At 44.8% G+C, this 71,790-nt stretch overlaps 1 protein-coding gene across 11 annotated transcripts; it reads right to left on the bottom strand.

Annotated features, from left to right (window-relative positions):
- Nucleotides 1-11,988: 11,988 nt before the first annotated feature.
- Wt1 (WT1 transcription factor) lies at nucleotides 11,989-57,306 on the bottom strand. Of its 11 annotated transcripts, none has more exons than XM_027936613.2 (10): nucleotides 56,847-57,306; nucleotides 51,113-51,235; nucleotides 50,591-50,693; nucleotides 40,851-40,928; nucleotides 39,772-39,822; nucleotides 21,586-21,682; nucleotides 18,134-18,284; nucleotides 15,072-15,161; nucleotides 14,392-14,475; nucleotides 11,989-12,110 (listed from the first exon to the last, which is right to left on the bottom strand). In XM_027936613.2, the coding sequence occupies exons 1-10, from the start codon at nucleotides 57,289-57,291 to the stop codon at nucleotides 11,989-11,991; spliced, it is 1,344 nt and encodes a 447-aa protein (XP_027792414.1). In that variant the 5' UTR covers nucleotides 57,292-57,306. The 11 variants fall into 11 exon arrangements, with proteins under 11 accessions (XP_027792414.1, XP_027792413.1, XP_027792416.1 ...); XM_027936612.3 differs by having other exon boundaries at nucleotides 14,383-14,475; nucleotides 56,847-57,291; XM_027936615.2 differs by lacking the exon at nucleotides 56,847-57,306 and adding an exon at nucleotides 53,012-53,021.
- Between the last annotated feature and the right edge of the window lie 14,484 nt (nucleotides 57,307-71,790).

Genomic DNA, 71,790 nt, shown 5'->3' with positions numbered 1-71,790 from the left:
TTCAGACCATGGAGCTGCTCATTGGGGGACTTTTTTTGGCTCCGCCCATGTGACCCAGCCAATTGGCCTCAAGAACAGAAGGAGTGGGGGAGTTGAGAGGCTTGTGGGAAGCCCGCGGTGGCAGTTGGGCTCTGAGGGAATTCCTGAAGAGCTCCTGTGGTGTGGCGTGTGTGTTCTAAAAATAAAGTTCATTTCTGCTTGACAAGTGGCTCCTGAATTGTGCCCAGCCAGACTGCGGCATTCTCACACACACTCTCTTTGCTTCCTGACCTCACCATGACCATCTTTCCTAGGTCCTTCCCCAAGGAGGTGCTGTCTCATCCTGGGCCCAGTGCAATGGCATCAACCGTCTATGGACGGAGACCTCTGAGACCTTGAGCCCTGAATAAACTGTTCCTCCTCACAATTGTTCTTGTTAGATGTTTTGGTCACAGTGACACAAAAGCTGACTAAAACAGCACTAGTCCTCTCCTTGCTGTTGGCTAAGCTGAGATCGCTGGGCCCTGCCCTGTGCTGGGGGAGCTCTTCCTGCACAAGGACTGCCCCCTTACCCTTCCCTCTGGAAAAGAAGAAATTGAGGCCTGTTTCTGATCTCAACTGGGTTGGGATCCAAGGAGGCTTCAGAGCCACCCATCAGAGGAGGCACAAGAATGCACCGTGAAGTAGGAGCAAAGCCTGCACAGGCCAAGCCACCTTCAAAGGTGGAAAGAATCGAATGTTTGTCCTGTTTCTCTTTTTGACCCCATCTTTGAAGACTACATGCTTAAGAGGAATCACATAGCTGGACCTTCCTCACAGAAGGAAATAATTACTCTAAATCAAAGAGGCTTTGGGGCTGTAACAACACACCCCCAGCCCAGGGCACCCTATCCTGCTATGCAGATGAACTGGCTCTCTGGGATCAAAAGCAGCCCTGCCCTGTAGCATTTGCCAATTTCCATGGTGTAAACGCTTCCACTTCAGGCTACTAACACTTAAACTGGCTCTCAGGAGCAAATTGTTAAATCTTCACAAGCTTGTGAGTCAGTTGTTAGTGTTAATAACTTGACTATTACTAACCAGTGGAAGCTGGCTTCATAGAACACTGGGGAACCAGTACTGAGGGTAGACCATTGTCTTTTTGGATAATGGCCCAGTGTTCCTTCCCCAATATGACTTCTGAAAGACCCTGTACTTGTAATTTCTATAGATCCTTACACCTGGAATGTTCTTCCCCTCCTTTTCTTTCTGAAAAACTCCTATATACCCTTCAAAACTCAGGATAGAAAATACCCTGTTACATTTTCCCTAGCCTCTTTAGGCAATCCTCATTCCTGATCTGTTGCTCATGCCTGTATTGTCTATTTAAGTTTCTGATTCTCCTACTAGACTGTGAAACCCTCGGGAAGAGGAAAATCCTGGATTCGTTTCTGAATGAGGAGCCAAATTTTTAGGAGGTTCCAAATCAATGTCTGTTAAATGAATGAAATTATAGACTTACCTCTGAGTTCAAGTTAGAAAGTGAAAGACATGGCTCCCTAACCCAATCTAAATATCCATGTCTCCAAAAGGAATTCTAATGGCAGCACTTGGGCAACAGTGGCTAATGGGGATCTGCTCTCAGACTGTGATAGGAATTGACAAGAGCAGAGGATGGAGCTCCTCTTTTCTAGGTCCTTCCCCCAGGAGGTGGACCTTTCTAACAGAAGGAAATAATTACTCTAAATTCACAGCTCTGAAAGAATGTTCTGGAAACACTTGGAATACCACCATTGGTTATCAACCTTTTAGACAATCCCAAAAGGGGAGGGGCAGGTTCTAAGGCCAGAATCCAATCCAGCTCTGAAGTTCCCTGAACACCCATGCACGCTCCACAGGGGTAGACTGTAGGCAGGGAGTGTCCTCTGCAATGTCCCCCCGAGTCCTGCCACGAGAACCCGAGCCTCAGCAGAAAGGCCAGACCAATTGCCTCAAACTGGGAATTTCCAATAGTCAAGAGACAAATGGAGAAAGAGAAGGAAAAGGAGGAGAGTGACAGAGGGAGGAGAGTGAGAGAGAAAGGAGAGAGAACAAATGACTGTAGAGAGTGGTGACGTCTCTCCATAAACGGGTGATAAAAGCTGGTTACAGCAATGACAAAATTCAGAACATAAAAACATTGTTCTGAAGATTAACGGACTAGGTAACATGGAGCTAAATCGTCAATAATGTGGACTGATTAAAAAGCAACAGGGCATGGGCCACATACACACCCCGGCCACTTCAATGCTTCCATGTATGTTATAATGACACTGGTTTGTTGACACCACACCACCTTCCTGACCCCAGGCACCAGGAGCCCTGCCTGATGCACCGGGAGAGGAGGGGGCTTGTGCAGGGTCAAGGCAGACAGGCAGCTTTTTCAGAAGGACGAGTCATTCTTGACTGGATGCAGATGGCCCAGTAAAAAATGAAGTCTGCCAGCAGACGCTGTCTTTATCAGCAGCAGAAGTTCAGCAGGGACGAGACTACCCCATCCCTGGCTCGCAGAGCAAGCCTCTGGTTTCAGCACCGTATCACAGACTATCCTAATGAATTCTGAGAGGTTGGAACCTCCACATATCTCCTTCCGGGAGGGCACCCTGGGAGTTTGGGGCATGGTACTGGGTGCGCCTGGGGTTTGCATACTGCCCTGTGGGGTCAGCAGGGAATGCAGGCAGCAGGGAAATGAGGGCCAGCCCCATCAGGGCTACGTGCCTTGCCTTCGCAGGGCCATCTTGCCATGATCCTGCAACAACTTCTTGGCTTCCAGCTGGGAGGTACCAGGAAAGGCCGAGGTTGCTCATGGTGTGCCAAGCCAGATAACCAGTGGGTGTCCACAGTGTCAAATACGGCAGTTACAAGAGGGTTTCTGTGTATTAGCTTTCTCCTGTCTGCCAAGCACCATTCAGGTACCTGGCCTCACTTAACCCACACAACTGTCCAATGAGATTGGTGTCACAGCCCCACCTTATAGATGAGCAAACTGAGGGTTAGGTAAACCTACCTAGAGTCATGATGTTGGTGTGTTTTCTGTTGCTGTAACAAAATACCTGAGACTGGATACTGCATAAAGAATATCAGTTTATTTGGTTCTTGGTCCTAGAGGCTGCAAAGTCCAAGATCATGGCTCTGGTATTTGCTTGGCATCTGCTGAGGGCCTTCCTGATACATCACAATACTGCAGAGGGCTTCACATAGCAACTTGGATCTCTCCTCCTCTTCTTATAACATCACTAATGCCACCCTAGGGGACTCTCCCTCCTGACCTCATCTAATCCTAATTAGGTCATCAAGGCCCTAGCTCTGAATACCATTAACATATGAATTTGGAGATTAGATTTCTAACACAGGAACTTTGGGGAATGCTATAATTTGGATCTTGAGTGTCTCCCAAAGGCTCGTGTTTTGAAGGCGTGGTCTCTAGCCAGCAGCACCATTAGGAGACAGTGGAACCCTTAGGAGGTGGGAACTCATGAGAGGAAGTTAGGTAATTAGGAGCATGCCTTTGGTGGGGATATTGGGACCCCAGTACCTTCCTGTTTTTCTTTGCTCCCCAGCCTTCGCGAGGTGAACATCCTCCTCTATCACTGGCTCCTGCCATGATATTCTGTGCTGCCAAAGGGGCCAAGTGACCATAAACTGAAACCTTTGAAACTGTGAGCTAAAATAAACCTTAGTTTGATGATTATCTCAGGTATTTTGTCACAGTGACAGAAGGCTGATTAACACAAAAGAACACTTTTGAGCCATAGCAGTTGGTAAGTGACAGATACAGCTTAATCTATCCACCGAGCTTATACTCTTCAAAAGACAAATATGGAGGAAAAAATAAGCAAAGTCGAATTAAATATCTGGAAATTTAGCATTAGATGATGTCTTGGCCTGTTTCCTGCTGCTATAACAGAATACCTAAGGCTGAGTAATTTATAAAGAACATAGATTTATTGAGTACTGAGAAGTCCAAGATCAAGGGGCCACATTGGTCAGGGCCTGTTTGTTGCATCATAATAGGTTGGAAGGCATCATGAGGCAAGAAAGAGCAAGAGATTAAACTCAGTCTTGCCCTTTTATAGTCAGAATTCAACCATTCACAAGGACAGAGACCCCACCACCTAATCTCCTCTCAGAGGTCCCACCTCTTAACCCTGTTGCACGGGGATTAAGGTTCCAACACATGCTTTTGGGGAGACATATTCAAACATCACAGATGGTCAGACAAATTAGTACACTTCTCAGTTTCAGATATGTTGCAGGGACATCATGGAGAGCACAATAATTGAAAGATGATTCTACTATGGTGGATTTTTTTCTAAATCATAATAAATTCATTTTGGAACCCAGTCCAGAAGTTTCTAATTACCATCGCTTTAGGTAATTCTGTTAGATCCAGTAATTTAGGAGGCAATGTGTCTCCCACACCCTGGATCAGGCCACCAACCTCATTCTTAGACCACCTCTCTGCCAACTCAGTCCAGGTGGAAAGGTGTGTCTGTGCCAAGTCCTTTGGATACTTTTTTCCTTTCCTCCTATCTACAAAGTTGATAAGCAGCAGGAGGCAGTCTGATGGGTTCCAAGAAGACCTTCATATGAAGGATTCTATAGGACATTTGGGGCCTGAGCCTGAATCCAGCCAGTCCCACCTGACAGCACTGCCCACCTCTCCTCTCTGCTAGGAAGGCAAAGTGAACATTCACTGGTAAGAGCATCCCGGGGCCAGCACAGCCCAGGGCCAGGGACCAGGCTCTGCCTCAGGCCTTTGAGCAGCTGAGCTCTGCTCCACACACGTGCCTATGACCCAGAATAGGTGGGCAGAGCTCATGTGATCAATGGCTGTGCCATCCTGGCTGAAGCTCTGAGGCTCCTTCACAGGAGTGAATGACAGAGACCTTGGGTACCTTCCTGCATCCTGGAGGACATGCCACCCCATTGCCTCTTTCAACAACCCTCATCGTTGGCTGCCCCTGGCAGAGGTGTGAGCAGAGGGATCAGTCAGGAGTTGGATCAGCAAACAAAACCGTTTGTGCCTTGTTACTACTTATTGGACAGTACTAGACCCCGGGATTTTTTTTAAAAAATCTCCTCAGCTGCTTCTCCCATGGCCTGGTAATCTTTGCTAAAAGTGGTGGCATCTTGTTTCCAGGTGAGAGCCTCAGAATTTCCCTCAGAACTCACTTCGTGTTGTCCACCCAGTGAATTCTCAGGCATGCATAGCAGCAGGAAGTTCATGAGAACTAAAGGGCTTCAGCCTGGTTTGGGGACAAAGGCAGATGCCAATCCCTCTAATCCCTCTTTCTTTCTTCACCTTTCAGTCCCCCAGGTCCTTGTGAGCTTTAACCAGGATCACTTGGCTTCTCCTCCCATGCTAGGGCAGAGGTTTGCTGGGGTCAAGGCTGGAAGGCAGGAAGGCAGGTTATGCCCACATTGAGTGCTAAAGTGCTAATAATCCACTGACATGGATTACTACATTTTTAGAGCTCAGAAAAATTGGCACAGGAGACATCTCTGAAGACTCCCTGGCCTCCTTTGTTTGGATGGTAAGGACTCCAACATGTCTTACAAAAATGGAGGCTGCCTCCTGAGAAGAGGGACAATCCTATCCATGGGGGCCCATCCCCCACCCCCACCATCACCGGGAACAACGGCTTCCTCCTGGACCAGCTTCTTCTTACACAGAGCTTCTTGGGAAAGCAGGATGCTGCCTTTTAAAAACTAACCAATTGACCTTGAACTTTTCAAATGTGTTTCTCAATTTTCCCCTTTTATCACTGTCCGGCTCACATTAGGCTATGTCATCTCTTGAGTTCCGGTATTTAATATAAAATACTGAATGAAAACATATTTTGCAAACAGGCTGTACAGCTGGATACGAGGGGAGGGAACATTTTGCCCATCGCCTGTCCTGTCTCTGGGCACTTGACAGACATCCCTAGTTTCCTAGCAGTGACTGGTGAGGTCTGGCTCTTGCATTCTCGGTGGTCCCCCTCCTCTGGTTTGGGGGCCAACAAGCCCTGGGAATGGGGGTAGTGCAATACAGTGCAGGGGTTCAGAGTGTGGGCTCTGAGTCAGAATCGGGTTAAAATCTCAGCTGTGCCATCCCGCCAGCTGTATGGCCCTGGGTGAGGTGCTTCTGAGAGCCTCAGTCTCTTCACCCGTCAAATGGGGATTGCTGTGAATGAGAGAATACACATACAAGGGCTCAGGTCTAGGCACAGAGGCTTAACAAACGCCGCGTGGTTATTTGCCCTTCATCACCTGAGCATCTCCCACTTGGGGAAGTCCTGCAGGGTGGGCGTGAGCAGGGCCCGTGTAGGTTCACGTGGGGGTCAGGCCCTGACAGACAGAAGGCCCCTCTTCCTGTCAGACTCCCTGACACCCACACTTCATTCCTCATCTCTCTCGTCCTTCTTCTCCAGCCTGCCTTCCTCTTTCCACCCGTCCTTCTTTTTGGTGGAGTCCAGCCTCCCTCTTAGTGGGCCCCGGTGTCCCCTGTGTCAGGCCATCCTTCTCACCCACTGTCAGCATGGCCAATGCTCTTGGGACCATGAGGGGTGGGGAAAGCCACTTTTTCTGACCAATCGCCCCCCTACATTCATCTCAGTCCCATCCCCCACACCCTCCTTCAAGCCCCCCCCCCCGCCCCCCGTTCCAGAAAACCCTCTTGCTATCTCTTCAGCTCCCATTGGCTAATTCCGTCTGCTTTGCCTGCTCACATCTGCCAGCTCTGTTGGAGGCTTCTGCTCATAACGGTGTGACTGTCCATCTGGTTACAGGCGCTGCCTTCCAGAGCCTTATCTGGGGGAGCATGTCTTGCCCTCATCAGCCTCCAAAGCCCAAGCCTGTCCAGGAGGCTCCCTGGGCTCTGGCCTGGCCTGTGCACAGCTCCTGTGGGTTGGGCTATGGGTTCCAACCTTCTGAGACTTGGCCCTTCCTTTCCTTTCCTTTCCTCTCCTTCTTGGGGCCAATCTAAAAACTAAGAGAATCGAGATTTTTACCTTAAAAATGTAGAAATATAGAAAATTTCAGAGCCTTCTATTAAGGTAAGTTCCCTTCTCAGCAGAGCTTTAAATGATGGTGGAAATTTCCTCCAGGTGTTGCCATCATCATGAGCATTTGCATTAACTGATTAGCTTTGGTAAGCGTCTATCAAATATTTGCAGATTCCAATCACTTGATAAAAGGGTCACTAAAAATGACATGAATAAAAAAAAGGCCAAGACCTTCTTCATATTTCTTCAGGATGTGTTCTCCTTATTGTGGTTTGAAGGCATTTACCTCTGAGAAATTCCTACGAGCCACTCGGCCTGCTTAGAGACTTCAATGCAGATGCCTCCCAAAGAGTTAATTCAGAAAGGTAGATCTCAGGAGGACTGGCCAGCAATTCTTAGGCCACCTAAGGACTGTACCCCTTCTCCCCTCTAACCTGGTGATAATTCTATCTAGGGAAATTGACTCCCTTCTTCTACACCAGGACTCCTCAACCTGGAGACCATGCCATTTTGGTCCAGATAATTCTTCGGTGGAGGGGAGAGGTGTCCTGGGTATGCAGGTTGTTCTGCAGCACCTCCGGCCTCTTAACAGTGGTGCTCCTGCTCCTGTTGTGATGATCTCAAGCCTCTCTAGACATCGCCAAGTATCCCTTAGGGGAGCAAACTCTCCCCCAGTTGAGAACCACTGTTCTACACACGTGTGCATATGCACACACACTTCTTCCTGACACACTGGTTAGTCCAACTTCAGTGGGGTGTAAACACCCTGCAGGAAGGACAGGGCTCCGGGGCCATTACCTTTGCCACTTATACCCAAAATAGCCAAGCAAGTACTTCCTAGTGGAGGCAAGATCTGGGAACTCCCTGCCTGCCAATGAGGCTGCTGGCTCCCAGGGAATGGACCCTCTCCAGTCACATGGTTTCAGTTGAGGATGTTGGTTCATGGTGTCAGGGAGGCAGTAGCCCATTGCCGAGATGTGTGATGGAGTGACGTGCTCTGGATGGGATATACAGGTGTGGTCCCCGCCACACTTGATCTTATCTGGTGAAGTCTCCCCTGCTAGTAGAAGTCACTGACACAGGATGGGCTGTTTGAAAACTAACCTCCTCACAAATGGCTTCACCAGGGTTAGTACACAGAATTTCACTGACCAAATTCCACAGAATGTCCTGACCCGTAACATCAGGGGCCACCATCACGGCCATTATCAAGGGCTAGCAGTGTTCAGCACCTCCCCAGAGTTGTCAACTGCAAATCTCATCTGTCACCTTTGAGTCACCTTTTAACAAGTATTTATTGAGACCATCCTGTAGGTCCTTTCTACATAAGTGGCTGTCCACAGCCCAGCATGGTGGGAATGACTTGGGAGAGGGTTAGTGTTCGGATTCTTAGGTCCTGCCTCAGAACTTCTGAATCAGAGTCTGCACCTTAGCAAATTCCCCAGGTGATATCTACAGACTAATAAGCTAAGAAACACTAAGGCAAATAACCCAGAAAAGGGACTAGATCTCCCCCTAGAAGCTTCTGTGCTGGTTGGGAAAACCTAGTATATAGTCAAAAGGGGCAAAATAGAAGTCTACATCAATCAAGTTTGGGTAGGAAACTTGAATCAAGAAGAATGAGACCAAGACCTGTTTCATCTCTTACCTCCCTTGGGCCTCAATGTCCTCAAATGTAAAGTGGGCATAACACTTGCCCTGTCTACCTTACAGGATTGTTCTAAAATTTAAAAAGATGGGCAAGCACTACACTGCCATTAGGCACTGTTTCAACTGTACACATTCTGAATGCTTGAGAAATTCAGATGAGAGAATAATAGGAAGTCTGGATGAGAAGACCCAGCAGAGGAAACTGGGGAGGCTGGAAGTATAGAACCAGCCACTGGTGTAAATCAAGAAGGAAAAACACACATTTTCACCATCTCCCAATACAGCCTCTAACCTAGGCCATGGGAGACTCCCACGGACCAGTGCCCACCCACTGGCTCCGGAGAGTCTGCTGAAGGCCCACACTGCGGGCTGCAGAAACACACTCAGCGTTCATCAGGTGTTTTACAAATAACACGGAGCAAGCAGAGCTGGTCTCTGTGCAAGGCTGGCCAGGAACCCAACTGCTGTAAATTTTCTCCCTAGTTTGGGGGTCTGGGGGTGGACTTTTTGTCATTTTGCAGAGCTTCCCTGTGAGGATGCCTAGACACTGCAGGCAGGGAGGAGGGAGGAAAAAGAAGTTAGCAGGTGAATCTGTGGCTAATAGTTTCCCTAGATAATTCTTACATAAGCCTTTAGTATATACTAGATGTTTTCACAGTTTTTCAGTGAATCCTCATGGTGACCCTACCAATCAGGGGCTCCATCCCCACTTCAAGAATGAGAAAACTGGGACTTGAGATTGGAACCAAGATTGCTCTCCTTTCTAAAGCCCCTGACCTTTGCTGCAAGCTACACTTCTGGGGTAGTCAGAATCGCCTGTTTTCCTTGAGCCGTGGAAGCAATGTGACTGTGTGTTTTGTTTTGTTTTTAAATTATTGTTTTAGCTGTTGATAGATTTTATTTTATTTATTTATACATGGTGCTGAGAATCAAACCCAGTGCCCCACACATGCCAGGCAAGTGTGCTATTGCTCAGCCTCAATCCCTGAGGCTGTGCTTTTGTTGTGAAATCTCTGACTTGCTGACGTTTGCCATGCTTGTCCTGAGCGTCTCCAGGGAAATGCTATCTTCTGGCGGGAAAAGATAAATATGGCTGATATACATGAGTCACCATACTCACTATAATTAACAGTGATGCAAGAGCCAGATGTACAATAAGAGGGGCCTCAAAACGAGGCTTTCAGGTGGCCCAAACATTGAACTGCACTTGAATGCTAAAAAGAGTGTCTGTGGCTGGGCTCCTGTCTGCTCAAGACACATTTAAAAAAAAAAAAAGAAAGAAAGAAACGTGGAATGCACATAAGCTCCAAGATAATAGAATTGAGAGGGGCCCACCAAATGAATCTTCTTGTTTACAACTGGAAAACCACACACCAGAACCATAAAGAGTTTTTAGATAATATAGATCTTTGCTTTCACACTCAGCTGCCCAGGAAAATCTAAGCAGTTTTACTTGCTGAGCTGATTTATAGCTACTACACTTGTAAATTCAGTTGTACTCTGTGTTCAGCTTATGCCCTCCTGATCCCGGGAATGTCTCTATGAACTTTTCAAAAAAGATCACTTATTAGTACCTCTCTGTTCTCTTCTGCTGATCTGCAACAAAAAAAGGTTACAATGAACTGGGTGCAGTGGCACATGCCTGTAATCTCAGCTTCTCAGGGGGCTGAGGCAGGAGGATCCCAAGTTTGAGGCCAGCGTGGGCAACTTAGTAGAACTCTGTCTCAAAATAAAATGATATAGGGGCTGGTGATATAGCTCAGTGGTAGAGCAGTTCTCTAGCATGTGTGAGGCCCTGGGTTCCATCACCCCCCTTAAAAAACAATGATGATAATCTTGGTAAAATAAACCCTAAACCATAATTCCCATCACATCATCCACAGACACTCAACCACAGCACAAACACAAATGTCACCATGCAAAGTAAAGGTGGCACTCTGCTTCTTCTAGCACAGAAAATTCCCTCTGTAAGTCTGACAGAAAAAACATCTGTTGTCAGAACCTAGGCTTACTAGTAGCCATCGAAGTCAGTGGCATCGTACCTGTTTAAAAAAGGCTGAATTGGTCTCAAGATTCGAACACAACACAGTTGATAAAATCTTGTCTTTCTTTTTGAACAGACTTTAATTGAGAGCAAAGTGAAAAATGCAGGTTACAGTTTTAGTGTTATCATCAATATGCTGCAAGATCAACACCCAGTGATGCACCTAACATTTATACATTTCCTAATTTTAGTCGTCAAAGAGCAGATCATTACCAGATATATATATTTACACAATAATTTCAAGCAACAGTAAATAATAAACTCCCTCCCTTAAAAAACAAAATACACATACACACTCACACACATACCCAAAAACCTTTAAACAATGGATTTCCTCCACACTAGCAAGTCTCATTTTTTTTTCACATATACTTGTAGACCCAAAGTTAAGTTACTTAAGAACAGACTGATCCGGAGATCCTAGACCAGCCCCCTATTTTCTTTTAAACTCAATTTTAATTTTTACAACTTGAAGCCACATGGCCAGTGTGATCTGTACACTCTAAGGACACCCCAATGATGAACATGAATTCCATTTTCTTTTTGTGAAGACATGGGTACATCTCTGAAGATGCATCTGACTCAGAAAAAGTCAAAACCACAAAAACTTCCCATCTTCACACACGGTTGCTTAAGAACATTGTGCTAACATTAACACTGATTAACTGAGCAGTTAGATTCTTTTAGATGTCTATACAGAGATACTGGTTAGTTCTGATTCTTTTTTTTTTTTTCAGTTGCTTGAAACACGTGTGTTTTAAAAGTCGCCTGGTGGAACTACATCCTGTTTTCCAGGTTAGCAGCCCGCCTGACCTCCAGGATGCTGGATGAGCCTCACCCCCAATGTCTCTGATTTATTTCTTGCTGCTGCTGTTAGTAAATGGAACCCATGACAAAGTTTATGTTAGCAGACACAAACGCATGCCCTGGCCTATAAATATTCCATGATGGGAAATGGTACCATCCCTCCCTTCCTAGTGAAAATGAGCGTAGAGGAGAAGGGGAGGGTTGGAGGGACGTGATCAACAACGGCTCTTCTTACAATGGAAAATCCAGATCAAATGGCGATGGGCTTTTAACTAACCAGACATCATTAGCTGCTTCTCCAGGCCTGAGTTAGGCGGAGGAGAGACCAACTCCTCCCGCAAACCTGGTAAGATCCAGTGGTACAGGTATCTTGTCTTGGAAGTTGGATGAAGATGATCAACGGCCATATCCTTAGGTGAGTGAAGAATTTCAAAATTGGATTTGAAAGTAGTTCACACACTGTCCTGCCTGGGACACAGAACTGTGCCCGTGTTGGACCCCTCAGAGCGCCAGCTGGAGTTTGGTCATGTTTCTCTGGTGCATGTTGTGGTGGCGGACTAATTCATCAGACCGGGCAAACTTTTTCTGACAACTGGGCCACCGACAGCTGAAGGGCTTCTCACCTGTTGATACAATTGCCGGTCAGAGACACTTGCCTCGGCAAGACTGGCACAAGTTCAATTATCAAAGGCCCGAGTTCATTCATCACAGCCACCTGCCCCTGACTCCCACAGGTCTTCCCCTAAGCTTCCAATGGGCTTGCTTAACAGCAGCACCTCTGGGGGCTAAATAATGTCCGAAATAATGCAAAAATTATGAAATGTTCTTCCATCCAGACTAGGGGACTAGGGAAACAGGAAAGAAGGGATGAATCTAGTTAATGGAAATATCTGGGAAATACATATTTAATTAAGGGGGAAAGCATTTGTTCCAGTCTACTGTTGGAATGATGTATGAACTCTGTCAATGGTTCCCTGTGGCTGAGCAGGGAACTGAGCTCAACCCAGCTGCAAGGGCCTCGGGATCATCACACCCTGGATGTTGTTGACTGCTATACAGAGGTGGAGCTGGGTCTGCAGCTTTAATGTCTCTTTATGGATATCTTAAAATAAATCACTGACACCAGTTGCATGCTATTTGCTTCTTTTACCATGAAGGGTCAGGGTCACTCAGAGCATCATCTCTGTCATATAGAAGATTCTAACTGAGGCATGGTTCTGTCAAAAAATAAGCCGACTCCATCGACAGAGCCTCAGGACATTCCTTCCAAGCATCAATCTCATTAGGGACGAATACTAATTTTTATTAAATGCTTGACAGATGCTAAGACTTGTCCTGTGCTGGACATTGTGTGTGCATGTGTGTGTGCACGCACACGTGCACACCTTATATATTCCTTACAACAGTCCCATGAGGGAAACATTATCCCCATCCTATAGATGAGGTTGGACATCTAGCAAGAACAAACGCAGGCAGGCCTAAAATCCAGCCTTGTCTAATTCCAAAGCCCAGACTCTTTCCTATATTGTACCTCCCGGGCCTTCCTAAGGATAATGCCATAGGAGCCAACCCTGTACCTCCTGGAAGATCTTCTCAGGATATTGCTGGTCCCACTTCGCTTTCTCTGACTACTGATCCGAGAAATGTCCCAGGAGATGTGGTGTCCCATGGTCAGAATGGGGGATGAGCAAATATAATATCAGTCTGCTGGTGACACAGGTCACTTGGAACACACATGGGGGGTGGGTGTACAAGGGACAACTCTTTCCCACCACTTTGTGAGCTTAGGACTAAGTCAGAGAAGCCACATCAAAAGACGGGGAGCAAGGCACCACCCAACATGCCCACTGTTACACCCATGTCTCGACTGTCTTAAGCGCAGCTTGTAGACTACCCGGGTAGGGGACTGTTTTCCTTCACCTCCCGCTCACTGTCCCTCTGATCTTCCTGATCTGCTCTTGCTCCCAACTCTGCCTCCTACTGGACAAATTCTGACCCCTTCTCCCACCAGTCTCCATCAATCCAAACTCAATGGAGACAACTTTGCTGGCTTTGGCTGTCTTCTTATTTCTGTCCTCCTTGGAGGCTGCATGAACTCATGCTCTTTCATCAAGAAGACAGTGGGTTAAGGGGGGCTGGGAGCATCTGGCTGAATTTGCTGCTTACTAGCCTCGTGACTTTAGACAAGTCCTTTACTCACTAGAGCCTCTGCCTCCTTGTCAATAAACTAGGGATAAATCACTCCTACACTACTCTTTTTATGTGGATATTAGGAAGATAAAATGAGATCACCTAAGCAAAAGCCCTCCTTCCGAAGGTAAAAAATATGCAATACAGTGGTGCTAATTTCATTATGAATCACACCAGCCTTGTGGACAAGCAAAAATCCTTCAACAGCCAGTGGAGATGTAAAAGCCCTATTCCCTCTGTATGCTAGGACCGAGAACTGAAGTCCATCTAGCAGAAACTAAGACTGCTTTGGGGGCATTAGAACCAGTTCTCCAAGCAGGATCCTGAAATATGAACTCTCAGGAGAATAAGTGTTTGTCTTGCTAAAAAAAAAAAAAAAAATTTCCTGTAAGGTTGATTATTGTGTCAAACTAAGTGAAAAAAAAAATGTGATTGGACAAATTGGGAACAGTAGGGACCTAGTTTATCTCTTCATTTTCATTCTGGACACTCTGGATGTTCCTGCCACATCTCTCTCCTGTTCTGTATTTCCCCTTCTCTCCTTCTTTGATAAACATTATTATTTATCATATTAAGATAGCTACACATTGTTCTTTCTCTCAATTGAGTCTCTAAATCTAATCTCTCTTATCACAAACAAGCTCAATCAACAGTAGTTTTTTAAAAAAAATAATGAAAAATAAATGTGAAGAAAAGTTTACGCACTTGTTTTACCTGTATGAGTCCTGGTGTGGGTCTTCAGGTGGTCGGACCGGGAGAACTTTCGCTGACAAGTTTTACACTGGAATGGTTTCACACCTAAACGGACAGAGAAGGTCTAGCCTCGGCCCTAACGATGTGGGGCACAGCGAGGCCCACAAGGCTGGCTTGGTGGCAGCTGGAGGAGCCCGGTATTTCCAGCCACACTTGCAATGTCTGTCAGGCCCTCACATTTCCCCAATCCCCCAGGTCCAGCAGTAGGATCCACCTGGTTCTGCACTGTAACCCTCAAGGACCTGCTTCTGTCCTGGAAACAACCGTTCCTTAACCACAAGGTCTAGCTTCTCATCAGAGAGAAGGTCTCAGCTGGGTCATAACTGAAAAGGTGAATCCTGCTGCACCCCTATTCTGCTCTCCACCACCCTTGGTCTTGACTGGTACTCTCTACCAGCAGCCCATGGCTGTGGGATCTCACTGTGCTGTGGTCTGCAGAAGGCGTGGGATGTTTCCTTTTCTTTCCTTTCTTTTTCTTCAAGAAAAGGAAAGTCTCCAGATTTGGGGGAGGGGTGGATTCTTGGAAAAAAACGAAACAGATGGCTGACCCTCTCATCCATATTCAACACGGAAGAGCATCACAAAATCAGCCCTAACCCAAGGGAACACGACTGCTGGCAATGAGAAGGGAACCTACAAACCTGTGTGTCTCCTTTGGTGCCTTTTGAGTTGATCTGAACGAGAAAACCTTCGCTCACAGTCCTTGAAGTCACACTGGTATGGTTTCTCACCTTGGGGAAGACACATATTCTATTTGAAAACAACATTGGAAGTGCGATCTCATCAGAGGCAACCTCACCTACTTGGACTGAGGGGATCCCAAAATGCCTCAGGCACTTCGGGGAGCTCTTCTGGGCAGCGATGCCAATTTCCACAGGAGATCAAAGGCCCAGCTGTGCACACTCGCAGACACTGGGCTGGGTGAACGAGGGCCGTCCCTCACCAGCTCTGCTGCTTACAATTCTGGGTGAAGCACAGTTCTTCCTTGGGAAATTGGACCAATAATCTGACACCTTCAAAGGACTTGATCGTCCACATAAAGGGCTCAGGCCGGTGCCTAGCATAAAAGCAGTGCTCAAAAAATGACATCAGGGAATACTTAAATAAAAACCAAAGGTGTTTTAACTCCTAGGTTGAGTGTGGAGAAGAATTCTGGGATGGGTGTGCCTTGAGGCTAGCCCCAGAAATAAGTGTTTTAAGTTTTACAGCCTGAAGATTTGGTGTTCTTTGCTACTGACTTCACATTTTTGAGTCAAGCATCAACCAATCCACGGAGCCAAAGCACATAGAAAATTTGTATCATTCTGTTCTAAGAGAAAAGTCAGTCATGGGGTTGCACAATCCCCTGCCCCACCCCGTCCTCCACAGAGAAAGTGCAGCCAAACCCCAGGAGCTGAGTGCACTCAGTAACTGTGGCCTTCCCTCTCCTCAGACTTCTGAGTCACTGGCATTCTGAGATGGACAACAAGCCACCCCAGGGTCTGGTAAGTCTTTTCCATTGGTGGGCAGCCCCCAGTGCCTTTTTCTGCTCTTGACCTCTGCCCTCTTCCTGATATCTGTACCCCGACTGTAGCCAACTAGACACTCTTCATTCCTATGTTCACATTTTTTTTACCCATTCAAGAGTCAACCCTGTGTCCCTCACAAATGCCATTCACTTCCCTGTGATGCCTGCTTGGAAACTTCATGGTCAGATACAAACCCCTTCCCTCCCTCATAACAGAATTTATCCCAGTGCATCTAATGAGGTGAGCCGTTTCTGTCTGCCTTCTCCACAGGCTACAATATCTGGAGAGCTTTCCTTCATTTATATTTGTACCCAGCCCGGTGACTTCTGTGGCAGCTCGACAACCTGCAGGAGACGGTGCCCCTTCTCATCTGATTTCCTTGCCCTGCAATCGGCCTTCTGCTCACCCTTCAAGTGCTCTGCCTGACCTCAGCAGTCTTCAACGGCTAACCCAAGACCTTCCTATTCCTCAAGAAAACTACTCCAGTGCCCCTAGCTCAAATCCCTTCCCTCTCAACTTCAGAGCTGTTCCAGGATCTGAGTTAGAATGTGATCCCACGTTTTCTCAGTTCCTTTTCTTTAGTGTATATCCTCGCTCCAAAGTGCACCACACCCTCCTTGAGAAGGAGGTTGTGATTTGGGGTTAAAAGGTCGGAGTTTTGAAGTCCTGCTTCCACTATGTCCTACCCTCTTGACAATGGTTTTGTGTGTGAGGATTAAATGAAATAATGTGTGTAGGCAGACCAGCACATAAAAATTCTCTATATACTAGTCTGTATTGTTATAAATATATAAACAAACACTGCACTCTTTGAAGACAGGGGCTGCAGGATTGTTAAACACTGACCTGACTACCTTGTCTTCTGCAAGGAAGAGCTTTGTGGAGGGCCCAGGGGGCCTGGGGCTCTTGGCTGTCTCGTTCACTGTCTTCATCCACAGCCCTCTAACCTTCCTTTGCTGTCAGTGCCTCTTTCCAGTAAGTTTCTACAAACCATATCACCTTCAATACAGTTGCTTGCTGGCAGAATCTGACTTTATCATTTTTCTTATTACCTTGGTGGATACTTTTCAAATGATCCCATTGAGGGGAATATGTAAAAAGCATAATATGCCACAGGTGCTCTCAACAAAGCCTGTGGTCCACTGAGTGCAAGCTCAAGTTTATGGCAGAATCACATCCTCCAGATGCAATGAGTTAGCAAAGCCCAGCGGTCTAAAGGGATCTGAAGGCAGCTCACTTTCAGTTACCCCACAGCGAAATCAGCAGGAATAACAAAATAATGAGAGTAGTCACAGCATGAAGCTGTCCTTCACTTGGAAAGACCAGCACCAGCTTCTCTGTGGAAAAGCCTGGGCTTCACATTCTCCCTGTAGGGAAGACCCAGACACATGCCCATTCTGTGCCCACAAGGCTGAGTGAACATGTGTGAAATGCCTGTTCACGTTCAAGGTGGCCAACAACCAGACAAGGCCAACTCTGTCCCAGACACAGACTCCTTGACCGGGGATGGAAGGGTGTGTCCAGTTTCCGGTTTTTCAGAACATACAATCAAAAAATCACTTCTCCATTTCTTAAAGACTAGTGACAAAAATTTAACTACAGGCCATTTTCCCTTTCCTTGCTGGTGGGTTATTACTAACCTAAACGATTCAGTTCTTCTCTGGACAATTCCTTCAAAGTTTTATGATGACCTTGTCCATCACCCGAGTCATCAGATTATCCTATGCCCAGGCTTGCTCCTCTCCCCTTAGAGATGGTAAGAATATTCTATCACTAGCATTCGTTCAGACCCCTAGACATAGGGTCCTATGCTAGGTACGTTAAATCCACAATGCCTTTAAATATTAGTCTACGCTTAACAACTCCATAAGGTGGGCATTATCATCTCCATTTTCCACATGAAGCAAATGATGTTCAGCGAGTAACTTGCTCAAGGGCTCCCACTTGGTGAAGCCAGCATTCAAGTGTGGGTCTCTTTAATTCCATGATATTCTCTTTCTACCACTCTATTCTGTTCTTCCTGAAGACAGTTTACTGACTTCTTAAAAAAAGGATTCACAATCAGGATGAAAATGGCCTTGGCCTGACCTTTCTAAGCAATGCCTACTTTCCATTCCAGAAGTCACCTACATGTGAGCCCAGAACAGGAGCTCTTGAACTACCTGTGTCCAGGGCTGGACCATGGACACACTTACCAGTGTGCTTCCGGCTATGCATCTGTAAATGGGACAGCTTAAAATATCTCTTATTGCAGCCCGGGTAAGCACACATGAAGGGACGTTTCTCACTGGTCTCAGATGCTGACCGGACAAGAGTCGGGGCTACTCCAGGCACACGCCTCACATCCTGTAGGCAGAGTGTGAGAGGAACAGAGGTTTTAGGCCACATATGAACATTCATGTCAGTCCCAAGAAAAAGTGAGCACTGAAATATACCCAAGGAAAGGATGGCAGGTATGTGAGATCTGAAACCATTCCCCTCCACACCCCAAATGCCCGTGGCAGACATCACTAATGGATGATAGATCAGACATTCTGCAGAGTCGTACTCTAACGTTATCACTACTGATCAACCAGAACTGGGACTTGAAATGAAGTCTATTCGGGTTCCCTAACACAGAGCCTCTGGAGAAGAAATGCTGGTGCCTAGAAGAGCTCCCAATCCATCCTGTCTCTGAGCTCCTCCACATGAGGCTGTGAGGTCCGAAAGTCCAGTCCCAGATCTCATCTATTCCCTCCCACTCAGACACCATGACCTTGAGCCCAATCTGCAATGGATGTTGAAGTTTCTTATCAGAGAATAATGTGAGCTAGTGAATAAGCACAAAAGTGACCAGAATGTCCACATGCAAATAAATGACCAGAAAGAAAGAGCCCCTGGATTTGAGGGTTCAATCTGTGAAGGGGAACTGAACTCAAGAGAAGCCCATGGCACGGCCAATACGACCTTTAATACTGTCACCAGAAATGACTGGACCTGTCTGCTGTCTCTGCTCTTTACATGTCCTTCCAAGGCATCTGCTCATCCCCTTTATCTGGTGGAAGAGGCTCCCCTTCCCTGCTGTCAGGCTCAGAGTCATAAACGGGAGCAGGGCAGGTGCCCGAGGAGCCACTAATTCCCCCTGTTCAGCGTCAGATGTGCAAGTCTAGGCCAAAGGGTGAGAGTGGCTGACACAGAGCATACCCACCATCACGCTAAGACCTGGAACTGCTTCAGAGCTTAATCAACACCCCGCCCTGTGTGTTTCCCACTCTCCCCAAGCTTAAGTTCTCGTTCCTGTTTCACACCCCCTTGCACTGAGAGGGCACTATCTTTTTTGAAGTTAAAAATGTACAATGACTTAGGAGAGCCGTGTTGATAGGCCATAGCATCTCACCGTAAATGGTGGCATGAAACTAAATGGTGAGCCAGCGGTGTGGTGTACTCAAGGAAAAAATGAGTAGATAGTGAAAGAACAAGACACCTGTCCAGGGTGGAGTTTGCTACAGGCCATAACAGTGAGTCTGACAAATGGGGTTCTGACAAGGAGGAAGGCAAAGGAAGCACTTTTCATTTCCTCTCATTAATCCCAGATGCAGTGTACATGGCAACAGGACATAAAGATGAGTGTGAATGTCAGTCAGGGTCCTGGTGGGGAAAGGATTGATGGTTTTTGTCCAAAGAGACTGGATGACTCTTCCTAAACCGTCACTGGTTCTCTGTATTTCTGTGACCTTTGCATTTATTTCTCACCATGGGAAGGCCTGGGATGAGGGAGCACGCTGTTCTACTTCCACGACACTTCTGGAAAATAATCAGAACATCTCGGAGCTACTTGCCCCACATATCACACAGGGGCCTGGCCCACACACAACTTATCCCTAGGGTGCTGACTATTCTGGTGGAAGGATGACAGCTGTTTCTCTTGTTGTGGCCACTGAGTCACACTTAGAAAACACCAATACAATCACTCAGTTACTGTGTGCTAATGACAGCCCCAGAGAGGCTCTGTGAAAGTGGTCTTCCACCAAACACTGAATTCTCCAAAAAGCTTTTTCCTTTCCACTTTACTTTCATTACTCTCCTTGGAGACTTCTTCCTCTAAACTGTTCACAGTCCTGTCCCCCCAGCAAGCTGTATTATGTATCAGTTAAAAACAGGTGTTCTTGCTGGGCGTGGTGGTGGTACACACCTGTAATCCCAACTACTTAGGAGGCTGAGCTTGGATGACCCCAAGTTTGAGGGCAGCCTGAGCAACTTAGGGAGAATATGCCTCAAAATAAAAGTATAAAAGGGTTGGGGATGTAGCTCAGAATAGAGCTTGCCTAGCATGCACAAGGCCTTAGGTTCAATCCCCAGGACCACAAAATTAAAGAGGGTTCTGCAGTCAAACAAGCCTGAGTTATAGGTCTCAGCTCCACCGCTTGCTAGCTATGTGGTTCTAAACAAGTCACTCGTCTTACCTGGGCTTTGCTTCCCCATCCAGTAAAACGGAAATAATAACAGTACCTACCTCACAGATGTATGCTGAGGACTAAATGAGGGAAGGAAGACTATGTTTAGACATGGAGGAAGCTTAAATGCACAGGGAGAATACAAAGAAGTCAGCCTGAAAGTGCGACATAGAGTACAATTCCAACTGTATGACATTCTGAGAGACGATCAGTGGGTGCTGGGAAGGAAGAATGGAGGAGGGGAGTGATGGGCGGGTGGAGGATAGAGCATTTTTAAGGTGATACACCACATAAGAATACCATGATCTGATGCTATCCAAATAGATTCGTGGCATTGTGTATTTATTAAAACCCACAGAACTATACAACGTGAAAAGTGAACCCTAATGTAAACTATAGATTTAGTTAGCCTGAACCCGTCAATATTGGCACATCAATTATAACAAATATATCACACCAATACAAGATATTAATGATAGGGGAAACTGAGAATACTGGGAAGGGAGATATGGGAACTTTGTGTATTTTCTGGACAATGTTCATGTAAAACTAAAACTTCTCTAAAAGACAAAGTCCATTTTTTTAAGGTCCATGTATAAATCTTAGCACATAGAAAATGTCCAAGTAGCTGGGTGCAGTGATGCATGCCTGTAGTCCCAACAGCTCAGGAGGCTGTGGCGGGGGATCACAAGTTCCAGGGCCAGCCTCAGCAACTTAGCGAGGCCCTAAGCAACTTAGTGAAACCCTGTCTCTAAATTAAATATAAAGGGGCTGGGGATGTGGCTCAGTGGTTAAGTGCCCCTGGGTTCAATACCTGGTACCAAAAAAGAAAATGTCCGAGCATAGGTGCTACTGTTATTATTGCTATCATCAACACCCAGCAAGACAGTCCGTCTTTGGGCACTTTCCAATGCAGATCAAATCTCGTAAGAGTCCAGGTTGTTGATTCAAGCCCAGAATAGAGCTTGCCTAGCAAATACAAGAGCTGCACAGTTCACTCTGGAGAAGGAAGGAAAGAGCAAGACTCTGCAGGAAGCATCTTGGTCTAAGTCAGGCAGGAGACAGCATCTCTGGAGGGGGAGGAGGTGGGGGTCCCTGATGGCTAAGTCTTTCGAGGGCCAGATGGTCAATCGGCAAGGAACTGAAGGACAGTGGAGTAGGAAAAGAGGCCGTGCAGTGAAGGCAGCGTCCAGGGGACATCCCTGAGTACTCACCTGAATGCCTCTGAAGACACCATGGGTGTGTATTCTGTACTGGGCACCACAGAGGATGGGTGTCGTGTGGTTCTCGCTCTCATACCCTGTGCCATGGCTGCAAATACAGAAAAGGGAGGCCAACGCTCAGGTAGGTTCACAGCCACCTTTTGGAAAGGCTCATCTCCAGCCAAGAGGGAGTGATCTTTTTTTAAGCTCATGGGACAAACACAATTGGTTTTTGCCTCCCTCCATGGGGCGCCTCTGGAAGCAGAGCCTCTGTGAAAGCTGAGGCCACTTCATCTTCATGTCACCACCACTCAGTCCTCCCTCACCCTCAGATTCTTGCAGGCACACCGTCTGGGTCTGTGCCTCGCTCAGACCAGTCAGGAAAAGCCACAGTGGCAGGACTTCATCCCCAGCAAGTTGTTTACCATCTCAATGGCGGCTAACAGCCGCGGATATCTCAGGAATGAGCAGAATGCTTCAAGCTTCACATGAAGTGTACTGGATTTTTGTCGACACCTCATGACTCAGTTTTTACCAGATAGCACCAAAACAGTGACGACACTTTCAAGAAGAGATATCACATCCCCAGGAGTGGGATTACACATCTGTGGCTCTATTCCACTTAACCTACAGATTTGTCTTCCAGATCAGGTTAACTCTTTGTGGCCAACTTGTGCTACAGCTGGGCACTGGACAATCTTCCAGTATCAGACTGACTAGTCCTCTACTTGGAGCTCAAGGTAACTTGGGACTACTAGTGAGACCCGAGGAATGCGGAGCTTTGAAAACAACAACTTGGAAGAAGTGACTGCTCTGTTCTAAAAATACTTTTTACTTCAGGTACAGTGCTGAAATCTGTTCTGCACTAATTTTATTTCCAAACGAAGCAGAGAAAGGATTCTTATCCACACAGGCAGGACGTTAGAATTACATCAGGAAGCACCATGGAGATGATGATGAAATCTCTTTTATGAAACATCTCTGTAAAATGGTGCAGCTGCTTTGGAAAATGTCTGGCAATCCCTCAAAAAATTAAGACACACAGTTACCATGTGACCCAGAAATCCTGGGTATATTCCCAAAAGAAAGGAAAACAGATGTCCACACATTAAAAAAAAAAAAAAAAAAAACTTGTGTACATTGTTTAGAAGCTACACCATTTGTAAGATCAAAACACAGAATCAACTCCAATGTCAATCAACTGATGAATGATAAACAAAATATAGTATATTCACACAATGGAATACTATTTGACCATAAAAAGGAATGGAGTACTGATACATACTATAATATGGATGAACTTTGAAAACACTATGCTAAATGGGATGAGCTAGTAACAAAACAAAACAAAAAAATGTTTTATATTTTTTTATGAAATGTCCAGAACAGGCAAATCTATACTTGGTGAGGACATGAAAGAGTGACTGCTGAAAATGTCCTAAAATTGTGGGAGTGGCCAAACTAATGGTTTTGGATAAGAAGTATTTCCCAAAGACTTATGTGTTGATGGCTTAGTTCCCAATGCAGCAATATTCAGAAGTGGATCTGGGGAAGCAATTGGATGAGGGTTCTGACCTCATCAGTGGACTAATCTATGGAGGCATTAATATTTGATAGCATTATTAGAAAGAAACAGAAACTACAGGCAGGGGGGCCTGGTTGGAGGAAGTAAGTCACAGGGCCATGGAAGGGTATATCTTGTCCCTAGCCTCTCTTTCCTCACTACGTGGCTATCATGAAGGGAGTAGCTTTGCTCTTCTGCCATGGTGTTCCTTGGCCTTGGAGCCAGTCAACCATGGAATGAAACCTCTGAAACTAGGAGCCAAAATAAATCTTTCCTCCTCTAAGTTGTTTTTCCCAGGTATTTTGTCCCAGCGATGAAAAGCAATCACACCATACATATCAACAAGTATATTAAAACCCACTGTATCGTGTACTCTAAAAGGGTAAAGGATGAGATATGCAAACTCAATAAAGCTGCTTTATAAACATTGTGTATTCACATTTTTCAGCTTTCAGGTAAGATTAACTGGTTGTTTGAGGCTGAGAATCTCCATCCTCTGCCTTTGTTACTCCAGATGTTCCAGGGGTTTCAGGGCAGCAGGCAGGTGCCTTTGTCCATCTCATGGAATAGGGGGCAGACCACAGGCTGACTCAAGTCTCACTCAACCAGGGGAGAGAATTCCTGGAAGAAAAGAGTGTCTGACAGGATAACTGAGGTGTCCACATAGCCTGGGGCCACAGCAGCCGAGGGGTTTTCACATTTACTTCTGGTTCCAAGCATTTTAGAAAGAACTGCCTGTCTGCTTTGCATAGTTTGGGCAGAGAGGTGGCAGTTCTGCGTCCCCAGTCGACTACGTCTTTTCTCTTGTGTCCTGCTTCGAGTGATTTTTAGCACATCTTGGAGGTGAGGAATGTCTCAAAGAGCTAAAGCAGGGTGAAAGATGCCAAGCCCAGAGAGCATCTGTCGGAGGCCGCCCTGCACAGGAGCTCTGCACACATCTTTAGGTCTTGAGTAAGGTGGTACTGAACTGGCACTGCATCTGCTGCAATGCAGGTGGACTCACCTCTGCCAGGAGAGGTGCAGCCATGGAACTGGGCGTCACCCGATGAGTTCCACCCACCTGTTTGTACCTTCCATTGAATGGCTCCCTTCAATAAACAGAGCTTCAGAACGTGATCCCCCCTCTCTTGCCTGCCTCCTGTATTTTTCTCTTGCTCCCCTTGTGGGAGCTTGTGTCTGAGGTGCAGAAGCCGTCTTGAACCGCCCTAGAAAAAGGTATTTTCTGTGTCTCTGTGTGATATTTCATGCCAGCTCAAATGCACCTGAGTGACCCTGGTTCAGCAGCCCGAGTTGGATGGGGGCTACAGTTGCATCTGTTTTTCTGATTCTTAGAATGTGCATGCCAGGAAAGCAAGGCCGTGTCTGCCTTCCATACCATTACAGTCCACAGACGGTGAGAGTGAGTGACATGGCCCATGACAGCAGAAGGAGAACAGGCCAGAATGGTGCTGCCAAAACACTGTGCCTCAAAGGCTGAAAGGAGAAACTGTTTTGCATGGTTCCATCTTCTGCATGAAGCCAAAATGCAACTTAAACATTTCCTCAGGCTAAGGGACTTTTGGGGACACACCATTAGTAGAAATCTGAATTATGTGCAAGTTCTGCCATCAAAGGAGAAGTATTAGTAATACGTCTTGATAGTTGAATTCTGGGGGGAGGGGGTATCTGGATATTTGCGGGGGGAAGGCTCAGACTTTCCTCAACAAACTAGTCCCATGACTCAAAGTGTTCTGTCACTCAAAGGGAACAACACTGATCCTCACAGCCAGACAGATGCAAGTCAACAAAGAAAAGAAGCAATAAGACTGTACTTGAAACTGAGCCAATTATGCCACAATCTAGTAGAGTCTTCTATGAGATCCATGAATAAAAACAGTAAAACAGTTGGCCCCTGCCTATGGGTTCTTATATCTCCATATGACAAACACCAATGCAATCCCACACTGTGGAAACCCTGTAAGCCAACGTGCCTTCCAGTGTGGTCTTCTCAGAAGACCAAGCTTAACTTGTGAGCATTCAATTTGTAGAAGTCACTCCAAGTCAATGAAGGAAAACAAGCTGGTAGTCTTGGGAGCCATAGACTATAGAGGCAGAAGGGGCCTAGAAAAGGCCCTTTTCCTCCAACCACAGTCAAAGCAGGAATGGCTTCCAGCTCACTGTCAACAGTTGGACAACATGACTGGTAAATTTTCAAGGCATGCTGTTCTATTTGGGGAAAGTTCAATTGTTAGGAAAGGCCTTTCCAAACCAAGCTGAGATCTGTGTCCTCACTCCTGCCTGATGGGGAACTGTACAAGTATTACTATGTTACAGCCATCTCTATGTATCTCCCATACATGATGGTAAAACTTGGCATGGACAACAGAATCACCTCATTCATCCCTGCATCCTTTAAACTTAGTGACTGAAGGATGGGCTTAGTCCACAAACAGGCCCAAGATGGACTGACTCTAACTTCTCCTCCATATTACAGCCCTTCAAGTATTTAAAGATATAGCTCTCCAGGCTATAGATCTCTTTTCTCTCAACTACGAAAAGGTGAACTGTATTCTGATTCTTTTACCGCCTTGATTGTCCTCTTCCTCTTCCCCTTCATTTTGATAAATCTTTCTCAAAGTGGTCACTTAGGATGGATTGCCAATGCTACAGAAGTGTTTCTATAAAGGAGTGGGAAGGAAAGATCATCCACAAACATAAAAGTTTTTAGAATCTGGACAGTAACATGAATGCATAAGAATAGAGAGTACATGTCTGACCTGAAGGGATTCCATTCCAAATCTTTCAAAGTCGATCCACTAGTCAAACACAGTACCATGGATTAGGCCAACAGGCTGTCAATGCCCAATTCTGGGTCAAAAGGCTTGGGCCTCTGGGCTCAGTGTACTGTGATTATCACATGTAAGAGGAAATAATTCCTCTATACACAGAACCCTGAACAGTTGTGGGGTGAAAAGAATCAGAACCAACCCAGAAACAGAAAGTTATCATTCATGGAACAGGCTCTACAGTATGAACTAACAGAGAGTCCCAAATCTCCATTAGGAACATAAAGGAAAAGGAACATAAAGGAAAATGTCGCACTATGCATAGCAAGTTTTGAGTTAAGTCTGGACAACTTTCTTAGGATAAGAAATTGGTGCTTTATAAAAAGTTTCTGTGTTTTGTTACCTAGGAAACTTCCCTTAGGAAGATATCTGATTCAGCTGAATGATGAAGAAAAGGGATTGGATGACTCCTTGGCCAAGACAATCAGGGAACCCTGGGATTTATACTGAGATATCATAGGACTGCTATGGCTCCAGGTGGGCAAAGATTCAGTGGGCCTGGTACAGATACCGAAGATGCACAACGTGCTTGTGCCTTGCCATAGAGGCCACCCTGCTAGAGACCACTCTTCAGCTTGACAGAGACTTCAGACATTGCCTCTGGTTTTATTGTTCAACTAGGCACAAAGCATCCATTCAAAGCCCATGATATCCTATCTTGATCAGAAAATTATCAAAAATAACTATCAAATGTCTGTTCGCAATAAATATCTACTACATTAGTGACCTTCCACTATCAGATTGGTAATTTTACCACAAAGGAAACAGACTTGGGCACACCTTACATATGGCTAACCAACTTTGGCTGCTAATGATCTGTTTTCTTCCCTGCATATGCCTAAAGATCTAGCTTAGTAACTGAATTCCTAAAATTCAGGGTATTCTCACTGCTGTGATTTCTAGAATCCTCTGACATTTTCTACTTGAAAACCAAGATATTAATCTGTCTCAACTCTTCTGTCACCTGTCTTATTCTCCGTGAATTTCCACATTATTAGCCAAGAGGGCAATTATTTTATGAAAAAAAAATGGATTTAGTTCTTTTTTATTTAAAGCAGAGCCAGAAATTCAAATATTCTGACAGGGTCAGAGTAAATGAGAGAAATCAATGAAGAGGGCTCTGCAGAATAAGATGGCCCTGAACTGGCAGGGACAGTCACCCAGGCTACACTGTCCCCTGCCCAACAGAGGCAGCCACAATTCAACTCTACTGGCCACCATCTATTGTTAATGATGGGAACCCAATGTGACCACATCTTTCCATTCTTCAAGGAAAAAAAAGTCATAAATCTCATCTTCTTCTGAGATGACTTGAACTTATATTCTTGCAAATAATTGAAATCTTAAAGAGTCACTGTTTTGGATGAGATAAAACATACATCTGCCCTAAGGGTCAACAATTTGCAACTTCTGCTTTCAAGGCTGAGCAGAGAAGTTTAAGCTATATACTGGAAAAATCCATTTGTTTCTGCTGGTCTTCCCACAGGGCAACAAAATAGAGGTGGGGATGTACCTGGCTCTTTGAAAACTGGGTGTTAGAATCTCCCATACCCTAGCTTGAAAGGATGCCATACTTATACAGCAGGAATGGCCAGTGCTGTCCAAGCAAAATCTAGAAGTTTCCCTCTAGAAGCTTTCTGGAGTCCTGGAAGTGGTATGGATCTAATTTCAGCAGCCCTCTTGAAAGCAGGTGTAAGTACTGTGGCCATAGACAGAAAGCTGCAGGTGCAGTACTGCCAATTCAAGTGCATCAGTTTCTTATGACAAATCACCATAACTTTGGTGGCTTTAAAAAAAAACCCACCAAGTTACCCTCTTATGCTTATGGAGATCAGAAGTGCCAAATCAGCATCACCAGGCTGAAACCAAGGTGTCAGCAGTCCTGCTTTCTTCCAATGGCTCCAAGGAGAGAGCTGCTTTACTTGCTTCTTTCAGTTTCTAGAACTTGCCTGTGTTTCTTGGTCCCTTCTTTGCATCACCCCAACCTCTTGCTGCCTCCTCCTCCTCTTCTGTAGTTGAATCTCCACCCTCATCTCCCTCTTACAAGTATACTTGTTATCACATTTAGATAATTCAGCCCACCCAGATAATTCAGGAAAATTCTCCATCTCACGGTCCATAACTGAATCATAACTGGAAAACCCCTTTTGCCACATGAGGGAACATTCACAGGTTCCAGAAATTAGGACCTGGATATCTTTGGGGGTCATTATTCAGTTCACCATACCAAGGAAACGAGATTTATTACATTTCTTGCAGACACATTTTTTAAAAAACTTAATTAATCTGGATCCTTTATCTACAGATTTGTCTGGAAACACATGATTTTGCATCTGAAGACCTGTGTTCCAGGCCCAATGTTACTATTTATCTTCTCTGCGGTCATGAGCTAGTCATTCAATTCTCTCTACATCTGAGATTCATCATTTGTAAAATGAAGTTAATAACCTACACTAAGGATTCATTTGAAGATCAAAGAGATGAGTCATGTTGGGAGCAAAAGCTAAACATCACCAAATAACTTTATCCCAACCAAAAATTCTGGAAGTCCATGATTATATGTGATCACTAACAACCATAAAAATTATTTACTGTATGCTTTAAGTAAGTCTGGTGATTGAGATCAATACAATTTGTATTTTTGATTCATAGCACAACCCAGGAGTCATTAAGGTGTATTGCCTTAGCAAATGACTTAGCCTTCCTGGAACAGCTTCATGTAAAATGAAAACAATAGCACCTGCTTGCTCTTCAGGCTACTTGTTGAAGGAACCAACGAGATCAGATAAGTTCTGTACAATACTTGGTGCATGTATGCACTCAATAAATGTTAACTATCACTTAAACGGTACCATTCCCATTTCACAGTGAAGTATACTGAAGTTTAAGGACAGGTTGAACTTATTTGCCCCAAATCAGACAGATGGCAAGTGGCAGAGCTTGAGGTGTGTGTCCAGGTCAGTGTAACCCCATCCTAAAGGGTTCCATTCTATCCTGACACTTGAATGATTCCAGCTCTTTTCTCCAAGGTATGAATGAAATCGGGCACACTGGAGTTCAATAAATGTAGTGATGTGGAGGGGAAGACTAAGGGTGGGCAGAGAGGAAGGGCGAGTTCAAAACATTCCTCCTCAGCATATTTCTGCTTCTGCTGTAAGAGACAATCTTTATATTGGCATAGAGAAAGCACAAGGGACAGAAATGACCAGCTCATGTGTGACAGAGTAGTCCAAACTGTGCACATTTGTTACAAAATAATAATAATTAATCATTATCATCATCTCTTTTAACTAACTGGGGGGGGGGGGGAACTAAGCAGAAGCAATTATCACAGAGCATACACCTTGTGACTTCATTTCTGGTGGTGGCCTAGACAGTCCATTTTCCTGAGCAACTTTAACAGCAAAAACTGTATCCTGAGAAAATTTGCCTTTCCTTTTCTAGACAGCTTTAAAATGCATCAACACGTGTCCTTAGAAAGTCTGCAGAAAGAGAAAAATGTCCCTCATCTAACACAAATTATGAGCCCTCTTCTCGCTAAACATGTGTACATTGAGGCTTGGCTTAGAAAAAAAAAAACAACATAACTTTTGAAGGGGTAGCTTCTTTAGAAATGATTAATTTTGATGTTCCACAGGCACAAGAAGATTAATAAAAAGGAATTGAGGTTTTACAGATGAGAAAAACCAGAGCCGCCCTGAAATCCCTTATCAACACAAGAGGAAAAAAGAAGAAGAAAGAAAAAATGTAAAAGAAAAGAGAAAGAGACTTTCAAAGGCCATTCTCATTGAATATGAATATTCAGAAAGGAGACACTTCAGCCTGTGACTTCTCTCTCCCACCTCTACTTATTGGCCAGGTGGTCATCCCCCATCTTCACCTCTGTCTTCTCGCCTCTGCAGACTTAATCAGACTGCAGGGAAGCACCTGGGGAAATCGCAAACACTCGTGCACCAGGACACAGAATCCCCCCGTCAAGCTCTCTGCATCCTTGATGCTTGGGGCTTATATATGAGATGCTTAAGTGCCTGATTCTTTTTGGTGTTGACAATAAACTTTGCTGCAAGCCTTGAGGCCCATCATCCCCTTCTCTAGCGTGCCAATTTCTCAGAGAAAAGAATGAAGAACTGCGTTAAGAAACTGGGCTTCCTAAAAGGTTAAACACGAGATGAGGCTGAACTCAGCACCACCCATAAATTATACTTGCCTTGAGAGAGAGAGAGAGAGACAGAGAGAAGAAGAGGAAGAGGAGGAGGACGAGGAAGAGGAGGAGGAGGAGGAGGAGGAGGAGGAGCTGTAAGAACCCCAAGTCTAAACCAAGCTTCCAGAACTAACTACCTGTCTACAGGAAATACAAGGGATAGAGGCCCAAAGTCAGAGGCACCAAGCTCTTCAATCCGGATCATGGTACAGTCTACTGAACATGTGCTCTGGGCATATAAAAGGAGAAAGATAAAGTTTCTTTTACTAAGCCATCACAGAAAGTAAAAAACTAAAATAAAACAACCAAGTTAAACTTGAATGAGTTTAAACACACCCTCAATGTCTGTTTTCTAATAACTCATAGGTATCAAATTTCCTCAAAAACAGTCTACAGGAGAGAATCTGGTTTGTTTTTTTAACTTAGGACAGTTTGCCCTCTGTCTGTCCCCAGGTGTTTCATTTCAGTTTAGACCTTAAGAAAAAGATGCATCTGTTACTTTGGACTAAAACAATGTATTTTAGTCATTTTTCATTACAAACTACACTACGGCAATGCTTCTATTTTGCTTTTTACTAAACATTTTCCCTAGGAACCTGGGAAAGCAGACTCCCTGCCTGCTTGCTCCTCGTTCCCATTCTCTCCATGTCTCATGCATCCCTATGGCACCCAGAGCTACAAAACATCTGGAGGGAAAGGGCACTCACCCCACTTCCACTAACTCTGACTTTTTAAAACTCTCTATTGCCTATTTCTTATTATGCCCGCCCACATCCACTTTCCTTGGTAACAAAGCCCTTTGTTCCTTTTAGGGAAACTCCCCTCTTTAAAAAAAAAATTAAATATATATTTAGTTTTAGGTGGACACAACATCTTTATTTTATTTTGTGTGGTGCTGAGGATGGAACACCTTGCCTCACGCATGCTAGGGGCGCTCTACCTCTGAACCACAACCCCAGTCCCTGGAAATTCCTCTCTTTAACCCCACCCCAGGCTCTAGAAGAGAGTACAAGACTAAGACCTGGCCAATCAACCACTATTTTCTCCAGTCACATGACCCACTGCAAGCCAATCAAAGACCTTTCCCTAAGTCTATTGTTGAAAAAGAACCAATAGAGAGGCATTCTTCTTGTCAGGCTGTAGGTGCTAAAATCAAAGCTGCTTTGACCCAGTGGAGCAAGGTTGCCTGAGATGGCAACCAGCACAGAGGAAAACAGACAAGAGACAGTGAGACAGTCTCATGACTGTCTAAGTCCCTGAATCCAGACAAGGGTTTTAAAATATAATACCCACAACTTACTAAATTACCCTATTGACCCACACCAGTTATAACTGGGATTCTGCCACCTGTTGCAAAGTTCTGATTAATAATGTGCAATCTAGCCAGGCGTGGTGGCACACACCTATAATTCCGGCAGCTCTGGAGGCTGAGGCAGGAAGACCAGGAATTCAAAGTCAGCCTCAGCGAAATCAAGGTGCTAAGCAACTCGGTGAGACCCTATGTCTAAATAAAATACAAAATAGGGATAAGAATGTGGCTCAGTGGAGTGCCCCTGAATTCAATCCTGGGGACCAAAAATTATTAATAATACTAATAATAATAATGCACAATCTAATATTCAAAGGTAAATGTATTTTTTTTTCAAAGACATATCAGAATATGAAACCTGTAAATGAGTACTGGTCCCTCCAAATTACCTTTTAGAGGATGCTTATTTCTTCCAACCATGCTGTTATTACTAAAGTCTTATTGTATTCCTCTTTTGAAATTTTCTTTATAGTCCTGGCTCATTCATCTTCACTTTCCTTGCAGCCACTATTTCATAGGAGCCACAATCTGAGTGGGTTAAGAGCTAAATCAGGCTCACGAGCCATCAAGCCCTCCTCACTGCTTGCAATGGTTCATAAACCTCCCACAACTGACCTTTTTCCTTCTATTTCACCTTCAAGGCAGAGTCTTAGATCTAGTTTCCCACAACAGTGTGGAGGGAAGAGTCCAAAAAAACAACCCCTATGCTCTTTTCTGGCCCTTTATGCTTATAAGACTTTTAGACATGACTTTCTTTCTTACATCAATACACACAGACACAGGAACTCACAAACCCAAGGCCCCACCATCAGATCGTACAAGAAGTATCTGGATGTCTTACTGGAAGTGGGGTGCTAGTCCATCCACTTCCTGGTTTCATCCAACTCACTGGGTTCTGGATTCTCAATGCTTTCACTCTATGGCCAGAGATTATTACTGGCTTCACCCCTAAGAACAGAGTCCCAAATCTATATAACAGATGAACCCTGCATCTCACACAGGAAAGATGGAGCCGGATCTCTGTAGCCTGGTTCTAAGAGGTTCCCATTCAGGTTGTTCACACCCTCTTCTGAGAAAATTTACTCCAACTACTAAATTGCATTTTTAAGAAAAAGCTCCTTCCTAAACCCCAGGATCAAGCACAGCGTTCTGAAGACTAAACCCTCTCTTGTTTCCCCAGCTGAAATGGAACTCACAGGTGTGAGGAATCTGTGTAGATCCATCACTTCTGCTGGTTCCATGCTCCAAACTCTGACTTTTCACAACACAAGTGGACTGGGGATGTAGCTCTGTGGTGGAGAGCTTGCCTAGCATGCTCAAGGCCCTGGGTTGGATTCCTAGCACCAAGAGGCAGGTATAAACGAATTCCAGGTGAACAAACAAAGGAAAACTTTTGCAATAAATTCAAATGAATCACACTCATTCTTGAAGGGATTTTGAGACCAGAGGTATTACTGTTAAAGTCTTGGAGGAAATTCTACATATGGACATCTGAAGGAATAAGACATAAAAATATTGAGAACTGTTTTGTTCTTGAAGAAAGGATTCAAAAATTTTCAAATGTCAACATACTTCAAAATCAATTTTTTTTTGTACTGGGTATTGAACCCAGGGTCACTTAACCACTGAGCTACATCCGCAGCCCTTTTTAATATTTTATTTAGAGACAGGGTCTCGCTAAGTTGCTGAGGCTGGCTTTGAACTGGCAATCCTCCTGCCTCACCTTCCAAGCTGCTGGGATTATAGGCATGTGCCACCATACCCAGCCTTCCAAAATTAATTTTTAGATGTGATACAATCCATCCAAACTTCTATTTAAGTTTTTTTTTTAAATAAACTTACTTCAGAATAGTTTCAGATTTATTGAGAAATTTCTAAGATAAAACAAAGCTCTCATAGACCCCACATAATTTTCCTCTATTATTAACATCTCAAATGAGTACAGTGTATTTGTTGCAATTAATGTACCGATAAAGAATTTCTCTTAAATTAACAAAATTAAATGATCTTAAAGAGAAGAGAGTCAGGCATGAGTGGCTCATGCTTGTAGTCCCTGCTACTGAGGAGGCTGAGGCAAAAGGATCACTTGAGTCCAGGAATTGCAGACCAGTCTGTGCAACATATTGTGACCCTCATCTCAAGTAGTAGTAGCAACAATAATAGTAATAATAATAATAATAACCTCAAGAGCTAACAGCTAGAAATATTTTGAAAAAGAAGTACAACATTGGGGGAACTTTAGTATCAGATATTAAAATGGACTATGAAATTATAGCAAAGAAAACAGCTTGATACTTGGCAGAAAAGCCAGACTGATCAAAAGAAGAAAATAAAGAGTCTAGAAATGGATCCAAGGAATTTAGTCTTTGGTAAAGGTAATATCTGAAAGCAACGAGGGAAGAAAGATAGCTCAAAATGGTCTAAGTACACTGTATAGTTGCTTGGAAATAAATCAAATTGGAATCCAATAGTCAAATAAATTCAGGATGAATTAAATGTTTAAATGTGAAAAGTTATTTTTTTAAATATCGAAATTAAATAAAATAATACTTAAAAAAAAGCTGGAGTAGGAAAATCTTTTCAAGTATGATACCAAATCCAAAAACTTGAAGCTATGAAATAAAACATAATTTTTACTGTAAAATTTTTAAAAGTTCTGACAGGAAAAAAGCCATTGTCATAGCTAAAATATAAACAAACCAGAGAAAAAATTTCTAGTATTATGACAAGCAAAAGAACTCTTATAAACAAAGAATGCTCACAAACTAATATAGTTGCTATATGAACCAGCTTCTGGCTAAAGCCAGCCCACTTACCTACAGAGCCTCTTCCTTTTCACCTCACTTTGTTCCAGCAATTCTATCCCCTCCCATCATCGATTTTTCCCTCTTTTTGATCATTCCCATCAGCAAACAAACAAGCAAACATCTCTTTTTAAATACAAAAAAAAAAAAAAATAAGTAAAAGCAAAACAATAAAAAACCCTACTATCTACCATCTTTTTTCCTCAGTCAACTAGAACCTCATTTTTTTGTTCCCCTTTGCATCAGAACTCTATGAAAGAGTTGTCTCCATGTGATGCCTCTGGGTCACCTCCTCCCATTCATTCCCCCAGCCACCCCGCTTGTTACCGGGGACTGAACCCAGTGGCACTTAAGCACTAAGCCATATCCCAAGCCCTTTTTCATACTTTATTTAGAGACAGGGTCTTGCTAACTTCACTAAGTTGCTGGGGCTGGCTTTTTTTAAACTCACGACCCTCCTGCCTCAGCCTCCTGCTTCAGTCTTTTGCCCCTTCCCTTAATTCATCCAGAGGTTAGATAGTTAATAGATAAATGGTTCTAGCATTTTTTTCTCTGCAGATTCAATACACACCAAAATGTTTTAAAAACAAAGAGGTTATCTCTGGGTGGTGAGATGTCAGATGACTTTTCTTTTCTTCTTTATGTTTTGGTACTGTCTGAATTTTTTTTTTAAGTGATAAGCCTGTGTTACTGTTCTAATCAAAGGGGGAAAAAGGCTGTTTTTATTTTGGATAAAGTCACCATCTTCGCCTATAAAGCATTCCTTTTGTGACTTTGTGTTAAAAATTAAGAGATGGAAATAAAGCTAGAATACATGAACTTGTCCACTTTCAGTAGAAAAACTCTTATGAAACAAGGCAGTAGCCCCTTATTTCTAAGAAACATCTGGATGACTTTTTATCAGTGTGCATTCTAGATCGATATTTTTTCTAGCTAGACGATATGATCTGTTCTTATAAATGATGAGCAGATAGTCTCACAAGGGCCCAGAGGAAGCTGAAGATATAAGAGTTCCAAAATTCTCCTTGGGGTAGTGAAGATATCCTCCCTCATCTGATGTCCCCTCTCCCCATGCGAGACACAATCACCCCTTTATCCACCATTCATAGCTTGATTTAAGTTACTGGGGGGTAGGGTGATTTCCTTCCCTGTATAATTGTATTTTCTAAATGTTCTATAATTTATATATCTTACTTACTTAATAAATACAAATACATTAGTTGAATACATGCCCCAAGAAAAAAGAGCGGGAAAGGCCAACAGCCAGGGAAGGTAAAAGTAGCAGCAGGAAAGTGAGTCATGAGGGCCAAGCAGCATCTGAATTAGTCTTCCTTAAGTGGGGGCATGGAGGGGGGTATAGCACTAGGTCATCAGCTCCATCACCATGGAACAGGACTTCATTATTCCTTCTGGTAGTTAAGTCCGATACAAGGCAATAATAAAGAAAGAGCTGCTTCAACGACACACGACATACGTGTTGCTGTTTCAAAGGGGGAAATCCTGCTGGGGGTGGAGATGGAGGAGTGCGCTCAGGAATGCGCCTGTTCACGGGACTGCTGAGATTCCCAGAACTGAGGCTCCCCACCTTTGCTTTGCATCTCAAGCTCTAGCAGCCACTTAAAAGCAGGCTATCTGCTTTCAAGAAGTAAATCTCCGGGACGGGTACCTTATGTTCACAAGCCCACAAGGGAAGGCACGGGGCTGCGTGTGGAGCTCCCGGCCAGAGGCTCAGCTATCTCTTTTGGCACAGGTTCTCAGGGATGAGACCATGTCTAGCGAGGATTTTCTCCAGATTCGACAGCCTTGGCCCTACCAAAAGGCACAGCTTTGTTTGCACCATACATCACTCACTGGGAGTCTTCTCGTTTTTCCTTTCGAGCATCCTCAGGTCAAATACTGTGTGTTCCCAACAGTCTGTGAACTTCTTGGAGCAGTGAAGGGACATTCATTTTGCTCAGCACTCCTTTTACATTTCTATTGTGTTCCATTTCCCACTCCCCCTACCCCAGTCCCCACAGAGTAACTTCCTCCTCTCTTTAATAACTTGGACCACAGTCAAGGTTGATGTGTTTCTCCATTTTGCAGGATATTTTCTTCAGAAGAGACAAAACAGAGGCCAACAGGGTAGCCAAGGCTTATTAGCAACCTTTGTAAATCAGCAACCCTTAAGAATACTCATAGAAAATGTTTTTAAAGAAATGAAAAGCTAACAGTACAAGGCTTCATGAATAGGATTCATAAAGGCAGACTAATCTTAGAAAAATTCCTCAGCAATTTCCCCCACCACGGACCTGCTTTTAAAATCTAATTTCATTTGTTTATGGGTGACGGAAAGTGGTTTCATGAAAGAAGGTTTCAGTATCTTCTTTCTGACATAAATTGAAACATGGGATTCTTCCATTTGAGGTCATAAAAGTAGCTTTGATCCCAACAGACAAGCAGAAGTAAGAAAATGAGTAAGGCAGGGTGGGGATGTGGCTCAGTGGTAGAGCATTTGCCGGGTGTGCCTGAGGCCCTGGGTTCAATCCCCAGCACCAAAGGAAGAAACAAACAAAAAAAAAAAGATGGAGAGAGAAAATGAGTAAAGGAAGAAGGAGGACCAAGGACTCAGTCAGTGGGCATTAGCAACTCCCTACCATATCATCCTCTACTTCAAAATCGTATCCTCACCCATTCCAGCACTGCTGCTGATATTTAATAAAGGTGTCTCCGTGGACTTACTTAGGACACAAGGAAACAAGCCTATTTTTTTTTGGAGTCACTTTTTTTTTTTTTTTAAGTAGCTTTCAAGGAAAGAAGACATGAGCAAGTATTCAGTGGTATTTCATCTAAAGCATATAATATTTCATTAAAAATTAAGCATGCCTTATTTTCACAAGTGATATGGAAATTATGTCTTTTTTAAATTATGCTAAGCCTGGCACGGTGGCAAATGCCCGTAATCCCAGCAACTCAGGAGTCTGAGGCAGGAGGATCACAAGTTCAAGACCAGCCTCAGCAAGTTAGCAAGGCCCTAAGCAAGTTAGTCCCTAGGTTCTCTCTGGTACTCTCTCTTGCCCCCAACAAGCCAGTTTTTCCTGCTATAGCTCTAGCTTGCCACCATGATTTTTCCCATGTCAGGATACTACTAGTTAAGGATGAAAGCAAAAAGTTGTCTTTCTCTACTTCATGAAGTACCGTTTCATTTCCCAAATGTATTTTCCATATTAACCATGTTTGTATCATGGCAAAAGAAAGTAAATTCAGTATCAGAGGGAATAATGACTCCACCCTGGATTGTGTCTCTTCTGGGAAGAAGCCAATTTTTCTACTGGAATTTAAGATCCACCCAAATTCAGTTCTCAGCTGTTCATGGGTTCAGAGGAAAGAGCTAAGGAGTCACCATCTTTGAGAGTAAAAAGAGGCAAAATGGAGTTGTGACACATCAGTGCACTGTAAAATCAGTCTAGTATGTCACAGCCAGTATTTTTTAAAATGATGTGGAATAGGATACAAAAGATCAGCAGAGCAAAAACATATCATAAGGATAAATACTGCTTAGTGAAAATTTGTGCTTTGTGTGTCTATTGGAGCTCAGTGTAAAAGGTATTTCTAACTGTGGTCATAATCTTAAAGTCTAAGAAACTCTAAGGCCAGGTCCCAGAGTCAGAAAGAACTAATTCCAACATGGCTCTGCCACTTACTCCATGGATTGGGTTAAGTGGCTTAATCTCTCCAGCCTCATCTGGACATGACCATAGCTTTGGGGTGGAAAGGGGGTGATGACAGTAGTAAGGTCATCAGAGAAAACATGTAAAGCCCTACATGTACCCTTAAATAAATGGGAATTCACAAAATGGAAGTAGAAATCAATTGACTTAAATATGTTCTAAGGGATAAATCTACCATGTAAGAGAAGATGTCAGAAAAATTAAACAATTGTTGACAGGTACAGTGGCACACACTTGTAATCCCAGGAACTCGGGAGGCCTGAGGCAGGAGGATTGAAAGTTGAAAGCTGGCCTCAGCAATTCAGTGAGGCCCTCAGCAACTTAATGAGTCCCTGTCTCAAAACTGAAAAATAAAATGGGCTGGGGGTGTGGCTTAGTGGTTAAGTACCCTGGGTTCAATCCCTGGTACAAAAAAAAAAAAAAGTGGGGGGGGGGGAGAAAAAGAAAATTAGACAATTGTAATTTTTTGTTTTTATGTGGGACTATACATTGGGGCTATTGGATCCTTGTTCTAAAGCTTTCTGAATAAAGATTGTATTAAAAAATTTTAACTTCAGAAATCCTTCCAAGATGTAAATAGCCAATCAATGAAAACTTCTAGTTTTTTTTTCCTCTTACACAAGATTGAACAAAAACTATTTGCACTTTGTGCTTCATCCTTATATTACAATTTCTGACTCCCCAACTAGTGACTAATATCACATATCTGAAGACCTTTAAAAGCATCAAAATTATCTCAACTCTGGAAAGATCAGGATTCAAACCATGCCAAGATTCCTTATCTGTAATTTTTGCAATTAAACCAACCAACCAACCCTGTAGTCCAGCATGCAGAAATTCTAAAATTTGAAACATACTTCTCACTTGGCAATCATGTTCTGTCTGTTGTTGGCATTTAATATGAGAAGAGTTACTAAGTTCTGAGAGAAGGAAAGGAAGGAATTCAGAAATACAGGGTGGGACCCGAAAAGCCAAGAAATGTAAAAGAAGCTGGCAGCAGAGGAGGCCAGAAGGCTAAAATTGTCAGCTGCCCCTTGGATGGAAGTGGGAAGAGAAGAATCCAAAGCAACAGAAGGCTTTCTACTTTGGAATCCAGAGAGAGGAAGTGGAGATTTGGATACAAGAGCAGAAAAATTGGGGTGGGGGTGGGGAGAAAGATCTGAGAGTTAAGTCTTAGAAGTTGATCACTGAAGGATGATCCAAAAAACAGAACTGAGCCAACAAAAGAAGGAAGAAAGATGCAACCTGACTGGTGTTTCAGCAGAGAAAATAAAACAAAACAAAATAGCCATAGAAATGCTCCAGGGTGCAGGTATAAAGCTGAAGAAGACACAAATGTTTGCGAATGAAAAAAAAAAAAGTCTTCACAAAGCCTGGCCACAGATTTAGGGTAAAAACTAAGTTCTCCTTGGGAGATTCAAAGGTAAAGAATTAGTCAAGACTGAAAGACTTGACTAATCTAACATAGGTAATGTCACAAATTTGGTGTTTTGTGACACACTCACAAAAAAATGAGCAGAGTTCTTGCTGCATGATTTTAAAAAATTATTTCCCAAGCCAGGCACAGTGGCACACGCCTGTAATCCCAGTGGCTCAGAAGGTGGAGGCAGCAGGACTGTAAGTTCAAAGCCAGCCTTAGCAACTTGTGAGGCCCTAAGCAACTAACTTGTGAGGTGGGGAGTAGGGATATATTTTCCCACCCCCCAGCTGCTCCCTGATTACCCATGTCAGTCCTAACTCCTGCATTGCCCCAGACGTCAGTTAACAAGGCCATTGGTCACTCACTTGCTCTGCCCTTCTGTCCATTTCACTGAGCTGGAGCTCCCAGTAGCAACTCTAGAAGAGAAGAAGAGGTGGGAATGGGGAATGGAGCATGGGGGCTCTGGAAAGCCCCCCTGATCCCAGAATCTAATGAGAAACCATGGAATACACGAAGACATTGATGCTAGCTGACTCATCAAGAGTGCTGAACTAAGTCCCCAATCCCACTAGGCCAGTAGTAGGATTTGGAAGGCACTGGAGAGAGGCTGGACAGAGCCTGGGCTTTGGAAATCTCTGGACAGATCTGGACTTGGAATCCCAGCACTACCACTTAGTAGGATGTGAACCTGGGAAGTTACGTGACTCTCTGAGCTTATAAAACAGGTAACTACAGTACCTACACCTCATAAGGCTGTTAGTAGAGAAGCCAAGGTAACCTAGGAAAGTACCTGCTACATCACAAGCACTTCATGAGTGTGGTATCCTACTGCCACCTCCTCAAGACTTGTTAGAAAACAAAGTGAGATCTTTTATTGCTGAAAGCCAGCCCCACCCACCTGTGTTCCATCCTTCCTTCATTTTTAGGTGCAAGGAGAAGCTCGTATGTTCGGCAACTGAACTCTCTCTATGGTGGCTGTATATTGTGTGTGAGCAAAACCTGTTGGTGCAATTAGGTATGAGCACATCTGACTTTGGATTTTCCAAATCATCCTCACACAGATACTAATTTGGATTCTGGATATTTTACATGCAAAGCATTTCTTGGATAAGATAGTATAATGGTTAACATCTGTGATGCTGCTAGCCAAACATTAACATTAAACAAGGCTGCATGGACACAACCTTGCAGAATTTTAAAACATTCAACAAGGAGAGACCATATTAAATGTCTCCAATATTCTCAATTCCCTTAGTCCAGACAAAACATCCCGTTTGTGTTTTTGAAAATTTAATGAACACAGCCCACCAACTGGAGGACAGAAGAAAACATTTTAATGCTACATTTTTCTAAAACTGTACGCCCTTTGTAAGTTATAAGCACCTTTAAAATGACTTGAATAGGTAGAAGTCGCTGTTGAAGGGCAATGGAATAAAAACCTTACCCCTTTAAGGTGGCTCCTAAGTTCATCTGATTCCAGGTCATGCATTCAAGCTGGGAGGTCATCTGATATAAATTGTCACTGTTGGAAAACACCCAGAGTTAGAAACATATAACCATGCACACGTGTGCATGCACACTCACACGCACAAATACAATTGTCTTCAAAAGCAATGGAGTTTTAATCTGTCTTTACAGTGCAAGCCTCTGCATTTTCCAGAATGACAGAATATGTGTGTCTGAAATTATTTTCATTCCATCCCACTGATTTCTGAATAGTTATTCACTTCACACACAGCAGAAGGGATGTGAGGGTAATTTGGAAGCTTTTTACAAAACCTTAGTATACCAAACACTGGCATTTCTAAAGAGGTATTAAACCTTGGAGGAGAAGAGACTGAAGGGAAGGAAACTTTGAAAGGCAACACAGGCTGGATAACTCAACATTAAAGTTAAAAGCCTGGAGCTGAGAGTCAAAAGACAGCAGATTAATTATTCGTGAAAAGGCCATTAAGTTGTTTTAATCAAAAGGATAAGTATCATGTGGATTATGAGGGCCTGAAAAGTCCGAGTGATGGGTGATGGATGACCTAATACACAAGGATGTGACAAGCCAAAGAAAGAGGATGATAAACTTTGTGCCCAGCTGAAGGAATTATTCTCTATATAAGTTTATAATCCTGGTACGAGTCAAATGGAGTTTAAAAAAAAAAAAAGCAGCCAATGATTTACATTAAGATCCCAAAAGAAAAAACACACCATCATGCAAACTAATCAAAAGCCTTTCTTTCTCCTTTATGTTTATCTTATTCCTAAGAAAATCAGCACATAAATCAATTACCAGAAATCTGAATTACTAAGACCTATTGAGATTAAATTGAGGCCAGGACTGAAATGGTTAATCATGAAACCAGAGACCCTAGAGATTAATGGTTTGTCTGGAAACCTCACGTCTAAACACATTACAGGAGAAAATGTTCACTCTACCTTCGTGGCAGAAGTGAAAGAAGATAAGCAGCCTTCAATACCTACCGTGTGATATCAGATCCCAAATCCTGGACAATCTCCGTCTTGTCATGGCATTCCTTTCCGTTGCAACACTAATTTTTAATTCAGAGAGGGTTTGCTCAGGCCAACTGAACTAGGGACTTGTGGAGGGGTAAGAGAAATTCCAGCAACATGGAATAAATGAATACTGGGCTCCCTCTGCATAGCTTGATAAATCATGGTGGAGTCCATCTGACTCACATATAATCACTCTGCAAATTATTTGGAACTCCTTGGTGTTGGGCACATGGGATAAGGAGGAAATCAGATTGCAGGAGGGAACTTTGCATATGAAAAGTGAAGTGACTTCAAACTCCAAGTATGCATAATTTCATTAGTCAGCGTATATCTGGACCCCATCATTCATCCCCATGTCCAACTGGCTATTATGCTACTACAATATCCTACATATCAATGAAAAAAATGATTACTTTCTCCTGCAGCTTCCCTGTTTGCAACAGCAGCCCGTGCTGGTCTGTGCCACTACATTTCGCAATTCCACAAATTCTTGCTGTAAGGCTGGTGTAATTAATTCCTGAAGGACCCCAACTTTTATTAGAAGTGCCAGCCTGCCGCATTTACCACAGGAGAGTTTCTTGAACTTTCTTTGGGCTGACAGTTCATTAATAAGCGGCCTCCTCCACAATCTTTCCACTGGTTTTTGTTCTCCTGCACCTTTTCATCAAGCAATCCATTTATTAATCTTGCCATTAATCTCAGCCAACAGGCATTGTATTCCCCAGGTAGCTCTATATTTTTGTCACTAATTTTTAAAAAATTGTTCACCAACTAAAATCACTCAGCCCCAGCTGACAATTTTTCTAGGCCCTTTGGGGATGTGGGATCTTTCTGAAATTATTTAATCTTTGCATAAGATGAAGAATATGATGGGAAAAGATGATGAGTGACAGAAGTTTATGCACAAACCCAAAATATCTAACTTTATGATTCAGAAACTTTCTCAGACTTAAAAGCACAGTCCCACTGATTCCAAAGGGTCTCCACATAGGAGGATAACAAGAAAAAAATATATTTTAAGGCCATTTCCTTGGTCCCCAGAATGCAAACTTTCTCAAATACAGGGTCTATGTCTTAAATGTGTATTTATCTTCCTAGTGATTGCTTAATAAATGCTCTGTTCTGCATTGTCCAATAGGATAGCTACCAGTGGAACTATGGCCAGTACCATACACTGAAATAATATTTGGGCTAGATTGGGTTAACTACAACACTTCAAAATTAATTTTACATGTTCTTATTTTAATGTGGTTTTAAAGTGAGTAATGGCAAATTTCAAATTACATGAATGGCTTGCATTATGTTTCCATTGGATGGTGGTTCTTATAAGTTTGGGGACATCAAGCAAAGCACAGTTCAGCTCTCTGAACCTCAATATTCTGATCCATTAAATGGGAATATTGATCTTTCAGTCTAACTTTTATAGGGATATTCTGAGGCTCAAAAAAAGCAATGGAGGCTGGGGTTATGGCTCAGTGGTAGAGTGCTTGCCTTGCATGTGTAAGGCCCTGGGTTCAATCCTCAGCACCACATAAATAAATAAATAAAAGTATTGTGTCCATCTACAACAAAAAATGTTTTTTTTAAAAAAGAAATGGCTCTTTGAAGATGATACAGATAATTAATATAACTGAATCTCTTCTAACCTATCAAAATTTGCATAGCACTTACATACATCCTCAGTATCACACATAACAATTTTGTGACATCAGCATAATTATGACCTCCGTTTATGAGATGAGAACTGGACTCCAAAAAGTGCCTAGTGCTGGCATGCTTGATGTCCCTCAGGCATTATTTGGCCTCTGAGCCTAATCCTCTCACTACCACTTAAATAATACAGACAAGAATCTGGAGATTGAAGAGAACATGCTCCAGGAAATGTTCTGACCAACTCCGTCCCCAGGAAGGCACAATGGTGAAAGATGCCCAGGCATCCGCTTCAGTGAACTAAGGTCCCAAGAGGAACCCCACTTTGTGATTCAAGTTGTCCTGTAAGCTCAGCCTGCAAACCCCGAGAAGGGGACAGGAGGTGGGGATAGCGGATGGGAGAGAAGGACTTCCAGAAAATCCCCAGGCTACTAATAGGTTTCCTGAGATAGGATCGGAGCTCAGTTTTAACCACATCCTGCCTTCTGCTGGCTGGGGCTCCACCGTGGCTCAGTCAGTCGGCCTGGCTGGCACAACCTTTCCTATGGAAGTCAATGACAACAGTAACAATAACTGCTGCCGGAGAGAGGACAGAATGTGAACTTGGGCTAAAAATACCGGGCCTAAGCATGCTTGGGCTCTGATCTCCTTGGGCAATCGATCAACACCCAGCTCTCATCATGGAAGTGCACTGAAAGAGATAGCACTGTTCAGGGAATTTATGGCCTCTCGCAAATAAAAACCTCTAATTATAAAATGACCACTGTAGGTGTCGACTATCTCATTCCCAGAGGAGATCAGATAAGCAGGTAGTTTGGCTCACGGTGACCACAATGGTGGTCACGTAGGCATTTCAGCTTGAACTCTGCCTGTTTGGAAGTGAACTCTGAAACTGCAGGCTGCCAAAATATATTCCAAAGTCATGGGATCCTTTATTTTTTAAAGTAAATCTTTAAAAAAAAAAAAAAAGTCACTTGTTTCCTATGTTAAAAAAAATGTTTGAAGTTAGAAGCAAGGGAGAGAGGAAAGAAACTACTATAACTGGGATTAACGCAAGTTGGAGTAAAATAAAAGGAAGTCAGTCTTAGCAAAAAAAGGGAACTTAAAAGGAAATCAGTAGTACATCATATAGAGTTTGTTTTGGCCTGGACTGCAGTATTACTGAGTTCTCGACCTCTGCACAAAAAGAAAGGAAGGAAAAAAAAAACAACCTCAGCTATTATCTAGACCAGGACTCCCCCACTCTTCAAATGCACGTGTGATCCGAGCACATTTTGCATCATAAGTGTTTACTATGTTGGGCAGGACAAGAAAGAAAGGTTCATGTCACCATTGGACCAGAATCTTTCAGCCTTGCTGAGATAGGGTTTCTTCTGCCACATGATTGCTAGCTGTTTGCAAAGTAGCATCTTGGTACTAGAAAAGTTTCCCCCACTGGATCAAAAAAAAAAAAAGTTGAGATAACTGTTTTCTGTGATATGAATTCATGATGTTTTCCAGTTTCTGCTATCATGGCCCTGTTCCACACTAAGGGAAAGGCCTCTGCTGGTTTACCTCTACCTACTAATCAAGGTTCATGCTAAGGCTGCATGCAGACATCCACATGGCCCTTTCCTGCTCTCTTCCCTCCAAAGCATCTTGGAAGCTGCCTGCCTGAACTTTCTGCCCAGCAGGCTACAGTGAATAATTATTTCATAGTCACTTTCTTGGTATTATAATTTCTCTCAAGCTCTCCAGCTAACCAAGAGAAAACCCCACTGGGGATGTGATTTTTATTAATAAACACTTGGTCAGCACAAAAATTAACAGAAATATTTGGAACTGATTTTTCCTTATCCCTGGAGACAAGCTCAGTTCAAGCCTGTGGCTTTGATAACACTATCTACTATCAGGCAAAGTATTTGAGATCTTCCATTTTGCCTACCTGTGTGGAAAGCAAATAGTAGTATTGTACTAGGTGAAAACACCAAGTAACACTCACATGGGTGCACATGAAAAGAGACGTTATTAATTATGCCTTTATTTTCTTAAGCACCGGTTGTCATCTGATTTATGTCTACGTCGGAGGCCAACCTAAATGGTGAGTGGTGCACTTCCCATTGACCTGCAGATGCTGAGATTCCACAGAACCCCTATGGCTGCCATGGAGGTTTCTCTCATATGAAAGGCAGTATACTTCCAGAGTTGAAGCAGTATTACCTGATAAAGGGCCAAAATAGAGGAAATGGATATATCCTCATTTATCCAGCACAGTAGCTAAAGAAAATACACAAAGCTAATAAAGGAATAGAAGAGAAAAAAAAAAAAACAGAATGTCTTTTTAAAAATCGGTGTGAATGGGAATATGCTTTAAAGTCCAGAACTTTTCAAAACAGCTCGGAGGATCAATTCATGAAGTAGGCGCAGTAAGGGCTCCAAGGACAGCAAGCAAAAGAGAGAGAAGGGGACTGGAGAAGATGGAGCAAAGGAGGAAGGAAGGGAAGGTTCAGCTGGCTGCCTGGTGAGGTGATATTCAGTGAGGTTGGACTTCACTGCCCACCCTCTACCCCCTGGACATCAATGGGGTCTGCCCTTCCTGGGACCTTGCTTCTGGACAAGCACAAAGTAGTCAGTCCTCTTGGGTCAGATGAATGGACAGAAAGGTCCATGCCCTGGAATTCTTTAGGTGCCTGTACTGAGCTTCTCCCCAGTAGTTCATGCCCATTGGTAATGAGAGAGCTGGAGTGGTCTGGAGTTTGAAAGACAGCTGTTTTATGAGTTAGGATTTCAGGAGAAAGCTCAAGTCCACTTCTAACAGTATTCACCAAGGAAAATGCTGCCCCTAAGCCACTAAGAGCTTTCTAGGGATTGTAAAAGACTTTCACAACTGTGGGGGATAAAGTCCTCCAGTAAGACCCAGGACAAATGCTATCTTCAAAAAGAGAATGGTACTTATCCACATGGGTGCAGAGGGCAGGAGGATGGATTCTGAAACCTCATTACTTGAATCTGAACAGGAAATCTGTCCCTTACTGTGTCACACTGGGGAGGTTCACCTCTCAGGGCCTCAGCTTCTTCCTCTGTAAAATGGGAGTGATAACCCATTGCTGACCTTGACTTGTTTTTATGGGGATTAAAGAAGTCGTCAGGATTTGTAAGGTGCTTACAATGAGACCTGGTGCACAGTAAATCTGCATAAGCATTTGCTCTTATTATTTACCAGCAAAAGGTGCAGGCATGGAAGTAAGTATAAGGGGATTATCCAGACAAAGAACACTGAGTGGTCCAGCATTTCTTGGTGATTCAGAGCACAGACAATCTTTGAAGTTATAAAGACTGAGAATCAAATCCTGGTTCCAATTCTCACTTACTGTATGACCTTGAGAACGTCAAATTGAGTCTGATTTTGTCATGAGTAGTCAGAAAGGCTAAATGAGGGAACTGAAGAAGCCCTTGGCAGAGTGCCCAATAGCACACAGCTAGCATGGCTTATTATAAGGAATCATGCTTTCATCCAGCCGTGGTCACTGGGTTCCATAAAGGCCAGCATCTGGTTTCAGAAGCTTTGGTGATGTTTAGACAAAATTGCCCACCTTAGTATTAGAGGGCCAGGGGCCTAGGTCAGATGGATAAGGGAAACCATTTCCAATCACTTCCTGTGAGTTGAGTAGGGGTATTTTCTATTCGTTGCTGTTCATATTCACACAATAATGTGAGCAGCTGTGACTTCTTAGATCTGTTACCTGAGAGAGAGGAGAGAATTATGCAAGGGACAAGGAAAGAAGCGGAACTTTGAGATTTCTCAAAGTAAATTCACAGTGTACACTGCTTATTTTATATCAGATATATACCACTGCCACCATTTCAGGTTGAGAAGAAAAAGAAGAGTCCAAGTCTGGGGAGACAAAAGCTTTGTGTGGGGGAAGGGAGAGGAAATGGTGGGGAAAAGCTGAGCAGTCTGCCTCAGGGGGTCAAATGCAACAAAGCAAGCAAGTCTTTCCCAAGAGGTCCCAATTTTAGAAAGAAAAAGGAATGGACCCAGGAACCAGGAGAAAGAACTAATGAATATATAAAATTCAAAAGGTAAGCCATTGGACAATTAAAATCTCATCTTATTTTCTATGTTTTTCAAACATGGCACTCACAAAAGCATTTAAATACCCTTCAAATTTATTTTAGAATAGGAAAGAAGAAAACCATATAACTACAGTAATGTTGGTGCACAGGCCCAGTTGTAAAACATCTGTTTACCTATCCATTCATCCTTAGTACATGGGAGGGACATGATTTGGAAAAGTGATTGGCAATGTTGTGAATTTAGATTGGCTGGAACGTCAAAGATTCAAAAGCACATACTTTAAGGGAGCAAATTTTTCTACAGGGGTCACAAATTCTTTTTTGAAATGTTTCTACTGAGGAAATTTCTATAACAGAAGAAAATTGTAGGTAGAATTCATGTAAAAACAAAACCAAAGAAAGTTTCTTAATTACATAGAAAGAAGAACACCTTCTTCTAGTGGTCTTCAAATATTTCTAAAAGATTAATCTAACAAAATTGCTTTCTATAGTGACCAATTAGAAGCTGGATTCGAAAATGTGAAAATTTGCCAGGCATGAAGCATATGCCTGTAATCCCAGCAGCTCAGGAGGCTGAGGCAGGAGGATAACAAGTTTGAGGCCAGTCTCAGCAATGTAGTGAGTCCCTAAGCAACTTAGCAAGACCCTGTCTCAAAATAAAAAATAAAAAGGGGCTAGGGATATGGCTCAGTGGCTGAGTGTCCCTGGGTTCAATCCCTGGTACCAAAAAGAAGAAGGGAGGGAAGGAGGATGAAAGAAAGGAAGAAATGAAAGAAGGAAGGAACGAATGAAGAAAGGAAGGAAGGAAATTTGTATATAAAATACAACCAGGGACTAGGGTTGTGCTTAGTGGTAGAGCCTGTGCTTAACATGATCAAGGCCCTGGATTCAATCTCCAACACCAAAAAACGTTTTTGTTTTTTTTTTTTTAAAAAAGAGGAGGAGGAAGAGGAGACCAACAAACAAAAACATCTGAATGACCTGTCTACTTCCACAGTAGTCACAAATTCAGCCCTAAATCAAAATCCATCTCAGGGATGTGGTTTGGAGAACTACCATTAAACCACTGGTTGTGATTACTTTATCCTGGGACTCTTCTGTATAGGCTGCTCAGCTTCTCTGATGGGACCCCTCCTAGAGTCCCACAGAGTCCAGGCTTAGCAGAAAGAGGAGCAAGGGATATGCATGTAGCAGATCATCACTACTGCAAAAGACATCAACACCTCCTAGTCCTCAAATCCCAAGGAGATATGGAGCCTTCGTCAACAATGCCCACTCCTATACCAGGGTCTTCCTCTAGCCTGGGGTTTGACTTGGGGGAAAGTCCATATGGTGCCAAGGAGAGAGAGGTGGGCCAAGGTGTTCCCATAGGGAACTATTCCAACTGGTCCCTTTACAGCTACTAAAATAACAGCAATGACACCCCGGCAATAAACAGGAGTAGGCAGCTTAAGGAGGATGTCAATGGCCCAGGTGCCACAGTTCTGCTAAGGTAAGGGGTTTCAGCACAAAATGGATGTGAATTCTGTAACCATTCAGTGACTTGACCACGGAGAGGAGGCCTAGATGGCAGGCTTGGGGTAGAAGGTGGGTCTGCTGGTCAGTGATGCCAGAACAAAAATGGTTTCTAGCTAGGGAGGGAGCAAAAGCAGGGTGTGCAGGTGTGACTACTGGCCTCAGTGTGACCTTCATCCATTTCTCTGGCTCTCCCAACTTCTCCCCCCCCCCTAAAAGATCCTATTAGATATGTCAAATTTTCAGATAAAAAGTAAAGGTTTTAAGTCCGCGTTCTTCAGGCGTCAGAAACAGAAGAAGCGCGACCTTATACCTTTCTAGAAACTTTTAGGAAATGATGTCCGGGGTGAGAGAGTCAGACCAGTCCCAGGCACAATCTCAGAAGTGCAGCTGGGACATTGGGATGCGCTGCTGCGTACTCAATAACAAGGACGCGCCCCTCCTCCACCTGCATGACGGGAGGTCCCCAGGCGCGGCCATTCCCCCACCCAATCTCCCAAGACAGGCGCTTTTCCTTCCTTCATTACCTCACTACCTCCTTCCCTTGACGTCAGCCCCGGGTCTCCAAGAGGAGGGGCGGGAGGATGGGGATGGGTTTGGGGGCAGTCGGTGTCAGGATCCCCGCAGCACCCGGGGAGGGGAGGCTATGAGGTAATGCGCGCCCAATCCTGGGCCACAAGGGCAGCAGCGAGGACACTTTCCTGCCCCAGCCCCACCTTCCCGCCAAGCGCAGGCCCGGGTGTGCGCCACAGTTACTAGGCAACCCTATCAGGGACGCGGGATGCCGGCCAAGTTCACCCAAAGTTGAAAAATAAATTTGGGGGAAGAGAAGGATAAAGGGCCTCGGGGGAGGAACTTAGAAGGGGGGGGCTGGTCTTTTGCCTCCAGCGAAGAGCAAGATGGTGTTGCGGGCTGGAGCAAGGCACACGCAAGGCCCTGCTACGTATGACCTGATCATCTTGTGGCACCCATGCTGGGGTCGTGCCCCAGCGCACAGCCACAACGACGCTGGGAAAGAAGCTTACAAAGCATTGCAGGCCAAAAGTCTAGTTGGTTGGGTGGAGAGAAGGATGTGGACCACCCACCGTAAGTGTCGTCTAAGTATTCTGGCCAGTATGGCCAGCGGGCGAAGGGGAAGAATAGAGAGGGATGGACTCCCTGTTCAATCTTTAGTACCGAGGAAGTTATAAACCTCCCAGGAAAGAGTCTTTTAAAAAATAACTTCTCTGGAAGTGGCGCTCCTTCTTCTTTAGTTCCATACAGCAATTGCCCTCATTTATATCCAAAACAAAAAACAACCAGGAGACGAGGGAGATTTGCTTTTTGGCCAGGTAGAAAGGTGAAGGGGTCTTTTGACTCCAGAACCCTGCATGCCTGCAGCCAGTGTTGCCCAGTATCTGATGTTCCGGCCACCTGGAGAGTTCCCAGGACCCATCACACTGCTCAGCAACTTCTTACCTGCTGTAGGGCGTCCTCAGCAGCAGGGCCTGGCTCCCCGTGCAGCTGTCGGTTGGGGTATGGCAGCCATAAACCGGGGGCGGCACGGAGTACTGCTGCTCGCCTGAGGAGAGAGCCAAAGACAGCAGTTTGAGCGCGCCCCACGAGTGCTATGGACAGCGGGTAGGGGACAGGGCATGCTGAGCTGAGGACACTGGGGCCTGCATTCTGGGGCGTGTTCATTGAGGCCGCCCAGATTGTAGCAAGCTAAAAGTTTTACATTCCCATAGCAGTCAACGCGTGGCGCGAAAAAGCTCTCGGGACAAACGTAGACTTGGTTGAGTGGCGCTTTACTTTACGCACTTGGGACGGAAGGAGAGACCATCGTTCTAAATGATGAAATTTGCCTAATTATTCCTAAGATTCCTTTGGATGTCCTCTTTTCTCTTCCCCAACTTGCTATGGGTTGAAAATTCGGGAATGGGGCAATTGTCTAGAAAAAGCGTGTAAAGACCCACACACACATCATTGCCACTGGCTTACCCAGAGATCCCTGCTGGCCCATGGGGTCCTCGTGCTTGAAAGAATGATTGGGGAACTGCGCGGCATGGTGCGAGGGCGTGTGACCATAGCTGGGCGTCCCGTCGAAGGTGACTGTGCTGTATCCTGCAGGAGAGGCAGAGAAGAGAAGCTCAGCGTCAGGGAAGCTCTTGGGGAGGTAGGGACCCCGGATCTGAACCAGAATCAGGGCGGAGGGATGCCCCACCACTGAATTCGGGTTCACAGCAGAGGATATAATTCCGCTCCACCTGCCCAAGACTTCCCGGCGGGACGCCGAGGCCCAAATCCTGGAGAAGGATCTCCAACAGGCTCCCCATTCGTTCCCAGCCCAAACGCTGAGCTTCCCGCTGTTTCCCAATCTTTTTATGCTTTTGTCTTCCACAGTGACTGTCGCTTCTAAACCGAACCTCCGATGGCAGATTAGGTATAAAAACCTGTCGCCTGCTGGGCGGAGAAATTTGTTCTCCCCCCAAAACAAGCCGCGGTTCTCGCGCAGGGGCAGCATGGGCGAGCGAAATGAATCTGCTGGGCTGACCCCGCACTGACTCTGAGCTGTAAATCAGGGGCCGCGCACCAACTTTCATTAATTACTCGGAGCCAGTTAAACGGCCTGCGTTTTAAATGGGGGGAGTAATTACCGAGTAATGTTATCTGTCTGGGCTGCACAACCGACACCACAACACCCAGGGCCCTAGGGAAAGCTGGGGCGCGGGGGGGGGGGAGTGAGAGGGGGAAAGTCGGCCCAGAAACCTTAACCCCAGACCCATGTCCCCCTACCTCTCTTCGATCCACTTGGCGCCCCCTCACACCACGATCCACCTGGCCAACTCCCTCACAACACCGACCAAAAGACGGGGTTCTTTCAAGGTGGTACTATATACCTGGTAATATATCTCCCTTTCCCTCCATGGCAGTGCCCAGTTTGCCTACCGAGAAACTATCGCGTTCTTCCGTGTCCCTCAAAGATGAGAAAAGGAATGTGGTGTCTCAGTTGGAAAATGTAGGCTTTTATGCTGTTATTAAATTTGCTTTAAACCTATTCAATCCACCCGCTTTTTGAAAATTGTTGGTGCCCCTGGGGGGGGGGGGGAAGTATCCTCGCTAAAGGTCACTCCTGAGACCTTTCATCTATGCTCAAGCTCTGAAGGCTGTGACCTGAGGTTCAAAACAAGTGGCAAGGAAGTGGGGCAGGACATTCACATTGGGGCTCCCTCCCTGCAAGGCCACTACAGCCAGCCCCATGTCTTTTCAACTGCTCTGGATCTTCAAACCTCATAAAATTCCCAGGACTGAGGCAGGGCAAACGGTTCCAATTCCCCGGGGATGATCAAGATTCTGCAACAAGTGTCCAAGAAGACTTGTTCAGGACAGGGATTGGAGGCCAATTACCTCCATCTTTGGAACACAGTCATCCACCCTCCCCCCACTCCCCAAAAATCGAGTCTCTTTTGTTCACTATGGGGCAATAAAACACAGCTCCCTTCCGTGGTGTTTCAGAGAGGGATGGAAGGAGGGAACGAATTGGAATCACCCCGATGGTTTAGGTCAGGCAAAGATTGGTGCCAAAGATTGGTGATTTAAGAAACCACCAGCTTTTATAATCTACATGATCCTGGAAACCTTCCATTTCTTGCCTGCTGAGTAAGGACAGGTTAGCCCCCTTCCAGTTAGCTCTGGGGCGTGGGTGAGCACGCTTAGGCTTCCAAGAACTTCTTTTAGGGAGCGGAGGCCTGGCCGTTTGAGGCCTACAAATCAGCTTACAAACGAAATTTGGCTCTGGGTACCCATTTTTGCCCAGAGGGAAGGCCGAATTTCTGAAAGGGCCTTTTTTAAATGAGGAGGTGGAAATAAAAGCGAGAAAGAAATTTTCTATAGACAAACCCTTCTCCATTCCTGAGCTGATGAGCAGGCCGTGACCCGAGGCCCACGCGGTCTTGGGAGACTGGGTCCTCAAACAGTAAGTGTGCGGCAGGAGCTGCGGGTCCCCGGGTGCAGCTTCGGCACCGGCTCCGTGGTCCAGAATCGCACCGGCCCAGGGATGCTGGTGTCCCGTAAGGCTCCCTAGTCCCCCTCCCGGGCGGGACACCGACCTCTCCGCCAGCAGAGACCAGTCTCGAACCAACACCCCCTCGGGTTTTCCGGGAGGGGCAGTGATGAAAGCGCCTGCTGAGCTGAAGGAGGGCTGTTTTAATTAGACGCTTATCGGACGCTGGGCTGATTAGAGCGCACCGTGCCCGGGCCCTGCGCTGGGGCGGGCGAGGAGAGCGGGGGCGGGGGCTGGAGGAGGGACAGCTGCAGCCGGGAAGGAGCAGCGTGTTCAAAGGCTCCTTGTACAGGCCTTGAAGGGAGAGGCCCAAGCAGCCAAGGTAGCGCCTTTCCCACGGTTAGTCCTGGCCCGGGAAGGGAGCGCAACCTTGACCGCTGGGAGAGGCGAGACGCGCTCTGAACCCCTCTCCCCCGCCCGCGGCTGCGGAGGATCCCAGGAACTGCCTTGCCCGCGGAGCCCTGGGGAAGCTAAGGGATAGAATGGACAGCCAGGAAGGTGCTCAGGAGGCTGAAAGTGATAACCACAGCGGTAGTGGGATTGGGAACATCTTTCCCCCAAGAAATACCCTGTCCTGTGTGACCAGAGGGGGGCGCTTTGACCCTCGGGCGTAATTCCTCTGACCATGTGCCCATGCAATAGCCTGGAGATCCAAGGCCTAGTCCTGAGCTTGTTCTTTGGGATCAAGAGCTGCCTGGAAGCAACATTTCTCTTTTCTCTCTTTCCCCTTTTCTTCTCCCTTCTCTTTCTCCCTCCCTTCCCAACCTTGCTTTGGGCTGGGGTTAGAAAAGTCCTCACTCCCACTTACACCCCGACAGACTTTCCAATCATCACACACATTACAAGTAGTTCAGTGCTCGTCCAACTAAGCAAACTCCACACTGGGGTCAAGATCTCTAGAAAAGAACCCTAGAATAGTCTCACTTCAATCTCCACCTCTACCACAACCTGAGAGACCTCTTGCACACCTAATCTCTTCGCCCCTGAATTTTCTCATCCAGAAATAAAAGTGTCCTTCAGTGTCAGGCTGTGAGCTTCTTGCAAAGGTTCCTGAGGCCATTAATTGTCTTAACATTCAGTCTTCAGTGCCTGGCATAGCGTAGGCAGTTGATGTTTGCTAAATTAATATTTAGAAGATGTCAGCTATATTTATGAAATACAAGAAAAATAAAGTGCTTATAAGAAGCTTGGGGTGGGGGTGAGCGTATGCCAGCAATAGCAGCAATTGCCCTTGCCTATGGTCCTGCTTGAGGGAAGGTAACCAAAGCCCAAGAGCCTGCAGTTTGGTCTTGGGAGTTATGATCACCATTGTAATCCTTTCTGGAGAGAGCTGGCATCTTTGCTTCTCCCTTCCAAGCCTCAGGTTAGGCCTTGCATACCTGGGGGCAGCCACAGGACCCTGAAAAACCAAAGGAATAAATGTGGAATCTCAAGGGCCCGTCCTTGCTGCCTACCCAAAGTAGCAGCTTCTCACATACCAACCCAGCTTCTATTGCCAAGTGAGCCCCAAGGGATAGGCATGCTGGATCCATTTGTTTTTACTAGGAGCAAAAACTCATAGGCAGAAACCGGATTACAAGCTGTATGACCTTAGTCTAGGGATATCTTCTTCATCGGGCTTTTCCCTGGAGGTGCAGTAAGGGTGGAAACTGGCATTCACCTGCTCCTTCTGGTCCTGGTCCCTCAAGTGTTTTTTCTCTATACTTGTGGCAGCTGGGACTGTCTAGAGGAATCTGGATTTTCCCCAGATGTGTAGTGACCACTCCCAGCTCCCCATGCCAGATTGATGGGATCAGGAAAACAGAGCTGCCTGCAAAAGGCTGGACCCAAATCCAAGCAACAGAGCCCATGTTTCAAAAATCTGAATCCAACCTAGACGACTCAAATACAAAGATAATGACACAACAGTATTTTTGACCCCAGGAGGTTAGATCCCAGTTGCTTCTCCAGCCTCTCCAAATAGCACAAATCCTCAAGGCTCACAGCATACACCTGCCTGCCAGTGGAGGTGTATCTGGCCCAGCGATATTTAGGTGGGCTGGCACTTTCTGTGTTTTGACCCCAAACAGTGAGAAGGGCAATGTTTCTGCACCTGTGGTGTATAACTCTTGCCCAGATCCAAGCTCAAGTCTGCCCAACTCTGTTCTCTCACAGATGAAGAACCAGACCCGGAGATTCGCAAAACGTAGCACCTGTATGCTAAGAAGAGATGGCTCCTTCGGAAAATGGGACACTAAGCTGTCCCATTATCCGTTAAGTAAAAACTGCTAATTTCATTTATTAAACGACCTAGAGTGGAGGAACCCCTTGAGTGTGCTCAAGGTTGCTCCCCACGACACGGATCCCAGATTCTCCTGACCAAAAGGTGGTTTCGGTTTCGCTAGGGATTTTGGATTGGCCAGGTGCTCCAAGGTGGACTAAAGTAGAAATGGCCTCAAGACACGCTTTTAAGAAGGAAGGGACCAAGGCGGCAAGAACAGCTTTCCTCCTGCGACTTGAGAGCGCAACACCTTCTGCAAACAGTTCACACCCTGATCTTCCATCCCACGCATTTCAGAAAAAGCCCAGTCCCTGGGCCCTCACTAATTTTGCTCCAGGAAAAGCATCCGCCATTGTGTTAGCAAAGCATTTCCTAAAATATCGAACCAAACCAAATTAGTCTAGATTCTCAACAGCAAAGAAGTCAAATGAGAATAAATGAAGAGACCAAACTACCAGTGAGCAGTAAGACAGGGTCTGCGCTGGCCCAGATCGAAGGCAGGGAGCCTCCAGCACCGGATGAGAAAACATACTTATTGTGCGCCAAGGCCCTTTCACATTGACTGAACATGACGAATAAACCTTTGTTCTAGCCCCAAGTCTCTCAAAAACTATTATTTTTTTTGTCCCCAGCTGAATCCCGCAAACCCACAACGAAAAAGCACCGAGTAGCACTGAAAGGAGGAACTCATGTCACCGCCTGCGTTAAGATCTGGCTCCCAAGAGCGTGGAATCGGATAAACCGGGTTCTCTTCTATCCCTACAGCCTGCGTGACCTCTGCCTTTTCAAAACCCCAGAGAGATTTCCATTGTACAATATCCTAGAGCTATACGCGGACGCGAACAATGCTCCAAAAAGCCATCTAGTCACTGGCCCATTCATCCCCTCATTCTAGTGTTCCCCAGTACCTGTACACCAAATGCGGGTCAACACTGTTAATAAGGGCTAGAGATGTTCCTTGACATTTTGCAGCGACGGAAGCAGCGCAGGCTGAGCATCCCGCGCTTGTCCCCCTCCTAATCCAGTCTGGATATCTAAAAAACCCAATGCTTAACGACAATTGGGTGGTACCTTCAGCAACAAGACCTCTTCCCAGGGCAGAACCATACACTGCACTAGTCCCTTCTTCCCATTCAGTGGAGACTAACAGTCCTGGAAGCTCCGAAAGGCCCCAAACCGCCTCCCGGCTCAAGCGAACTTTCGAGCTCCCAACTTCGCTCTGCCGTGCAAGCCGTCTAAAGCCGATGCGGACGTACATTCTCTCTCCCGCCGCCGCTACCGCTACTCTCGCCGCCTCTGGACAGGCAGCCGGCTAAGAGATGGGATGGGGTAGTATAATGAAGAGGCCACGGGTGACTAGAGCCCCGGAGCCGCTGCCCCCGCGTGTAGGGGGCGCTCCCCGGCCTACTCACCCTGGTTGCGAATAGCGGGCTGGCTCTCGAGGCAGCTTGGCAGGTAGGGCGCATTGGGAAACATCCTGGCCTGTCCGGAGGACGCCTGGCTCGGCGGGGGAGGACCAAAGGGTCCGTAGCGACAGGCTCCAGCTGTACCGGTGAATTGACCGGAGAAGTGGACGGTGAAGGCGCTCAGGCACTGCTCCTCATGCGGCTCCGCGCCTCCCCAGCTCGGCTCCTGTTTGATGAAGGAGTGAGGCGGAGGCGGCGGCGGAGGTGGCGGCGGAGCCGGCGGTGGCGCAGGACCGCCCAAGGAACCGTAAGCCGAAGCACCCGGGGGCGCAAAGTCCAGCACTGGCGCCCACTGCGCGGCGCCGCTCACTGGCAAAGCGCAGCCGCCACCGCCACCCAAAGAGGGTACCGCCGGCAGCAGCGCGTTCAAGTCCCGCACGTCGGAGCCCATTTGCTGCGGCTCAGTTCCGGACACCCCGCGGCTCCTCCGGCCCTGCGGACGCTTGGCGCTGGACTCGGAAGCGACTAACTTGGTCCAGATGCCGCCAGGACTTCGGTCCCCCGGCTGCTCAGGCTGCTGAAGGCACTCAGGCTCCAAGCGGAGCGTGTGCTGAGACGCCGGCTCCGGGGCACACGTGGAAGCCGGCTCCTGCGGCAGGAGGAAGTCCAGGATCGCGGCGAGGAGGCGGCGGGGCCCCTGGGCTGCTGTCCCGGGTCTGGGTGGGTGAGTGAATGAGTGGGAGGGAGGGAGGGAAGGGGGGAGCCCGCAGGCTGTCGGGTTGCGGAGAGCCCCCGGGTGTGGGCGCTGCCTTGAACTCCTTACCCCAGCTGCCTGGCTGCCCCCAGCTTCCCAAAGCTCAAATAAGAGGGGCCGGCGCCGGGAGAGGAGGAGGAGTCAAGGAGGCTTGGCCGCTCCATTCACACAGCAACCCAAGCCTGGCCAGGCAGCGCGCGCTGCTCCTTGGGGGCGCCCTTGCAGCGGGGGCGGGGGCGGGGGCGGGCCTGGAGAAGCGTCTGTTTCAGAGGCACTCTCTCCTATTCTACCCGCCACGCGCTCCAAACTGGCCTATATGGCGCAACCCTCCCCCTACCTCCCCTATAGGGCTTTCCAGAGTGTGGGCGCCCCGCGGCACTGGCAAGTTCCTCCAGGTAAGCTACGAGTCTCCTCGGCATCTGAAAGCTGTAGGAGTACAGATGGGTTGTTAATCTGAGAGGGCGGGTTGGAGGGAGGAGCAGGTGGGCTCCAAGAGGGCGGGAACTTAAAAAGCACCGAGAACTCAGAGGCGGAAACCTTTTCTTTGCATCCGAGAGTCCAGCTCTTGTTTCTAGAGTCCTACAGGTTACTGGGAAGGGCCCGGTCCCTATGAGTTCCAGAGATCGGGACTACAGATGAAAATACCCCAGGTAGATAACCAGTGCGAGCCGCATTGGTTACGACAAGACTACTAGTAGTCTAGTAGTTGGTTGCTTGGTGAGGTTTGAGCCCAGCGGAAGACGGTTGCCGCCTACCTAAAATCCATGTCAGAAGCACTTAGTTTCCCTTTCTGGGGAGTATTTATTTCTTATACGGTTAAACCGGGAAAACAGTGGCTAGTTTGAAGAAGGGGCGGGGGGACTCCTTGGGGGAAACGCCCAGTGCCTGCGCTCTTTTCCGGCTGGAGCATCCTGGCGCCCAGTTGAGGGAGGAAGGGAAATGGGAAGGGTTTGGGCACCAAGCCGATAGGGAGAGGGTGGCTCCTGGAGCTGCTCTTCCAAACACTGCTTCTGCTCCTGATCCCGGGGAAGCCGTTCTAGGTGCACAGTGATTAACCAGAAGTTGCAAGCCAGTTAGGCCGATGGGAAATAGGGCAGGGAGAGACTCCATTGGCCCAAGGCCGGTGGCACTGTTCGCACCATTCGGATTTCGGAGCTCGGAATTCGTGGTTTCGCTCCACCTAGCAGCTGGTTGGGATCCTCGCGCCTTAGAGCAGGTGCTGAGGGGTAGGTTTGGTTTTAGTTCTTCTAAAGTAGTCAAAATCTGTTGGGGATCAACACATAAGCAAGGAGAAGGGGATCCCGGAGTGAAGTGAGCGAGGAAACGCCCAGGAACGCCAGGAGTCAGCGGCGACGGCGCAGCCTGGAACCGACAGGCGTGCCCGGCGGGAAGCGGCCGATCGCAGTCAGGCCTCCCGCATCAGGCGGGTCAGAATGGGGCTCACAGCTTTCCAGACAACCCTACGTGAAGCAACAATGGAAGCAGACGCAGTTTAACAACAAAGCATTTCGACGACCTTAATTTACTGTCCATTTGTTACACTAAGGTTTTAACTTGCACGGTGTAAACACAACCGCTGTAAATTCTGGCTGTGGATCCGAAGTATGTGCGGGCTCAGGAAGTCCGTGTGCGCGATTCCTCTTCCTCTTGGGTTGCGCATCCCCTAGGCACAATAGACCCTGAGGGCAAAAGTTGGGAACGTGAGCTATCAAGTTTGCTCTCCCTTCCACTTTCGCAGAGGTGGACACCTTTCTGCGCTACAAATGGTGTTTGATTTTGTTTACTTTGCTTCCTCTTTACTAAGATTTTCTTTTGCGCGTGCTCTCTCCCGCTTCCTCTCCCCTCTCTCTCCCTCCCTCGCCTTCCCCTTCCCTTCCCTTTCCTTTTCCCAAATAAAGCTCTTGAGGCCAGCTCCTTCCCCCTTCATTCTGCCACCTCTTATCCCTCCTTCTCCATTCTAAACCTGTAGAGGGGTTCTAAGCAGGGCCACATGCGTTTGGGTCTTTTTGGTAGAGACAGACCTTGGAGACAAAACTTCTCAAGCCAAGTTGCCTCTGGAATGCTCCAGATCCCTGTCTCTCCCTTTTATCTTCCCCACCTCTTATTTCTACTTCGAAGTCGTTTTTTTTTTTCCCCTCCCTTGACTACGCTACGACTCAAGCACTGTGAGAAGAAGAGCTTTTGATGAAAAGCCAGAGTTCCAGTTCCAAAGGAAAAGACCAAGATTTTCTCTCTTACTTTCCTTTGCAAGTTTTTTTTTTTTTTTTTTTTTTTTTTTTTTTTTGGTAGGGGGGGACGGGGAGTGAAAAAATGTAGAGAGTCTGGCTTGAATACGAGGTCATGTGATTTTGGATCCCAGGTAGGGCGGAGAGACTTAAATCTCTACCTCTATATTAAAAAAAATAAGTTTTGGCCAGGGAGTGAGTTGGGGTTAGATGGGGCACAGAGGTGGGTGGGAAGAAGGAGCACCCAGCAACTTGGGAATCTTCTGTCTTTGCCACTTGTTTTCTCGGAATTCTTGAAGGGAAATGGAGGAAATGCCAGCCCCATTTCCACACCAAGGTGTTCCTTGCCCTGACTTCTCAGTGTGAAGCTGTGGGAGGAGTTCCATGCAGCTCCCTGGACAGAGAAAATTGCCAGTAGCTGCCCCCAAAACGGCTTCTGAACATTCATTACCCAGCCCTTATGCCCCGGAGCCCAGGCATCCATAAGCCAGGGTTGAAGAACCCACAAATCTCTGGGGTCACCGGGCACCCATGCCTCCCATCTCATCTCCCTTCCCTGTGTAAGGTTCTTCATGGGAGTCCCACGGTTATCCCAGTAGATATACTGGCTTAGGCTCCCTGAGCTGGGTGTGGAGGAGCAAACAGGGTGATGCACCTTTCACCCATCCTGCACCTCCTTCAGCTGATGAGGCCCTCCCGGGATCCCAGGGAAAAGAAGGTTGCAGAGAATTGGATGCTCTCTGCTCCTATCAGCGCAGGAACCCACGACAAAGAGGATCCCTGTCTGGATTCCCGATGGCAAAGCTGAAATTTTAAACTCCATGTTCTACAGAGAAGGAAAGACCCAGAAAGGCAAACTGTGGAGCACAGAGGTTAAGAGTAAGGGGTAAATGCCTTGAGAATGGAATCTCAACTTTGCTAGGCAGCCAATAGCTGTGTGACCCTAGATGAGTTCTGTAGCCTTTCTGAGCCTCAGTTTCCTGTTCCGTCAAAGAGAGAGTGTGATAGTAGCGCCAACCTCGTGGGGTTGTCCTGTAGATTAGGAGGGTAGTGTTGACTTATTTACTTGATAAACTACGATTTTTGCTACCATTAGTGCTCAAGGGCACGTAGCAAGGTGGTGGTAAAGCTACGTTTAAAAACCTACTTAGGTCTTTGAATGTCCAGGTCATCCAGCAATGGCTTCAACCATCACTCCTCTGCCTCTCTAGAACTAGGGAAATGAGGAAAAACCGGCGATACCCTGGAAGCCCAGGTGGCTTTAGTACTTTGGCATAATGCATGCGTTCCGGCCTAGAAGGTGCATAAGTATTGCAAGATGAAAAAGCAATCGCAACTAGGTGGGAGGAGGTAGTGAGGACCTCAACCCCCCACTTTTACTCCGGCACTGTTAACTGCCTATGATGACCTAGCACCGAGCTGGGCAGCTGCAGCCACGGCCCCAGGGACCAACGCGCATGCCGCCGGGGCCGCGCTCTGGCGGTCACCCGGCGGCTGCTGACAACTGAATAAACACTCCGAAGCACTGCGATCTGTCAAGGGCTGGGGCCGCCAGCCAGTGCCCTGGGCCGCAGATCGGCGTGAAGAGTGGCCCGACCTCCCGGCCGCGTGTCGCCTGAGAGGAACGGGGCTCTCTCGATTAGCTGCACTCTGGCCGGCTCCGGGACCCCTTAAGCGCTGGGAGAACAGCTCAACCGCTGCTCCTCCCCTCCCAGCCAACTCCAGCTCTTCGGAATCTGCCCACGCTGGGCTGCTGCATAGGCACTTCAGTTGGTTTCCAGCCCAACGCCGCGGCAAAAATCACAGCTTCATTTCTAAAATTAAAATAGATTTCAAAGCAAAAGAGGGGATTTTTGTGGCATAGCCCACCCCCGGGCTTTCTCTGTTAATTTAAAAAATACATCGATCTCTGATCAGTCTTCAAACTCTCTCTCTGACCCGGTTTAGGCGCCCACAATCATTGAGCACTGCCCTGGTGCACAGTGCAAAAAAATTCCCCTCTCCCCCAGCTCTCTGTGCCAGGAGCCGTCCGGGTTACCCCTGGCAGTTCTGATGCCACCAAGAGATGGTCCCTGAGCTCCCCAAGAGTCCCCAATGAAAGGATTCCTCAGTGCTGCCTCTATTATTATACCGTAAATCTTTTTAAATTCTGGAACTAATTATATAGAGGATATGTCTCAATTTGTTCTGCATTAATGCCACAGTGGGGATAGAGGCCAGGCCGTGGCCAGAGCAGATACGTAGGCCCATGAAATTGATGAACTGAGAGTTGCTTCCAGTCCTGAGTGCACCATCTGGAATTCCAGTCTGAGGTTACAATTAGAACTCCTGACCCCAGATTCAACTTTGCAAGCAGGGGGAAAATGGGGGAAAGAAAGAAAGAAAAAAAAAAAGAGAGAGAGAGAGAAACAAAACAAAATTTATTATGTACCTGTTAAAAACAAAAAATATCTCACACAATCTTAAAGTGTTTCCATCTTAGAAAAATCTTTTCAAGTATTTCTTTTGTGTTTTTTAACCTATAAAAAAAGAGATGATGGAATATATTTTATAAACTGAATTTTATCTTACTCCTTTTCACTCTCCCAACTGCAGTTTAATAGTCAGATTTCCCTGAGCATTGGATTTAAGTATATAGGACCCAAATATTCCTCAGTAAATTATTTTGCTAACTACTTTGTCACTTTTGTGATTTCACATTTGAGAAATAGGTTAATTACAGAAATCTACCTAAATCTGGGAACTTTCCTCCCCTCACCCTTTTTGACTGCTAATACAGTTTAACTATAATCAGAGATTTTGTGTTCTCAATCTATTGGGCCAATTGCTTCTTCGTTGTTTTTTTTTTGTTTGTTTGTTTGTTTGTTTTGTTTTTTGTTGTTGTTGGTGGTGGTGGTTGGTTTTTGTTTGTTTGTTTGTTTGTTGTTGTTGTTGTCTTGTTTTTTTGTTTTTGTAACACGCTTCTTTACTTTCTTCTCACTTTAACCCGGTAAAGAAACCCGCAAACCTTAGGGAGAAGGTCCCTAAGGACCAGGCAGTACTGTGGAATCTGTTAAATTTATTAGCATAAATGCTTAGACAAAATGAGATATAAATCATCCAGATGTATTAAGCCAGATAGTAACCCATTGAAGTCAACCCCTTTTGAGAATCCTGATGTATAAATGTTAATATAAAACTAGGTATCAGTATTGTCTTTCAAACTGAATGTATATTCTAAGAATATCCAAAGATTGAGTTAGAAATAAGGGAGGGCCAGAGGGATATTCTTTAGAGTAATTTGTTACCATTGTAGGTGGCTCCGAAAGTATGACAGGAAGGGAAAACAGTTTGCATTTGGAGTCTTTATTTAGGAGCAATTTTTTTTTTAAAGAAAAATAATACAGGATATATGTGATGGGCAGCAAAAGAACTGGGGGGAAAAAAGAGATTGATAGTAGGCAAACGACAATGCTTTCTGTAGAATCCATTTTCTCCCTAAAGTCAGTTCAGCACCACAGCGATCTAGTTAGAAAAGGCAGAGGCTCTTAACACAGATAACAGATTAACCATTAGTGAAGAGCCACCTGGGCCTCTGTCTGAACCCGGATATGCAGCTGTTCAGCAGGAGAAGGATGTGTGTTCGGTGGAGGTAGATGAGGAGGAGAGTACTGGGGGAGTGAGGAAGGGGAATTGACGGAATTCCTGGCAAGGGTTTACCAAGACGAAAATCAGACAAAATATTTAAGGAGCAATTGCTCCTAAAGCTCATAATCGTGGATCTCTGTAAATCTTGGCAAAACAGGGCATTCTTAGCAGTTTGGATTGTTCTCTAGCTTTCTTTTTCTTTTTTTAAATCAACCTGTCACCAGAAAAAGGAATCCCCACCCCCATTTTTTTTTTTTTAACAAGAGCATTCTTGTTCTTTTCTGTGGCATATATTAATTCACCATGCATAGAACATTTGTGGGCACATCCCATGTGGCAGCATTGTAGTAACGACTGTGAATACTACTCCAGCCTGCTCTCAGGGAGCTTTCATTCTAGTAGGATTGCAATCAATTATAAGGAAACACATTACATACTTTCAGATAGTCACAATTGCTATATAGGAACAAGGGATCAGTTCCTGAAGAGGAGATGGGGTGGGAAGCCACATAGAGCCCTTACTTCTTTTCATTTTCTATCACATTGCCCTGTTTTAATGCATTTCGTAAGTATTCCACCCTCCTGCCCAGATCCAAGATGGGTTTGAAGTATTTGGAATGCTTGGTATGGATAAATATCTGCCTATGAAATGGGACACTTTAGAATCAGCAAGGCAACTGTTTAGATAGAGCTGAGTTAAAATCACCACTACCAGCTGAATGACTGAAAGTTATTTAACCCTGGAAAAACTGAGTTTTATCCTCTTCAAGGTAAAAGTAACACCACCAATTCAAAGTTGTGAGAACTCAGTAGGTTAAGGTATGTGAAATTCTTAGCCCATAAGAAGCAATGGCACTCCCCTGTAATCCTAGCTACTTAGGAAGCTGAGGCAGGAAGATCTCAAGTTTGAGGCCAGCATGGGGAATTTAGACCCTGTCTCAAAATAAAAAATAAAAGGACTGGGGATCTAGCTTAGTGGTAAATATCACCTAGGTTTGATCCCCAGTACTAAAAGAAACAAGCTTAGGATTGCTTTGTTCCTTACAGTATGTTTCAGGTGTGGAGACCCGTCCAGAAACAAAGATTCCTGGGTTAGGTATAAAAATTCCTGTGTTCAAGTCCCACCTCCGCCAGTGTCTGCCCTTGTGGAAATAAGGAATTGAAGGAATTGTGATTCCGCCAGTGACCTTATCTGTAAAATAAGGTGATAATTTTAAAACATGAAGTGAAGCATCTGGAAGTGATTTAAAAATGGTAAAGTGCTAGGCAATGCTGAGGACCATCATGACATGCTCTGCATGCAAAAATGTGGAAAGGAGGATGCCTCTGGATAGCATGAGAGCCATTGCTCTTGCTGCCTTGTTTCTTCATTTGCAAGTTGACATAGTGAGTTTCTCATAGGGTGAGAAATAAATGAGACCATATATATAAGTTTTCAGAACAACACCTACCTTAGAGTGTGTGTTAGTGTCACTGTTACTATAATTGTGAGCCTTCTCTGGCCACCTTCTTAGGCTCATGGCTTAGAATTTTTACACTGATATCTTCTTACTGTAGAAGTGCAGCCAAGTATGAAGAACAGGTTTTGGAATCAGATGTCCAGGATTTAAAGTCCCTCTGTGCTGCTTTTTTCTATATTATTTTGGATGATTTCTTTATTCTATCTGAACCTTAATTTTAATTTTCTTAATTGTGAAAAGGGGCTAAAGATACCATCACTTCAGAGTTATTTTGAGAACACATTAAAACAACATGTGTTCTGTGCTTATGTGGTGCCTGGCATGTAGTAGAAAATCAGTAACTGGAGGTTATTAAACTTTCAGTTTATTTAATCAAACAATATCAACCTTGATTTCAAAAACCAGATCAGCCAACAAAAGCCCAAATTACAGCATGATTCTTACTATAAATGCAGAAATTGATTTTTATCTTCTTTTGGGCTTACCCATGCCACACTGAAATCTCTTGTATATATGTAGAATTCTTCAGTCAAGGCACTGACAGTGAGTTTTCTGACTTTTGATTATGAGCCCTTTAGGTTAAAATTTTGAATCTCATTTATTTTCAGTGGAGGTTTTTGCAGAACTTCCAGCATATATAGAAGATTTTGGTAATCCCATGCTTTTCAAAATAAGCAGGAAATTGTTTTCAGCCAATAGAGAAAAAAGCAGTTTGACCCTCTTCCTGGAGTTACCACATAACATTTATTAATAGCTGTGTAAACAGACTTGAACGTAGTATCAGCTTGCTGTTCAAGATATTACAAAAGTTTATGAGAAGTTGCTTAGGAAAAACAAGATAGAGTCATTAGAAATCTGATACTAGTCATTAGTACATTTATTCCAAGTCTCCATAAATCACAAACAATGAAACTTCTATTGTGATCACTGTTCCACATCTAAAGGACCCTCCCCTTTGATAGAAGTTAAATACATTTTGAAAAGCCTAATTTTTTTTCCTCTATCAATACTGAGGCTAATTACAAAATTCCCAGGGTATAATAAATATTAAATTCTAATCAACACTAGTGACACAAAATAAATTAGAAGCATATAACTTAACGTTGATTCCCTATGTAGAGCACATGTTTATCTTTAATTATTCCCCACCTGGGAATGGAATAAATATTATTAGTTACGTTGATTGTTTATACTTGGAGGTACCACATTTTAATTTTTCCTAGGACAGTCTCAGTTTAAGCTGCTATCCCAACTTAATTATTAATTGTTAATAGTGAGACGCAAAGATTGAATTGGAATTCAAAGGTTGAAAATAATTACTGTAATTGAGCGCACGACTTACTTAGTTCTGTGCTTCTTGACAGCCAAGTTAAAAAGGGAAAATAACATTTGTTACGTATCTCTGATTTTGTAATAGAAGAGAGAAACCCGGTTTTTCAGAAAAGAAAACTTTTCTGGTATTAAGCTCTAAGAGGAACTTATCACACAGGCTTTTCTGTAGGGTCATCAGACAATGGTGGGTGACTTTAACAATGATGATTCAGAAGACACAGAGACATTCACTGATGGTGGTTTCTCATTTCAACCCAATGGACACAGCATTAAGATTATAGCTCTGTAAACTCTTTCTAAGGGGAGACAAGCAATAACACAGCCCCTTTTTATAGTTTCCGGGATGATCTGACCTGATTCAAATGAACCTGATTTGTTAATTTTAATAGAAATTCCCTACTGGTAATTTTTAAAAAGCATCTTCTATTCATTAATCATCAAATAACTTTGAATATAAACCAAACAGAGCTAAGGAACAGATCCTTAGTTCTCTATAATCTGTGGACTGAGGAGAGTTGGAGAGCAGAGGTTCTCAACTGAGGGCATTTGCTTCCTAAGGGACATCTGGCATTGTCTAGTGACTTGTAGACTCGGGGTGCTAACTTCTATACTGGGGAGAGGTCAGGAATGCCACTGAACACTGTATAACGCACAAGGCAGAATAAAGAACTATCCAGTCTAAAATGTCAGCAGTGCTGAGGTTGAGAAAGCTACCCTAGGAGACTCAGAAGAAAGATGGAGACATCAATTTCTAGCTAGGGTAAAAAGAAAACCTATCATGGAGGAGGGGGCCTTGGGCTAGATCTGCCCCACCTCAATGGAGCTGGAGGCTGTCTCTCCCCCAAGAAATGCCGGGGAAAGAAACAGGGGGGTGAGAAGAGGCCAGCCATGTGGTTGGGATGTAGTCCACAAAGGGAATTGTGGATAAACTAGTTTAACTAGAAAAGAAGGCTAATCCACATGGAGCAATAAGAGAAAAAGCCAGAGAGTACATGTAAATTTAGGGCAAAGAGTTTTTGTCCTGATGTTGTGCTCCAAGATCTCTAAATTTTGCGAGCATGTTTTAAAACCACACAAATCAAAGATAGCATAAACTTTTATGTTCCCAAAGATCATCTTTCAAATACCAGCTTGTTGGGTATATATGGATATGCACATAGTTGGCTTCCTCTTCCCCACATCATTTTTTACCCCTTACACAATGGGGATTCATCAGAACTCAGTGTTATATCACATTAAATTTAAAAATGGGTGCCTACTTTAAAATATAACCTATCAAGGCACAGAAAATTCTGACCCACTGCTGGTAATTATACAATGCTGTAGGAATCTCCATTAAGAAATATTATTCTGACCTAGTTCTCTGTGTCATGCTGCAGATTGTCCTTCTCTTGAGTCATGGAACGCTTTGTGAGGAAGGACTACAAAGCCCAGTCCCTCGATATTAGCCATCTCACCCCTCAGAGTTCAGCCAGGAGTGGGACAAAACCCTCGTCACCGTGTGGACATGTTTACTTCTGGCGTAGGAAAACATCCCTATTGCCCAATTCAGCTTCCCAGTCCATTCACTTGCCTGGAGACATATATTTTATGTTTTCCTTTGATGATTTACAAATAAATTAGCATGATTCACTAAGGTCTGCCAACATATATGCATTACTGGGGAAATCTGAGATGTTGAAAAATGATCATAATTTATCGCTTCCCAATACTTTCTTCTTAAGAACCAAATAAATATCATCAGCCAGTTTATATACCTGACGTATTTATTGCCGTATTCCCGTGGAGCACTTCCCCGTTGTCGTGTGTTCTCACACATTGTTTTCACAAATTGTGTTTTGAAAGACGTTGAGGGAGATTCAGGCCAGAGAAGCAAGATGTTATCTTTTGGAAAGGATGGACCCGCTCTAATGGAAGAGGATAATCCATTCAGAGATTTGGAAAGCCAGTGTCCTCCGGTGGGTGTGATAAATCCACACGATCTGAATCCAGGATTTTGCACTGGGACCTTGAAGTCAGCATGAATAGTTTAGTCATGTTCCAAATAAACACAGTGTATGAGTATCATTGTTGGACAAGCTAATATTATTGGACATCTGTTAGGTCAAGTTTGCCATTTCCTTAAAGGCAACTGGATGCACCGAACATTGTTCTAATTGTGTCCGTCACAAACGGATCTGAGATGGGTGTATAATGCCAAACCAGTTCCTTGATCATCTCTGAATTTGGGAATCCGATTTTAAAAAGAGTAAAATACACCTGCTCTTCTCAAGCGGCTCACATGCATAGAAGGCTCCAGAGAGATTTTGGTTCCCTTCTGAATTCCATCCTCTGAGCTGTTTTCAAAAGATGAGAATATAAGACAGCTGGCCTCCTTTGTTTTTAAAGAAATATTGTCCATGTCTTAAATAATCACGTGGGATGAGACAGGTCTAAGCATTACTCACTAAGAAGTTCTTCACCATCTCCCCCTCCTCTTCCCCCATCACACTTGGGATTGAACTCCTGGGCACTCTACCTCTGAGCCATATTCCCAGCCCTTTTGATTTTTTATTTTGAGACAGGGTCAAAAGTCACCCAGGCTGGCCCAGAACTTGTGATCCTTTTGCCTCAGCTTTCAGAGTAGCCAGGATTACAGGCAGGCACTGCCATGTTTGGCACTGTCCCCTTTTTCTAACTCGGACTGGCACCTTCTCAATCACTCAGTTGATACAAGATAGTTAAGATAATTTTTTGCCTGGTTAAATCATAAGTTTGCAATAGCAGACTTTCGAGAGCCTCTGGTCCTACATTTCTGTGTTCAGATAAAACATTAGGAGTTGTCCCAAATCACACACCTAGTCAGGGGCAGGGTGCTCCCCAAGGCCTGGCCTATGGGAAATAAGAGTTTGCTTTCTACAACATCATTCGTTTCCTAATATCTGTGTTCATTTTTCTTTTTCTTTTCTTTCTTTCTTTTTTTTTTCCTTTGGTACAGGCGGTTGAACTCAACCACTGAGCTATATCCCAAGCCCTATTCTATTTTTGTATTTTATTTAGAGACAGGGTCTCACTGAGTTGCTTAACACCTTGCTATTACTGAGGCTGTCTTTGAACTTTTGATCCTCCTGTCTCAGCTCTCCAGCTGCTAGGATTACAGGTGTGCACCTACCTCAGTGCCTTCTATAGCAACCTAATTGGGGTTACACAATCCTGGCACTCAGATTGCTTACAGTCTGGCTACACTAGAATTTGGTCATAAATGAGGCAGGATGTGGAACTTCTGTAAGAAGTATCCATGAAACAACCCTGACTTCAAATATTCTTTTCAGTTGTTCTCTGTGGTATTAAGGGAAACTAAACCCACTTTCATTAAGTTTCACCGAGAGGGCCTCTGTTGGGCATGTAAATAATTAGCTAATCTCAATATTGTTAAAATGGGGAAAGCACCATTGTACTTCACCAGGACACAACCTGTAAAGATACCTAACATGCTGACAGCGTCTTCTTGCTTGACTTAGTCAATGATGACTGGTAGTTTAGCAACCAGGATGCCTGAAGGGGGAGCTCTTCAGGTTTGGAATTAAATTGGAGTGACTGGCCAATCAAACCCCAAAGGACGGTCTTTTAAAGCTGCATTTAGTAGCATAGTTAGAGGAAGATAACCAAAAGCCACAAAGTGATTTTTAATCCTCTCCATCTTGTACTCTTGTTGCCTATTTGATGTTGATAAAATCCTGACAGCATTTATGGGGTGGGGTTCCATAGAGTGTTACACAATGTGCAAAACCTCACAGATATTTACCAAAGATCACATTCCAAGATGCAAAACAAAACGCAGGAAAAAAAGAATTTCTCCCAATTTGATTCCTGAAGGACCTGAAAATCACTTCAAACATGTCCAATAAGGGCATTAAAAATAATTATCCCAGGGAATAATCACTCCCTTGGTTATTTTAATGTATTTTTGTCTACAAGCAAGAGCCATTTTCTAAACCTCTGCCTTGGCTTACTTTGAAAGGTCTCTAGAACAAAAGTACTTGGGTGACCCCAGGATTACTGGGCATCTGTAACCAAGGACATGGGTAAGGCTGAGAAAGATAAAACTGACACTGCACTTTTTGATGTCAGATCCAAAATATTGTATAATTAAAACAATATAGTGCTGAACCTTAAAAAAGAAGAAATAATCCTATCAGGAAAATTAGTGGACATATTTAAGAAAATGTTAGGTAAGATTTTTTTTTTTTTTTAAAAAGCATATTATAAAATCACTCTTAAATTGCCCAGATGGCTCCATGGAGTGACTTCTTCATGTTATTAGAATGTACGCTGCTCCTCCTCCCCTTCTTTCACAATGTTATAATTATCCATCACTTATTGAGTGTCTAGTTTCCCTCATTCCTTCTCTCAGCCACTATTTCAATTAGTTAACTATCACCATGTCTTAAATGAGGAAGTTGAATCTGGGAAGATTGAATTGACCCCTTTAACCATGTAGTATACAGTGTAGACACAACAGCAATCATGGGGCTGGATAGTATAGCTTTAGAATTCCAGAAGGAAGTGAATTGGAGATTACTAAATGTTGGGGATCCACTTTGGAATAAACCCTTGACATAACTTAAATCTAAGCGTCCAACCTACTATCCAGCCGGATCATGCCAAGATCCAAAGACCAAAGAGAAATTAAACTGCATTGGCACAAAATAGTTCTACCACACAATGTCAACTAAAGTTGGACCCACCCATTTCCTGTTTGTATCAAATTCTAGCAGACCCTGTGCTGGGTCCTTCAAATTATTTTGTTGTTGTTAATTATAGTAGATAGCAGTGCACTGTGTGGGAGTTACAAAAAGAATTTGCTATTTCAAGGTGATTTTTCCTCCCTCAGAATCATTCTTCTCTCTCCAAAATTGAATTTTCATGGGCTGGATTTGAACAGAGAAGGGGTGGAATTATGAGCACAACAATATTGTATCTGAATAAAGTAAGAAGTGGCTCCACTAAACATCCACTCCGGTTTTGAACAAGCTCTCAAAAAATCGCATAGCTGGGCTGGGGATGTGGCTCAGTGGTACAACGCTCACCTCACACGTGAGAGGCTCTGGGTTTAATCCTCAGCACCACATAAAGATAAATAAATAAAATAAAGGTATTGTGTCCATCTACAACTAAAAAATATATATATTTTTTTAAATTGCAAAGCTAACCCATATCTGAAGAAAATATACCCCTATAAACCTAGAGGCTTCTGAGTATGTACAGATACAAGCAAATGAGCATGTGCATGCACGTGTGCATACTCACACACACATCCAAATCATGGGAGTTGTGTTGTATGTTGCTGAAATCTCCATCCTTTCCTTACCTACCCTTAACAGGAAACTTGCTTCTGTTCTTCCCTTTCACAGTGACCTCTCATTTATTGAGTTGGGGCTTCTCACTCTCATACTCCTTCAATATCCCCATCCTGAGGTCTTGAGTTAGTGGAATATTACAAATAAAATAAAAGAAACTGGCATTTTACACATATGCTAGAAGACAGAATTCCATCTGAGGTCGACTTTCTG

The sequence above is a fragment of the Marmota flaviventris genome, chromosome 9 (genome assembly GCF_047511675.1).
Source record: "Marmota flaviventris isolate mMarFla1 chromosome 9, mMarFla1.hap1, whole genome shotgun sequence".
NCBI classification, from domain to species: Eukaryota; Metazoa; Chordata; class Mammalia; order Rodentia; family Sciuridae; genus Marmota; species Marmota flaviventris.
The sequence above is the reverse complement of the archived record's forward strand: the minus strand, read 5'-3'. Positions and strand labels throughout refer to the sequence as shown.

What these genes read in the sequence shown, in the direction of transcription:
- Wt1 (XM_027936612.3), bottom strand. Translation starts at nt 57,291, where the DNA reads ATGGGCTCCGACGTGCGGGACTTGAACGCGCTGCTGCCGGCGGTACCC. An exon ending in GTGTCTTCAGAGGCATTCAG is followed by an intron (nt 18,285 to 21,585) that starts GTGAGTACTCAG and finishes CTCTGCCTACAG; the next exon opens with GATGTGAGGCGTGTGCCTGG. An exon ending in GCACCAAAGGAGACACACAG is followed by an intron (nt 14,476 to 15,071) that starts GTTTGTAGGTTC and finishes CTGTCCGTTTAG; the next exon opens with GTGTGAAACCATTCCAGTGT.